Below are 60,948 nucleotides of genomic sequence, written 5' to 3'. Positions count from 1 at the left end.
AATGCATTCAGGTTTCTCTTCTTTCTTGCTCTATCCTTCCCAGCATCTCCATGCTCTCCAGCTGCCACAGTGGTCCTCATACGGCTTCCTTTTTATGATCTCATCCCAATCCTCAGTACTGGTTTCTGACAGTAGCATCAGCTGCTGTTCACACTCCTCCTCCTTCTAGGCAACAGAGATCCATTTGCCCTTCAACCATACTTACCCTCCTCTGCTGCTCTAATAATACATTTTACATAACACCTTTCAGCAGAGGATGCTAAAGCACTTTCCAAGCATAAGATGAAATCGTGGCCCCATTGAAATTAAGGGGAGTTTTGTCATGGATGTCACAGGGGTCAAGATTTCACCCGATAAGGACATGGGTACCCTAGAGAGTTTACAGCAGCGCAGCTACACCAATGCAGCTGCACCACTGTAAGTTCTCTACTGAAGCTGCTCTAAGCTGATGGGAGAAAGCTTCTCCCATTGGCTTAATTACTCCAGCCCCTGCTAGCAGAAGCAGCCCTGTCAGCAGAGAAGCTCTCCTGCCAACATAGTGCTGTGCACACCGGTACTTATGTCCATGTATCTTATGTCACTCGGGGGTGTGTGTGTGTGAGTGTGCGCGTGTGTGATTTATTCACCCCTCCAGAGTGACAGAAGTTATTCCGACACAAACTGTAGCGTAGACATAGCCTTAGTTTCTTAACGTCTCTGAGATAAGCTAATTATCTCCCTTTTACAACAGATGGGGAAATAGAGGTGCAGTGATTAAAATGGAGATAAGTAACTTCTTGTAGAGATGCTGAGAGACTTAACAGATGGAACTTTGACCCCTGGACATCAGTGGCAAAACTCCCATTAACTAGGCATTCAAAATGCCTGCATTCTGATCTTGACTCCCGTGCCTGAAGTCAGAGAGCGAACAGGAGTCAAGTTCAGAATATAGAAGTTACTAATACCCAGGCCTGAGCTTAAGCCACTGGCTCACACTTACCACTTATCTGAATGATTAGAGAGACAGAAGAGATACTGCAGCTTATCAACTATCAACACATCACAGTACATTTCCTTGTGTGACTGCTTCTCAAAAACAGAAGCCAGAAAACAGAGTTTGCAGGCAGTGCACTAATTTTTAGAAAGAAAACGGCTGTATCCGCTTTGTGGTGAGAAACACCTGAAGCTAAGGGAGCTGCTTTAGAAGCAAGAACAAAATGGTCTGCGGGGCTTACAGCTGTGCTTTCAATACTGGAAAATAAATCAGCATTTCAACACAGACCCCAGCAGAATTACATACAATAGCCTGTAAGAGCTGCTAGGGTGTTATTGGCTTGCTGTTATGAATCTGCCTTGGTTGATGTTTCTTAAAGACTGTTGGGAAGGTTATTTATGGTAAGGGGATAAAAAGGTTGATAAGCAAGTTACACAACTTACAGATTTATAGTACCGTTTTGTTCTGACATCAGAGAAACATCACTCACTTCCTATCATGGGCTTATAGCACTGCCAACTACTTTCTGAGGAAATTCCCATGGACAATATGCTGCTGCTTCCAAAACAGAACAGATGCACGGCCGTTCTAAAAGGGAAATATTTCGCTAGTAGATCACCATAGTTTCTTGTATTGTTTCACTTCACATTACTACAATTTTATTTATAGAGCAGCGTGCACAGCTCTGTACAAAGGCAGACATGGCCCCTCCTATAAGGAGCTTGCACTGAGACTCCAGTCCTGCAACTGACTCCAGGCAGCTGCAGAGCTCTTCCCACACAGAATTAGCTCCAGGACCAGGCCCTAAACCAGACAGACACTACAGATCAGCTGATAGGTCACCATCACAAAGTAGGGTGGGCATCTTTGAAGGATCACTGATGAAAGGCTTTGTGAAAGTGCATTCCGAAGATAATTTGAGTGAAGGGGAAGATATACTAAAAGAAAAGGGGTGATATGAAAAGAATATGCAAAGGGGAAGCAGGAGAAGGGTATAGGAGTGGTTTGTAGGAAACCTCAGGAGTTTAAACTGCAGGAGGAAGTGAACACAAAGATACTGGTAAGATAAAATTGTGCTGTGCCTCAGAGGGATGAGAAGCTTGAACTTGATCTAAAGACAAGGGAGTGGTGGTGTGATAGGGAAGATCAGGGAGAGGAAGCTAGTAGCAGTGCTCTGTGTAGACTGGAGTTGGTAGGGAGCATGGGATGCAGAGTCAAAGGAAATCAGGAGAAGCTATTTTCAATTAGAGTGCCTAGAGGGTACCCACCCCTATATTGCAGGGTAAAGGCAAGACTATCTTCCCTCTACATAAAGATGTAATAAAGACAGCTCACACAAGCAATGTTCTCTCCTCAGAAACCATCTGTACTATATTTATACAATAATATCAATAACACCCCCTATACCGTTAAGGGTTACACCTGTCTCTAGGAGTGTGAACCTGATACCTATGAAAGCGAGGGGCTAGTCAGATTAGTGCAGATAAGCACTATGCACATTTCTCCTGATCTGGAATTTCACAACTGCTGAAGCCTCAGGCTCCCTCCATACAGTTCTGCCAGTGCAGATCAGTTGTGACCTGCAGTTCCACTATTCTAGTCTAGGACATTCGTGAGCAGTTGTGTGCCAGAGTGAGTCAAAGTGTATGATAGTTTGGGAGAACAATCTTATTTTCACTTGCGATCAAAGACTAGATTTGAAGCCAGGCTCCAAGTGAAAGACTAGTCCGCTGAACTACAATTAGGCTGCATTTTTATTGAGTATGTCTAGTGAAAATATGAGACTGAACCTAGGTTTAACAGGTCATCAGAACCCAGAAACAATGCAATATATTCATGTTGAAAAGTATACATACACATGTATATACATATAGGCACACACACTGGGGTACCAGAAAAAGAGAGCTTTGACATTTCATTGCACTTAATTTCTATCATGATGCTGAGAGCATCTAATGCTAAATGTCACACTTAAATCAGAATGTAAAAGCTTGTAAAAACCTATGGCATTTATATAACTATATTAAATGTATAATTGTTTGACGTGAAACAGCAGAATGTGTTATGCAAATTATCAAACCAACTGCTTCACACACAGAGCTCCAAACCAAAATATTTTGAAGGCAGCTGGCCAGATATTAAGTGCTTAAAGGGCTTTGGATATGCCTTATAAATTAAAATGTATTTATCAGGTGAATACATAAAAGGAAGGTTTGTAGCAAGGGAAAGTAATTACGATAATGAGGTAAACATGTGGCAGAGAATACAATAATCATTTCCTCTGCACGGGAAATGGCAGCTTTAGACAATTGGTCCTTGAATGCTGGAGAAAGCACTGTATCCTGACCACATGTTGGCACAAGCAGCGAGAACAAGTGTGTGGATGCTGTAGCTTACTGCAGAAACAAAGACCCGTCTCAACAGCTGGGCGACTGAATGGGAGGGTGTGAAATCACTCTTCTACACCAGGGTTTGATTTAAAGCCAGTGGCGTAAGTGTGGGTGAATTTTCAGCTTCATGGGAGCAGGGGGGGGAGAGAGAGTTAATTACGAAGGGAACACTTCAGAGGTCCAGAGGAAAGGAATTGGACATAATACAGCTCATAGATGGAAGAGACCTATGACACAGCATGGTTTGTGCTTCACTAGCTCCATCTGCAGGTATTTTTTCTTTAATTATGATTTTGAAAGAACTGGTAAGAGGACATTGATGTGAGTGGACTTTGGTTACTAGGGAGAAATACTCTCAACCAAGCGGGGGCTTGAATAGGGGAATACAAAAGGCATCTGCCCAAACACACAATGCTGAAAAGATAGAAAAGCCTGAACTATTATGACCATCCTAGAAACATGTCTGATGAAAGAGGAAGCTGAAGAGACATGGTCAGGATAACATTCATATTTTTAAAAGAAGAATTTCCTTATGTATAATACAACCACTACCGTAGCATTTTATAGAGCTACTTTACATAGGAAATGTTGGACTGCCTCAGACCTATGGTCAATTTAATCAAATATCTTGTCTCTTGACAGTGGCCAGCATCAATGCTTTAGAACAGTGGTGGGCACCTGTGGCCCGCATGTGGCCCATCAGGGTAATCAGATTGTGGGCCGTGAGACATTTTGCTGATGACAATCTGCAGGCATGGCCCTCGCAGCTCCCGGTGGCTGTGGTTTGCCGGGTTCCCGGACGCCGGTTCCTGGGCCACAGGTTGCCCACCACTGCTTTAGAAGAAGGTGCAAGAAACTGCATAGTAGGCAGATGGAGGGTAATCTGCTCCCATCAAGGTCTCTTCCTAATCTCTTAACATTTGGAATTATTTTAAGCCGCAGGTTTCATATTATAGATAAATGAGGTATTAGATTCTTTCCAATACTCTTTTTCAGCATGAATTTTTATAGTTCTGGATATTCTTGTTATCCATAGAAAGGTCAAATCCCTCTTTAGTCCTCACTAAGTTCTTGGCTCCAACAACATTCTGTGGCAATGAGTTCCACAGTCTAATTATGCACTGAGAGAATTATCTTTTATCAATTTTGAATGTACCATTTTTCAAATTCATCAAATGTCCCAATGTTCTTGTGTTATAACACAAGGAAAACAGAAACTCCTATCTCCCTTTTCTAGAGCATTCACTATTTTGGGAGCTTTTATCATCATGTCCCCTCAAATTTGTCTCTTTTGAAAGACAAATTGAAAATATTTGGATTGCTTGTCTTCATATGAGAGTTTTTCCATGCCTCTAATTATTGCATTTCTCTCAGTGTTTCCAGCCAATTTCATGCTCTGGTTTTCTTGCATTATTCAGTGCAGAAATGCTTGAGTTCCAAAAGTTAAAAAGGATTTTTTTGGGGGGGGGGGAAGAGGGGGTTAAAAATATATTTTCTTTGAAATAAAATGTCATTTTAAAGTATAATTTGGAGGCAAAAACACTAGTGTTCTCACTTTTATTGGATAAAACCAGCCTGATATCACCTCATCAAGCTTATAAACATAAAGTCCTTACAAGTCTAACATTCCTATGCTGAATACAACGACCAGGCCAACTGCAGAAGGAAGAGGTGGAAAAATTTATGTGCAAGGCTCAGGAATCCTTAGAAGTGTTTTAAAAACAAAGAACAAATTCAATGCTTGAGATAACTGTCTGAATTGGTGCTGATGCCATTCAATCTTCAACAACATCTGAGAAGCTAACTCTTTCACCCGTCACTCAACTCTGTGCAGGAAGCTGTCCAAAGTAGCCCGGTCCCTTAGACCTCAGAGCCCCTGCCTGGGGCCTGTGAAGCTTAATAGCCATATTTTTCATTCAGATGAGTCTTGCCATCACCGCTTTGACCTGATTGACAAGAGACAAAAATATATTTATATATATATTTTCTCTTCCAAGATCAACTCAGAGCAAAGAATGAAACTGTCTGCACAGAGCATACATTCGACAGGCAGAAAAAAAGTATACCAACCCACACAACGGATACTACAATACTAGTCTCCTTTTGATACATAAATTCCTGACAGCTGGGAGTTATATGCCTTTACAAGACTACATAATATCTTTCCTGTTTATTTGGTTCCTCCAGTATCCCCATTATGCCAGCTCAGACAGGAGACAAATCCGCCCATTAACAGCTGGAGACAGGAAAAGAGAGCTCCCTCAAAAAAGGAAGCTGGCTAGACACACCCAGTTCAGCCCCTCTTCTGGTCAGCTGAGCCAGGAATTTTGCTCTAGTTTTTACTAGTGCTAATGGAGTGCAGTCCTTCTGTTCACTTAGCTCTGGGATAGAGCTCTCCTCAGTGAAGTTCCTTCCCCGTCTCCTCCCTCCCTGTGAGGCCCAGCAATGTTTTAAACCCCTAATTATCTGTAATTTTGAGAAAGACTACCATGAAACCATATGAAATCTAATCTATGCACTTAATATGAAAAGCTATATGCATAAGCCATGCTCTCATTAAAAAAGTATAATTGAAAATTCATTGCATCATTAAAAATAACCACAGAAGGTTAAATCAAAACGATTTGAAGGTTAATTAGAAAAGTTAATCTTTACCTTTCACCCTCCACACAAATTGGATTTGTGCCCCTATTAAAAGTCATTCCATATCTCTGCCACAATAAGTTAATAAGGCTTGTCTCTCCAAAACATGTGATACGAGTTGTAGGAAGATTTGTGTTTCAAAGTTTTGGCCAAAAAGTCCTCACAAAAGTTTTAGAGGACCAATCCCACAGGTTGCGGAATGTTCCAATGACTTCAGTGAAAGTTGAGGCTGCTCAAAACCTCATAGGCTTTGATCTTCCTTTCAAATAATAAAACCACCACCACACTTGGCGTAATGAAGCGAATATAGAACTGCAGGAACTAATAGTAGCACATATAGCAGTGTGAAAAGTAAATGGTTGTTACATGTGGTATTTGGGATGGGTGTATGTGTGAAATATCCATACTGGTTGATTTTTTTTGGGGCCACACTTCAGGGACCTCAGGACTATTTTGCAAATGGATTCCTGATTTATTGGAGTAAGAAGTTAGAGGAAATTGCTTGGTACCTGCAGGAGGCATCCACACACAGTAGTCTGGGTCATCTTCTGGGTACTGCGAGGAGGAAAGCGCTTGCTGGAGCTGCAAAAAATAAAAATTGAGCAGACATTTTTAAAGATACAGCATTCCTAGCATAAAGTTCCCAAGTGTTTCAAATAGTCAGTTTTAAGCTGGAAAAAAAAAAAAGCTACCGAGAGGTGGAAGCAGTTTCCCTACTGTGAAAGGTCAATGAGGAAACAACAGGAGTGCAGTGGGCTGGTAACAGAGCCGGTCTGTCAGGGCGTGTCTACATTACCCTCGGCATCGACGGGCAGTGGGGGAGCGTCAGCTGTCAACTGACCACAGTGAAGACATCGCGATAAGTAGATCTCAGTAAATCGACTTCAGATATGTTATTCACGTAGCTGAAGTTGCATAATTTAGATCGATCCCCACCCGCCCAGCATAGACCAGGCCTCAGAGCATAGACTGAAGGACAATTCCACCCTCCGATATAGCCATGAAATTCCCAATGAAGTCAGTAGGAGTTGAGTGTACTAACGAGGGCAGAACTGTTTGTTGCACTTGACAGCATTACAGATAATGCAAAACACAGGATTGTGTCCATGGTGTATGCAAATAGAGGTTACAATGAAAATGTTAATTTTTGTATTTGCTGACTCTCGAGGGTTTAAATTTGTAAGCTTAATGTTACATTGATGTCAATTTTACAATGAATGTCCCTGTTTAAAGGAAAAAGGGGAAGGTGAGACTTAAGAGTATTTAAGTGATTTAGGAGCACAATTCACACTGGGAAAAAAATAAAAATCATATTAAGGCCAACAGTTTCAAACTTGAATGCCTGAAGTTAAGCTGTTAAAATAAGAGTGGCCTCGTTTTCCAAGGAGATACATGCTTCTAGCTCCCATTAATTTCAGTGGCATTTGTGACTGCTAAGTGCTCCTCAAAAATCAGGCTATTTTCATCGAGGCCTAAATGTGGAGATAGCAAGTTAAAGTCAGGTTGAAAATTTAGGGCTGAAGCAGTAATCTTTTAACTGCTTTCATCTTTTACTTCCACAATTATGTAGTCAAAATCTAACAACTCTATAGTGAAACATTGAAAAACAAAACAAAAAAACCCAACCCACCTATATTTAAGTCTTTAAATCTACACAGAGCATACATTGCTTCAATAACTCAGCCAGAGGTTAGGGGTCTATTAGAGGAGTGGTGGGTGAGGGCCTGCAGTGTGCAGGTCAGACTAGATGATCATGATGGTCCCTTCTGACCTTAAAGTCTATGAGTCTATATTTACTAAGCATTGAATTTATGTACTGGTTATTACATAAAACCTTAATACAGATCTATCAGCATGATCAAAGCAATGTTTCAGTCCGTCAAATCTGTTTAATTTTCTAAAATTAACCTGGATTAGAGACCTCTGGAAGATCTAGCCTCCTGGAAAGTGTCAGCATGTAAAATTCAGCTATCTTTTCAGAAGGAGAAAAGACTTTTTCCAGTTTTGCATGACTCAGAAGTGCATAAAAAGATTTTTTCCTCAAACTTAAAAAAAAATGCTACCTTTGGGCTGAAACCCACTATGGAAAATATCAACCAAAAGGAGAGTGTGTGCAGAAGATCGCATGTGCAAAAAAGTGATTTGTAATGGGAATGTGAAGATAACCTAAGGTATTTAATATTATGAGAATACTATAACATTAGAATGCTTGGAGTGAATTAGTGCTGGTTAGAGGTGCTGGGTCTGACAGCCCTGGAGACTGGTACCTTCTAGTTATCCACAGAAGGGGTACAGCATGGATTGTAGCAGCGCAAATGTATTGACACTTCCCTCACTAATATGCTTCAACCTAGCTAAGGAGGGACCTCCTCTGAAAGATGTTCCCATTCAGTCCTTGGCCTCTTTGCTGGGATTGCTAACAACGGAATCAATTAATGCCAATGGAAGTATTATTTTGGATTAGCGGATCCTGCTAGTGGCTGATGGGCAGTACATCTCTTTGCTACATGATGCAGTGTATTTGCATAGCATTCTATCAATTACAAAACCTACAGCCAGAATGTGCTGCGTAGAAATTGCCACACTGGATAAACTTGTAGACCATCTAGTCCAGTACCCAGTCTCCCACAATGGTCAGTACCAGATGGTTCAGAGAAAGGTACAAGCCCCCATGATGCTAAATTATGCAGTAATATGTCCCCAGGAAAAGGTTCTTTCTAACCCCCAGCAGAAGTGGTTATCTTTATGCCCCAAAACATGGAGGGTTTATATCCCTTACAGATTTTTATCCTAGAAACAACTCTATCCTCCTTGTGAATGCACTGGAGGCCACTTACACCTTGGCTCCCAGTTACAATAAATTCCACAGCACTAACAATGGCCCCTTTCCACAACTCCCAAAAGGATGAAGTTATATTAAAGGCAAGACATGTGGACTACAGAGGTGGTCCCCAGGTTTTTGTCCAACAGTATCAGTTTTCCAGACTAAGACATTTGCTGTGTAAGCCAGTGAGTGCAACATCCCATGCTAATCCACAAGAAAGCTCAGCAGACACAGGACTGGGCCTTGGAGCATGCCAATTTTTATGGCAAGTTGGAGCACATACAAGCAAATGAGAGATCACATCACTGTGACACAGCACAAACTGGAAAGGAAGCTTTGATGAATGGACTGGTGGTCTATTTTGACTGTAGCTATTACGGAGCTCTGTCAATCCTGAAATGCTAGATCATAGCTTCTCAGCAGGCACGCTCCTCGGTGACTTGTAATAGCTCTCTATGCCTGCTGCAGCAGTAGTGTATTAGAAGACTAGTCTCACACACCATGGAAGAGACATCACTGTCACAAAGCTGTACTCCAACCACGTCACCAGCCCATTTCGCTCAGAGGGAATCTTTTAAATTAGACTGTTGATTTCTTGGGGCAGGGACTGTTGATTTCTTGGGGCAGGGACTGTCTTCCTATGAGTGAGAGAGCTTCAGGTACCCTTACTTACTTACCCTGCTTGGGCCATAAACTTTCGTCTTTTTCTTGGGGCTCTCTTCAAATGTCCTGCACGCGCTCTCAGACGCTGGGAAGAAACAAGATCTGTTTTATAGCACACGGTATTGCTCCTACATCACAAACCAGCAGCTCTATCAGAAATAAGTTTACAAAAGGCCCACTTAAAAACAGACCTGTCAAAGGAAATGGTACATTAACCTTGTTGAACCGAAATTCAGTTCTTTTATCTGTTGAACAGGATCCTACTGTTATAAATTTATTGAGATTAAACAAACTACAGTTGTCACTTAAATGTAACGTATTCGATCCTCTATCTGGCACTCCATATATCCACCTGTAAGGGGTTAGGATCTAATAGGTCTTTTCTATCTGCAGTTACTATAATGATAAATTTTAATAGTCAAGCAATCTTCTCCCTGCAGATTACAAGAGGATATAATACTGAAGCAGGAGCATGGAAGTGCCCTGGACTTCGGCCATCAAGGGCCATGAAGACCAAAAGCTCTGGGCCATGAAGACCAAAAGCTACTTTAGGAAATACATGGAACCAACATACGAAAATGCCACTTCTCTGGGTACAGGAATATCAGTTAGTGGAAGAGAATAGTGAGGGATCATGTAAGATGAATAGCCTTGACTCTCCTGCCATTTAACCTAAGTGACTCAAGATCTCAATCTCATCAGACATCAAAATTCACCCCTATAAGAGAAGAGGACAGTCTCCCTGAGGAATCTTAGGCTGCCATAGACTGTCAGGTGGGAGAGCAGAGTAAAAGAATTCATACAGATCTCTTCCAAACGTTTTGCATGCCAAGTCAGGCTTTGATCTTGAGGATCAGATGGACTTTTGTAAAATGCACGGTGACATTTGGTCAGCTCACAGTGCATGCTACTGCCATATGGTACTTGAGATTTGTATTGGCACAGATCTTCACATGCACTTCCCCTCTGACCAACTCTTAAGACAAGACAAGGAGGAGAAAAAGGGTGCATCATTTTTTATACTTGGTTCTTCCTCACAAGATCCTGCTGTCACGCTACTGCATTAAAATAACGTTGTATTTATATAGTGTCTTTCATCCAAGGAACTCAAAGCGCCTTACAGATTTGGAGGGGCGAGGAGAATTGAAATACAGAGATGAAGTGACTTGCCCAGATGTCACATATTTAGACTGTGGCAGAGTTGAAAATAGCCCTTACACCCCCTGGATTCCTAGTTCCCTGCTTCAGAAACTAGACAATGCGGTTTCCTTTTGCTAATTTGCACAGACAATAGCTCCTTTGAATACATTTTTAAGTCCATAATCTCCTGCACAATTGCTGAGCCCCACATTGCATTGCTCACCTTGAGACTTCTCTTGTGATAGGCCCACCTGATATTCATTATCTGGTGTCTTTAACCGATTGCTGATGGGCTGAGACTGAAAACCAATCTCTGGGGAAAACAGCCAAAAAGTCAACAGAATACACTTATCATCAGGCATCCTAAGAAATAGAGCACTAGTATCACTGAAACACAATATACTAGAGTAAACTTAGCTGCATTCATTTCAGCACTGACATTCAAATAAAGGGACAATTCTCTCTAAACACCTAAAGAGTTTAAACATAGAAAGACTATTTCAATGCAACATTGGGAAGGGAGTTTAATTAACCCACAGAGCCAGTTTAAACTAACAACTTGGCCATATCGCACATGATACCATACATTAAAGCAAGGACGTAGAGTTGCAGATAAGAGGGAACAAAATAACTTACTGCAATGTTATGGCTGAGTTTTCACATGCACAGAGTTGGTGAATGCAAAAGGGTTTGAATTTGTATATACAGTGTCACAGACACAGACAGTGTCAAGATCCTGCCATTATGACTTTTAAAATATTTTACCTCTTCAGTTTATAAACCTTCAAATGTATTCTTACTCTGAAATCTGTTTTCTTTTTAATTATGTTCCTTTACAACAATGTCATGTACTAGTTTGTTACTGTAAGATACTCAAGTGCTGCACACACTGGTTTATCAATATAGCCCGTCACAATACAGAAAGATTTCTTTTCTTGTCTTTTTTTTAAATCCCAAAACTATGGGAAATTTGCTGTTGTGCAGAGCTTTAATACAAAACCAGGTGAAACTCTTCGGTTCCTGGATCTGTTTGTGCCCAGAATGCTGAACTCATAGGCACAAAGCTGTGAAAAGGAAATCTGCAAAGTGTCACATGAACATCTGTGAAACAAACCTCCAGAGCTTTGGGCAACTCTGAAAAATCCAGTAGTTTATACTCTCATAACCTAATGCAGGGAAAAGGGAAAAAGCGGTCACTGTTTACCATGGGAGGGTTCCACATTCTTGCTAGGAGAACTGGCAGGAAGACTAGTCTCTTGTTCTGCTTCTTCTCCTGCCATTTTCATCTCTGCTTTTTGTGTCCCGATATTTGCTGCTTTGATTTCCTGCTCCTTATCTTCATCCTCTTCTTCTTCCTCCACTTCAGGCCCATTATCTTTCATTTTTAACAAGCTTTCAGGGATAACTGGACGTCTGAGAGGCAACTTCTGTGGCGTAAAAGCAAACTGATGTAGCAGTGTTTAGGTAATCTGATGACGAGTGCTATAAAAAACCCTGAGATATATAGACAGGTTGATACAGAATGGCCACAGACAGACAAGACAGGACAAAGCATGTGTGTTCCACACATAGGAAGAACTAGGAAAGAAGTGCCAAATGGATGACGAGCTATTTTGTCCTAAGGAAAGGTATCAGTGCAGGTGAAAAAGAAGAAGAGATACAGTCATTGTCCCCAGAAAAGCAGGTCATAGTTTTTTGGATAGTCCTATTGGGAATTAAACCAATAATGCATCTGAATTTAACTAAAAGGCCAAGAAGAATAGAAAAGAAAGTGAAGGGAAAGCCAACGACCTAAGGAAACGAAAGCAACGAATACCTGAAAACTGGCCTCTTCATCCAACTTACCCCTAGGTTTCCAGTTTTCAGTTTGAATTTTCTTCCCCCTTTCATTGCACCAAAGAGAGGCAGTGTTAGCTTTTTAGGCTTGTTCTCCATTTCCACACCATGACTCCCAGTCCTACCAAATTAGATACAAAGAAGAGTGATTAGCAAATGCACAGTCTACAGTAAATACCTAAGCATCAATCTCTTCTATTTAAGAACAGAAACATTTGCGGAACAAAGGTGATGCTATGAAACAAGAACTCAAACCTGTGCTGTGTGATGCTTCTGCAAGACATGTTATTAAGAAACACCACTGTGTGTGCACATGTGCACACACACGAAGCAGGTGTTGATCTTACTGCTTTAACTCCACTGCTGCTGCATCTCTCTGCAGCATGCCTTTGACATGGCTATGGGTCAGTGGCACACTGACATGCCAAAGTGACATTTCAGATGTACCACAGGAGGTGGTACCCATTGTATATTTTGCTCTTTCTACATTTTGGCAGCATTTCACTTGCCAGGATAGCACAATTTCATATGGACAATATACAATGATTATTGATGTAGACTCACTGTGGCTTCAACTCCGGCAGCTCTGCAGGTTTAACAATCTTTATTAACCCTTTCAGTCTCTGCTGTTCTTGCCTCAATTCAAAGGACCGCAAGCGAAGCTTCTTCCTCATTACGCTGTCTAAGGAGCAGCCTGATTTTATTTCAGTCATGAACTCATCCAAGGAATCCTGAGAAGCCGGCTGGGATTGGGCTGGGCAAGAGGATTGCAAAATATACAAGGTAGCAGGGGAGGCGGGGGAAATAGAAAAAAAGATGAGTCTCATACCCACCAAATTTAACCCTTAAAGATTGCAAAGTGTGTCATGGGGCAATATAAGTACCCAAGACAGATAAATAGTTAATACACCACCCTCTGTGCAAAACTCTCACCATTCAGCTAAATGATGGGCCAAATTTGTCCCTGGGGAAGAATTCAATGGAGTTCTCTAAAGGATGAATTTGATTCTATCCATTTTAGTCTGTGTAAACCCATTTCTGAATTTGTGAATGTTAACTCAAGTAATCACCCCCTTGAAGTCTGTAAGTATTTCCTATCTTACTATAAAAAATACTTCATCTGCGACTCCTGTTCAGACAGCCTTACATACTGTTACTTTGGCAATGTTTTCTAACTGGGAAGGCTGATTTATATTTGGGAAAATAAAGGTATGGATTTTTTCCTCCCAAAGGTGAGAGAGTCCATCTCTTTGCAGACATTGCTGATTCCTCCCATATATGTAATAACAAAGTTGTTTCTTTTGCATCTCAAATTTTAGTTCATGAGGCTTTAGAGCCTCAGGTTTTTCTTGCTAACCCATGACTTAACAAGGATCAGAAAAGTTCTTTTCTTGGATTTTGACAATGCTACAGGATTTGCAACCTCTGAGTTATGTCAGAGGCAGACAATGAAGAGAACTAATTCTGTGTTGTCAGAATTTCTGAGCCCTTGTTGTTCGGTAAGAACTTCTGCCTCATTTTTACTATTATACGCTATGCTAAAATTCAGGCAAACTTAAATCTTTGTAACTGTATGATTACGTGTGCATGTAGATATGTACGTGTGTCTGTACGCAATTATGTAATTTGCAAATTTTTAAATATCTGTCCTAATTATAAGCCAGGCCGAAGTATTTTAACTTTCAGTCCTAATTAACTCAGCCTTAATTATAAATCAGAATTGGTTGAATGTAATTAAAGATGATTTTTTTTTTGGCTTTGTTTAAATTTTTTGTGATTAGTATATTTTTGAAAGTGATTGTAAGGAACTATTAATCATTTCTTCTAGTTATGCAAACATTTTTAGAAGGCCTCAGTTCATAAACTGGGTATTTCTGATATAGAACAAAATATAGTTTCAAGTTTAACACACACACAAAAGCTGTAGCAGCATGTAACAGTAATTACTCAAAGATCACTTAGTTAATAGGATGCAAGGAATTATTATTACTTGGTATGCTATGTGCCCTAATGTCCCTTAGGCAGATGATATATCAACGTTAATAAAAACGTATTGTAAGTAGTCCAGCCAAAGTAGCTCTCATTAAGTCTATTTCTCTCAAATATAATTACTTTACACTGAGTGTGAATCAGGACAAAAGCTACCCATGAACTGACTGTTTGAACCTTTTAAAAGATAGAGATACTGTATGTCAGTATTCACCCTTATGTGCATAAGGATGCCTACAAAATAACCTTGAATTAAAGGTGTGTATATAGATATACACACACACACAGCACTTTTACTACTAAACTTACACACATTCTGCACTGTATGATGCATTCTTAGAGAGATGTTTAGCATACCACCAGATTAAGTATCTGAACTTTGAAGTAAGCCGGTGAATAGACATGCATGCTCTAGACTCAAAAAGATCCTGACCTGGGAAAAACCTTGAAGAAATCAATGGGAATTAGATGCTCAGCACCTCACAGGATTGGGCCTGAAGTTGGGCACAATGGACCAGCCCAGAAAATCGATACCTACAACCCTGCCCCAATGCAGAATGGATTAGTTGTCTCTGCCTAAAGTGCTGCCACCATTTCAAAATAGAGACTCTGCAACGCGTAAGTGGATGTGGAAGTTTCAGCAGTGGGTGGCAGCTACAGAGGACAGCCGTGTCCCAGGTAAATACAGCTTTGGACAAACCAGTCTGTCCTCTGATGAGCAAATGCACAGCAGGATCTATTACCTCAGCATCACAAAGGGAATCTCTACCCCCCTGCTGCTTGAGGGACCAGATTTCCCAAGCTCAGGCTATGGAATGCAGTTCAGTCTTTTTCTTAGGATGTGATATTTGCAATCGCACAGAAAATTGCTGGGGAGACGAAAATTAGTCATCATTAGGAGCAGGATTAATCATGGATATTGTATTTTATGTTATATGGACAAAAGCTCTAGGGCCATTTACTTCACTATCAGCTTGTCCGTGAAGAACATTATCATCGCTAACAAAAAATAAAAGTGAAAATCTCTGTGTATTTGATTTTCATTCAGCTGCACTGAAGTATGAGAGAGTTATCAAGCTTCCCCATCAGTAGGTAGTTCAAAATGAGTTTACAAAGCAATCTGTAAACCTCTATTGATGTCGCTCTGACAACCACTTAATTTCTACAAGTGCTGGGTAAGAGGTACAGTAATTCAGCCTGTCACTCACTCGTCCATCTTTCTGGAGTGCTGCCCTTAGAGGCCAGACATGTAATGACTCAGAGAAAGCCAAAGCTTGATAAGGTTTCACAACCTTAGTATTGACAGACTACCAATACAATGATAAAAATCACCTATCGTTAGTGTAAGTGCTCTCGGAAGCTGTAGGCCAGCACCTATGGTTAATGTGAGCTACCAATTTAAATTGCAAAGAAAAAAAGACATGCAGCCAATACAAGGATTAAAATAGACTGGCCAGTGATCTAAGACTAGTTATAGTCTATCCTGGCCCAATGTCAGGAAAGCATTGTTAAACTGAGGTACCAAAGTAGCCCCAGTATTGTTTCAAAGTAAGGTCTGATACCTCGCAGTCTGACAGGTCTAGCAATAAATGCTGGCATTCCCAGTGTTCCAGGGCTATAAAGGATTCATGTCCACCTCAGTGAGTCATGACACGCTGGAATTAACAGTACTAAATGCTTTCAGGTTCAGATAGATTTTCCAAGCAATGGTCCTGGACAAATGACCAGAAACAAAATTGTTGATCCAAACTGGCACTGGTATTGGGTTGGTTTACCAAAATGAAATAGCGGACCATATCATGCAGACATAAAAGTATAGCTACCATAAGTTGAAATATATTACCATCTGGAAGACTCTACAATTCTCAGAGAAATCTTACTCACACAAGGAAGACCCATCCTTTGTTTATACAAACTATTTCTGGTAGAAAAATGTATAAACAAACAACTAAGTACATTTCCCCCAGATAACACCTGGCCACATTACACATAGCCTACAAGTACATTTTGTCTCAACTTTTTCTAGTGGACTTTTTATGTGCCCAATATTTGTTTTGTTTAAAGAGACAGTCAATTTGAATTTTTTTTAAATTCAGCTTACAATTTAAAGGCTGTTCACTAAAGATTTTTTTTTTTTAAATTCCTTTTTGATAAAAAAGAGGGGAGGAGAGTTTGCATTTCCTTGCTGCATTATCAGGGTCTTTTGAGTGGGTCCAAGAGCAATGACACAAAATGTCCTTGGGAATGCACCTGCCTGCTGCCTCTTCACCTTCTGTTGTTGCTAACAATAAATACTTGCTTGCAGAGCCTGTGGAAGAGTATAATTTTCTCCCTCCCAACTGCATCTCATGAGAGTGATGCAACTAACCATTAGGAAGCAGTGTAACAGACTACTCAACAAGTGCCGTCAAATGTACAAAGTAAATCTGAAAAAAAGACAAAAATATGCTTTCCCGTCTGATCTTTCATTCTAGTAAACATAGCAGTTACTAAAACAAAAGAAGGTATAAAATTTGCAGATGGAGGTAGGATTTTTGAGTGACAGCATCCTTTTAACTACCTCTATGAAATGCAAGAGCACATTATTGGCAGACAAATTTAATGTATTTACATACACCTATATTCAGGGGTCATTCCACAAGGAACCCTGAAGACAGAACCTTTTGTTTCCAGATATGCTTGCAGGGGATGAGGGGACTGGTTAAAGTTCTCTAGGATCCCCTAACTTATTCCTCACAGAGTCTCAAAAGCTTTGCCTTATAGTGCTCCTCTCTTTGAGGAAGGTTAGGCCTGACTTGAGTTGTGGAATATGACCATCTCACCTGACAGTAGCTTTCCTCTACACTACACAGACCCACCCCAGAAGAGCAAGGCTGGAACCCAAACTCTGACCTCATGTGGCAGCAAGTTGCAAATTCACCAGACGAACACAGGGTCCTAAACTTCAAGTACTTTCACTGTGCACTTTTCAGTTTTTGTTTGCTTTAAACTTTTACATCTGCAGTGACAAAGATGACCTGAATAGAGGCCATCTGCAATTGCAGAATCCTTTGGTCTTTTGTTTCCTGCAAAAGGATTTGGAGCTTGTGGAAGAATTCTCTTCAAATAGGATTGGTGTCACAAACATGGTTAACACCGATGAGCACTAGTTTACCTTGTTAAACTCATCTAGCTAGTACACCCTCCTCCCCTTACCCGAGATGTTATGTACAGTTAAGATACTCATTAATAACAAATGCAGGGAACTACATCTATATTGTCTACTGTCTGATCCTGTGTACTAGATTAGGTACTCTCTTTGGGACTGGTGTGAAACAATAGTGAGCAAAATGACCTGTAAGTATGCCTGCTTCTAGATTCCACTCCTCCATTTTCATTTAGCAACTATATGTAAGACATATATACATACTCTGCCCTCTGCTCCACAGCGCTCCCTAAAGCTCTTCAATCAGGGATACTTGGTGCCTTACCTTTCCCTGAAACCGTCAGCTTCTCTGTTATCTCAGAAAGTTCTTTTTCAGCTGCATTTAACTTTGCAACCTACGAAGAGCCACACAATTAAAAAACATTTTCATTTTAAAGATGTTATTTTTAAAATAAGTTATTCTTAAAACCAATATTCTACACATTATCCTGTCTTTACACTGCTGATCTTTGGCCAGGAGGTTACTGGCTCAAAGGACTGACTCTGCTCCTAAACCATTTCTCATCTCATTTTCCTCCTGAAGCATCAAGATGTGCACATGCCTGGGTAACCATGTTATATTGTTGTCACCCTTGTCATTCCTTCTCACCCTCCTTGTCTGAGTATGACCCTAACTTGTCAAGCCAGGTTCAATCCACTTTGTATGGTCTTTGAAGCAGGGACCAGATCATCTTGTTTTGGGAGGTACCACGTGCACTTTCGACACTTGGAAATTATTTTGTGATGGCCTGAAACTGTTTGTGTCTTTGTTCTGATACTCAATTCACCCACCTCTCTGCCCTGTCCTGTCAAGCAGAAGAAAAACTGCACAGGCAAGCACAATTATAGTACATTTCCCTAGAATAGAGTATGTACTACTTTCTGGTAACTCATTAGCTGAATTTATTATTATTTTCACAGCTCTGATCAACGAAGTTGCAAATTCCTCTTGCCTCCCCTAGTTTGTGTGTGAGAATTTAGGGCTCATGCCAGATGACTGACTGGCCTGGGGACTGAAGTCCTCTATCCACAGAGCAGGCACAGCAGGGACAGCAGCAGAGCAAACTTCCGTAGTACTGCCTTCCTGACACACCTCAACCTTAAGCAGGCGCTGTTCTATGATGAGAAGACTTGTTCTCCATGTACAATCAGTCCTCCTCCTTTCTGCTGAGGCTGTTAGTAGAAGTTAAGTTGTACCAAAAGTGGTGGCAGTTTCTGTGTTCACTCAGTTAGACTGGGACCACCAGCTAAGTGCCCACATGCTACTGAAGTGCTGGTAGCAGCAGCTTTCTGGCACTTCCATCCTGTGCTGGAGTCAAAAGGTTCCATGCATATGCCAACACCAATCTTCAACCCTCCAAGTCTCTCGCTCTATGGACACGGAGCCCTACTGACTCCACTCCAGGCTGATCAATTGGTAATTACAGGCCTGAGATGGTATCAAAGCACTGTCTAACACAGAGCAATTTAAAATCCCTTTGATCTTTCTTTCCAGCAACAGTGTATGCAAGACTGATTATAGCCTGAAGCTAACAATGCCCGGTCTGGCTGATAACCTGACGTTCTTCTTACCAGTGAATCAAAAGTCTCCGGCTTCTCTTCTATTTTCCCAGCTTTTTTCATTCTGTTCAGTCGTTTCTTTTCAACAACCCCAGTTCGGTCAAGGAAGGTGTCATCATCACTGTCATAAAAGTCCTCCTCTTCCCAGTTCTTTGCTTTCCTTTTCCGGGATACTGAAAACGGGGGGAGGGGGAGGCAAGGAAGTGAAAAAGTTAAAAGCTCTTGAAAAAGAGAACAGTTTGAAGCTAGTCATCTACATCATTGATTTAAGCCTACCTAGTCTAGTTAGTACCACGTAATTGACGAGATATGTAACACATTCACTGGAGAACGCAAGATTGTTTAAATCAACTCTAGGCATATGCAGCAGGCTCAAGCTTTCTCGGCAACTAGAAGCCGCCCCTCAGAGAGCATCTTCTAAATAGCTACCAAAGAACGTGACCAGTTACCGACCTGCCTCTTGCCGCAGCACACCTCTAGCATCCAGTATTCGGCAAGCTTCCAGTGCGCACTGTATCATTGCTTCCTTTTTCTTTCCTGAATGGATAGCCTCTGCCACCAGCTGCTTCCCTGATGCATCATCCACAGGCAACCTATTCAATTCAGAGTTACAGAACAGCTCTGAGACATTACTAGACTCCTATGTTCTTTATGTTGGACATCACTCTTTCCATCCCACGCCATTCTCTTTTTCAGTAAATATTTTCATGTTACAATTTTTTACAACATTAGTCAAACCAGTTAGTTTCCAAAAAACTTTCAGGCAAATCTTTAACTAGCCTGAGGAACAGGACTTCCTACATCCAATCCCAGGCCATAGCAAAACAGCACAGACAAGCCAAAGGAACTAATTTAGGCCCCAAAGTACTTTTAAACACTCCTGTCCTGTGAATTACCAATGCTAGAAATTAACATTATGCCATACTGGAGCAGAGATTGTCAAAATGGTATAAGCCATTCCAAGCTATTCTATTTGGTCATAAGCTATCAGACCTTAAATGTCACACCATTCCAATTACAATCTTGCTTTCCCCTCATCAACACCAACATGATGTTAGTGGCCTCTCTGAAGAGCCTCTGAAGCTAGAAACCACTGTTTTATACCATCTGAAAGAAGGGAATCAGATTTCAAATACTATAAAGCATGAATTTCTATCTCCATTAGTTTGTGAGATACTGCTAGCTAAATTCTTCCTCGCATAATATTTCAAAATTGTTGTGTTTCTCACAGTAGGGACAATTGAAAGAGTTGTCACAATTTGATGTTCCTGGGGGATGGAAAATAGGTAAGCAAGAAAGACTTAGGGAAAGAGTACAGACACTAAACTAGGTAATGATCCATCCATTATCCTTCTATTTCAATTTCAATGCTTAAGCCTAATCTCATTTTGGTCTCAGCTGCAGATGTACCAATCAAACAAATGACTCTCTCCGCTTCTGCTTGTGAAACTGAAAGGAAAGCCTCTAATTTCAGAAAGTCAACGCACAGTATACCTACTTAACCCTGCAGAGCCAGGTATTGTGTCCATGGTCATCATATTCATACTCTAGTTCTTCTCCTGTACAGGAAATAAAGAAAAAAGTTGATGCAGCTGCCCACATTGTAAAAACCAGCAACCACTACTTGTGGTAGGGGATGATAGCGAGGATTAAAGGAAAATAACCCCTTTTGTGCTTGATACTCCCCTGCTTATACATCAACAGATTGGACTTGCTCTTAGCCACCACAACATCCTGGGCACTTTGTTACCCACTGTGACCTTAAGTTCTTTTCTGAGTCATGACTTTCCCAGACACAGTCCCCCACATCCTAAGAGCGACCCGTATTCTTGGTTCATCGTTTGTGACCTTACGTTTTCTTATATTAAAACATATGCTGTTAAAGGGAGCCAAGCTTACAATGAGATCCAGATCTCTCTGTAGAAGCAAGCTGTCATTATTTAACACTCCACCAATATTTGAGTCATCTGCAAACTTTACCAGCAATGATTTTAAATTGACGTCAAGTTGTCACTGCCTTCTGTTTTTGCTGCTCTATAATACTTTCCTATAAAGCCTCATATCATAACCACCATCCCCTAACCAGATGGGTCTGAACTATGAAGCCTCTGGATCCCTTAAACATTACTTTTGAGAGTTGGTTGTAGAAGGGGTGTCACTCAAGAATGATTCAAGGTGCTTACACAATTCCCAGCCTGGGAGCCAGGAGCAAAGTTTGAACTCAGAATATAAGAACAGCCATGCTGGGTCAGAACAAAGGTCCATCTAGCCCAGTAGCTGTCTTCCAACAGTGGCCAATGCCAGGTGCTTCAGAGGAAATGAACAGAACAGGTAATCATCAAGTGATCCATCCCCTGTCGCCCATTCCCAGCTCCTGGCAAACAGAAGCTAGGAACACCATCCTTACCCATCCCGGCTAATAGCCATTCATGGACCTATCCTCCATTAACTTATCTAGTTCTTATTAGAACCTTGTTATAGTCTTGGCCTGTGCGTTGTGTGAAGAAATACTTTATGGCATCACCACATGCACCACTATCGGGAAATGCTCTGCTGACAAAGGACAGACACAATACACATACCTTCCCTTTCAAAGAAACCCTGCAGCGCCTTCCTAGGGTCCTTCAAATAAAAGGCTTCTTGCTCCTCCTGAAACTCTATGGCAATAGGATTTTCTTCAACTTCATCTTCCTCGGCATCTTCCCCTGGAAGAAAGCATGCACAGAAGTGCAGATGAAATAGGAAAGGAGGTTGGGAAGAGATGCAAGTAAAATTCAGCATTCATCAGTGCGAAAAATATGAGCCGCAATTCAGAAAAAACCCTGTATAACAAGTTTTGCTTAACTTTTACATTCTTTTGATAAGTTACCCTCACAGATTCACCTGCCTTTTGCTAGTAAGGTTAAGTATATAATAGTAGTTTATCATTTTAAAGACATACTTAAAGTATTGGAACTTTAGCTATTTAAAATTATGGTCCACTTTGTCAGCTCTCACATGCTGACTTGAGAGTTAAACCACAAAAATTAGAAAACCCAACCTTACTGCCAAACAAACACACACACATTCAAAGAATTCAGTTAGGGCTAACTCCACTGTGTAGTGGTCTCCAGCAATTGTATACATTACATTTGCTGCAATAATATACACAACATATCAGAAGTTAAGGACAGAGCATAAACTTCAATTCTTAGTTTCTTGCCTTTTTTGGTTTGAAGTCAGACCTTTAAAGTTGTGTTTTTTGTTTGGGCATAGATCTCCTTCTGTCTCTTCCACACAAACTTACTTACACCAGCAATCCTTTTTATAAAAAGGAAATGATTTTTGTCTTCAAAAAACTCTCATAATAATACACCACTGCAGCTGGAATTCAATGCTTAGTTTTCATCTCTCTAGTTTTTGCTCAAAAGACTTTAGGTCTTATTTTAGCAACTTCATTCAGGGGTACAATATCTCTTACCCATTCCCCATGAGCAACTCATATCATTACTCTGACTGCTCTCATTTCTTTTCTCTTCCTTTTCTTCTTGTTCATCTTCATCTGAGTCCTCGCCTAACATTGTCTTCTCTAGCTTTGCCTGTTGCTGCTTGTGCAGAGCCTTCAGCTGAGTCACAGTTAGTTCGGACTCAGACTCCTGATCCTCCTCAGGTCCCTGCAGCACAAGACACAGACAACATCTTTAAAGAGTGCATCTGGAAAAGATACCATTTTGTAACAGAAAAGCAAATTATTCTAGGATACTGTCAATCTCTCTTTACATTTTTTTTTTAATAAAAAGTTCAGTTTACCTATTGTACTCCGTAATCCTAAATCCCCTGCTACTGGACACAGTAGATTTAATTTCCTGTCTACAGACGAGCAGCATTACAGATGCAGTGTTCGATTCAAGATGTGGCTGCATTTTAATGGTAGGACAGGTGACCCCTATATATCCTTTAATTCACAAGGGTGTGATTAAGTATGAGTAACTAATGCTTATGAAGCGCTTTGAGAGCCTCAAAAGAGCCTGTTATCACTACTTTTAATAAAAATTTTCCTGGACTGTTAGGCATTAGTGTTTTAACTCCTAGAAATATCATACTGCTAAACTAGAAAATGAAACTGATTGCTTTAGTTCCTTTTTCTTTTAACACAAAAAACCCCCCAACAAAAACAGATTTTAACTCTTAAATTTGATTTTTTAATTTAGATTAGTTTCAAAAAGTCTGCATTTGCCAAAGCAGCACATGCAAGCTTTTCTGCAAAAATGCAACTTTCCAAGATATGCAGTGAAAGAATTGGATGCATATCTTGCTGCAAGAACTAAACATACAATGAAGACAACAAAGGCACTCCTCATGCAATCTACACTACAGGACCATATAGCTAACTTGTCACTTTGGAGAAAACAAATAATAAAACAACAACAAAAATGTTCCATCTAGTTTGATGCTCCGTTTCTGAGCAATGACGGGTACATTATACTTCAGAAGGTGATTCTTTTTTCCAGTCAATGATCAACCAAGCCAATTAGAGAGCACTTTTACAGGTGGTGAATCAAATTCTTTCCCATTTCCCACAATTCTAACCTATTTTCTTAAGTTGCTGAATAAGGAAGTTAAGCTACATGAAATAGTGTCCTTAAAAGGATGCTGTCAGTTTGAAAGCTGGTCAGTTTCAGGGTTGCCAATTCTTGCAACTTTATCATAGCTTTTACAAGGGGTAAACACTGAGATGGCAAAATCTGCAGACAATACAAAACTACTCAAGATAGTTAAGTCCCAAACAGACTGTGAAGAGCTACAAAAGGATCTCACAAAACTGGGTGACTCGGCAACAAAATGGTAGATGAAACTGAAAGGTGATAAATGAAAAGTAATGCACGTTGGAAAACATAATCCCAACTATACATATAAAATGATGGGGTCTAACGTAGTCGTTACCACTCAAGAAAGAGATCTTGGATAGTTCTCTGAAAGCATCCAGTCAATGCACAACAGCAGTCAAAAAAGTGAACAGAATGTTGGGAATCATTAAGAAAGGGATAGATAAAACAGAAAATATTATATTGCCTCTATATAAATCCCTAGTACACCCACATCTTGAATACTGCATGCAGATGTGGTCACCCCATCTCAAAAGAGATATTAGAATTAGAAAAGATTCAGAAAAGGGCAACAAAAATAATTAGGGGCATGGCCCAGCTACCACATGAGGAGCTATTAATAAGCTTAGGACTTTCAGCTTGGAAAAGAGACAACTAAGGGGGATATGATAGAGGTCTATAAAATCATGACTTGGGTGGAGAAAGTAATTAAGGAAGTGTTATTTACTCCTTCTCATAACACAAGAACAGTAGTTCTCAAACTTGTGTACTCGTGACCCCCTTCACATAGCAAGCCTCTGAATGTGACCCCCCTTAAATATATAAAAAGGCATTTATAACACCATTATAAATGCTGGATGCAAAGCGGGGTTTGGGGTGGAGGCTGACAGCTCACGAACCCCAGTCTGAGAACCCATGCACAAGAACTAGAGGTCACCAAATCAAATTAATAGGCAGCAGATTTAAACAAACAAAAAGAAGTATTTCTTCACACAATGCACAGTCAACCTGTGAATTCTTTGCCAGAAGATGTTGTGAAGGCCAAGACTGTAATGAGGTTCCAATAAGAACTAGATAAGTTCATGGAGGATAGGTTCATCAATGATTATTATCCAGGATGGGCAGGGATGGTGTCCCTAGCCTCTGCTGCCAGAAGCTAGGAATGGGCGACAGGGGATGGATCACTTGATGATTACCTTTTCCGTTCATTCCCTCTGGCCACTGTCAGAAGAAAGGGTACTGGGCTAGATGGACCTTTGGTCTGACCCAGTAAGGCCATTCTTATGTTTTTACAATGTCTAGTGCATTCTTAATGCTCCAGTTCCTGGAATCACGTGAACGTGAGAGACTCAACTTTTTTAAAAAGTGAGTTTCTTGCCTTCATGGTTGCAAAGCCAAGCCTGAAAATGTGATCCAAGTGCACACTAAATACTGAGAAGCCAGAAGACTAAGAAAGAGACTCTGAAATATTTTTTCAGAGTCATGAATTTTAACTCATGATTTCTGAACACATGGGTTTGACACAGCTTTAACTGCAAAGAGTGAGAGTCAGACTCTGTGTACACTCAGGGCAGCATGTAGAGCACAGGAATGAACACATGAATGAGTACCCGCTACAGTGAAAGGCGGGTTCCATCCACACTTGTCCGATGGTGTGTAGCTACAAGGGTAGCAGTAGGATGCTACAGAGCTAACAATAGCAGCATAGACCCGAAGGGCATGGTTTGGGTGGGTAGAGCCCTGCAGGCCACATACCTAGGTTTAGGTACATATGGAACTTTGCTCTATTCCCTTAAGCAGAGCTGCTGTTAATTAATCCCGGTGCTAACTGGGCACGCAGTCTGTACTCTGCGCATCACTGCAAGTGCAGCCCCACTTTCAGAGGCATTTTTGGTGTTGCCTGGGGACGGTTTTGGGGGCTTACAGCTCACAGACAACCCCCGCCCGCCCCCGTACCATAGGGCCTGGAACTAGAGGCGCCGCTGCACTCCCTGGCTTGAAGTTGTTCCCATCCTATACAGGATTTACCCGTTTGGGACAATGGCTCTCAGCGCCCCCGCTCCGCACCCACCTGCAGCACGAAGAGGCGGGAGCTGCCCCCGAAGCGCAGCGTGTGCCCCACGCGCACCCGGCAGTAGGTGCGGGGCGGGAGCCGGGCCTTGTTGAGGAAGGTGCCGTGGGTGCTGTCCAGGTCGTAGACGTAGAAGCCGGGCTGGGCCTGGCCGCGGTACTGCAGCACGGCGTGGTGCCGCGACACGGACGGGTGCTCCAGGGCCAGGGCGCAGCCCGGCAGCCGCCCCACCAGGAACCAGCTCCTGCCCTCCAAGCGCAGGGTGCCCACGATGACGCCGCCCTTCAGGGTCTCCAGGCCGTAGCCGGCCTCGGCCGGGGGGCAGGTGCCCCACGGCGGCTCCTGGTAGCGGGGCCGCGGGGCCGCGGCGGGGAGGGGGCCCGGGGCCGAGCTCTGCTCCCGGGGCTGGGGCGGGCTCTCCGCCGGCGGCTCCTCACCCGCTGCTTCCCCCTCGGCGTCCCGGGGAGCGGCGCCCACCTCCTTGCCGCGGAGCGGGACCGCCGGCGGCAGCGCCGGTCTCTTGAAGGCCCCGAAGTCGGGTCCCTCGGCCACCGGCTCCATCCCTCTTGGGCTCGGCCGCCACCAGCCGAGCGGGTCCCCCCCCCCCGACACCAGCCCCCCCGGAAACCTGCTCCACGGCAGCTCGGGTTCCGCCCGCGTCTCAGCGCCGCAAGGGCTCAGAGCCCCGGAACCAAACAAGCAGGGGGAGGAAGAGCGCGGCGAACACCCCCACCCTCTGGGCAGCGCGGGACGCCGGGGGGCCATTTCCGCCAGCGGAACATCGTTTGCATCCGGGTCAGCGGCAAGTCGGAGTCGGTCGGTTGGTTGCGAGATCTCCACAGCGGGAGGCGGCCGGCGTCTGTTGCGGGCCGGGGCTCGGTAAGAGCGGGGCAGGATCCTCTGCCCCGGCCCGTCCCCCTGTGCTCCGCGCAGGGCTCAGCCTGACCTACGGGCCCCGCTCCCTGGCTCCCCTGCAGCCGGGCCGCAGCGCTCGGAGCTCCGGGGGCTGCTCCCGGGCTTCGCCACTGACTCGTTGCGCGGTCCTGGTCCGGCCCCTCTCGGCCAGTGGGGGCTGCCGCCCCCAGCACGGTGCAGCCGCGTGCGGGGCCCGGACTTCCCTGAGGTCTGGAAAGCCCGTGGGAGCCTGTGGAGGAAAGCGCTGCACAAGTGCAAGGCGCTGCTGGGAAGAATACTTCGTGCCTCTGCAGCCAGCCTGGGGCTCCGTCTCCGGGGAGGGGTTATAGACCAGCCCCGCCGGCTGGGGGAGTGGGGGTGGGAGTAAACTAAGGCAGTAAGTCATATGGTTTGTTCCAAAGTCTTACTGCTCTGGCGTACTGAAGAAAGATTGATGTGGCGTGCTCAGATGACTGATCACCGAACACCCCAGAAGCTAATTCCATACACACACAGTGGATTTGGGACCCACTGAACTTGTAAACTTCTGAAATTTCCCCCTAGACAGGGCAGATTGGGTTGTCAGGTCTTCTGTGAATTCTTCCTTTAGGTCAGGGAGAACTAAAGTCTGCATTATAAATATGAAACAACCTTACATCTGTGTCTCTTTTTCTTAAGAACAGCACCATCTTGCAAGTGTTCTGAAGACCATACTTCTTTTCAGCATGTCCTTGAATGAGAAGTTGTTGCTGTTGATAACTGGAAGGGTGCTTGGAGTTTCCTAACTCCTTTGTTTCTTCTATCAAAAGCCCACTGTCTTCTCAAAAGTCTGTTACTTTAGGTACTATACCTTATTTGTGACAAAATGCTGCGATATTGGGGTGAGATTCCAGTGTCGACCAGTCAGGCCAACCGTAGTTCCTTTGATTTGCTTCAGCGGGAGTTTCGCACTGTGGAAGTCCAGGATCCTCCATTACATCAGCCCTCTGCAAACAAGCCCAGGCCACCCACCATGCTGGACATCCCCTCGGAGCCCTGTAGCCTCACCATTCACACCATTCAGCTCATCCAGCACAACAGACGGCTGCGCAGCCTCATCGCCATGGCTCAGGCCCAGAACCAGCAGCAAGTGGAGGGCATAAAGACTGATGAGAGCGAGCCTCTGCCATCCTGTCCTGCCTCCCCACCCCTCCCTGATGATCTGCTTCCTCTGGATAGCAAAACCCCCAAAATGCCATTTCAGCTAAGGCATAGTGATCCAGAGAGCGACTTTTATAGGTGTGTTGGTGTCACATTGGATTAAATCTCTGCTGCAGTGAAGTCAGGCAAATTTATATGTACAGAGTCAGTCAGATGGATCCTTTTTGGGGAGTATTTATCTCAGAGGATCATTAAGGAGGGAGGGAGACTAAGGTCAGAAATCCTGAATTCTACTCGTCTGTATTCATTTCCTATCTGTAAAATGCGGTTAGCAATTCTGATTTGTGTCTCAACAGGGTGCAGCTTAGTGTTCATAAACGTGTTTTGACATCTGATGGAAGGAGCTGTAGAAGTTCAATTATGGGTTGTCACAGGAGATAGTCTTTCATCTTTAGATTCCTCATTTAAATCCAGTTGCTGATTCAAATCCAGTTTAGTTTCGTAATGGCTGAAAGTCTATAAGCCTTACATATAAGCATTTGGCTGTTCAGTGGCCTGTAATGATGAAAGTAGTTGATGGTATCCCTCCAGTTCCTAATGGCTACACAACATAAACTTCCCTGCATCACAGTTAGCATTGTTCTTGATAATCTCAGCAGAGAGGTTGAGAATTGTATGGTCATGGACACTGAACTCCCTTCTCCCTAAAACTGGCTTTTCCAACAGAGGGAAAGTGGGACAGTTTGTAGGAAACTTATATTGCCTCTGCTCTACCTGTTCTTTTGGGGGTAAATAATAGGGGTCCAATCTCTGGGGTTTTCCAACAGCAATCTTTATTTTGCCAGCACTACATTAACAAGAGAAAGTGCTTTTTCTACAGGATGCTGAGGTGCTTTACAGACTGTAGAGTTTTATTTACAGAGATCACTCTCACCATTATAATACAGTATGTTCTTAGGTGGAATAAGGTAGCAGCCACTCCATACATGTTGTAGGAGAGAACAGCAACTTCTATTGAAATAGGGGAAGTTTAGGTCAACAGAAAGTGATTAACCAATTGGGTTCAGATAGGACCCCAGGGTTAACACCCTTCCTACTCCTGCTGTGGGATCTTTAATGACCACAAATGGCTAAGAATTCTACTTTGTCTTACTTGAAAGTGGAGCTGGGTGACAATTTTCAGCCAAAACTTTTTCCCAGTGAGAAATGCAGATTTAACACCACCAAAATATTTTTCCAATTTGTATAGATTTTGCCAAATTGTTTGGTTTAAAAAAAACAAAAAATGAGAAAAAAAATCAATGTTTTGACATCTTCAGAACAATATTGTGGTTTTTTTATTTGAAAAAATTAAATCAAAACAAAATATTTTGATTTTGCTGAAACGAAACAATTTGTTTGGCTCCTAACAGATGTTTATGTTTGGATTTGCTGAAAATTAAAAAACAATTTTTGGTTCAACCCAAAACAATTTTTTAAAATTGCCAGTGAACTGGAAAGTCCTAGCTGTAGTAATGCAGTGCCCCCCATACACTACGTTGGGGCAATGTTTCAGTAATCACTTTCAAAGATCATCATCTTGTAAAGAAAAGGTCAGCTGAATAAAGATAAGACTGGGAAAGCGAACTACATCAGAAAATAGTTTAGTTGTTTATATCAAGTTAAAAAATAGTAATAGTAATGTGTACTTCAGTATGGTGCCTTATGCCCTCGTGGTTTATAACTATCAGTGAATCAAGTCTTGTAGTACTCTTGCAAAAACTGGCATCATCCCTGTTTTACAAATGGGGAACAGGGACATATGGGTGAAGTGGCTTGTCCAAGGTCACTCAAAAAACTCATGTTCCCAACAGAGCCTAGATCATGACTCGTAGTCATGTAGTTTAACCATTAGATGCAATTAATGCATTTGCCCTACTGACTTCCTTTTTCAGAGCTCTTCAGGTACCTGAGATGAGAAGTCAAGGGAGGCTTACTTGGATCTTGTTTGATTTTGCATGCAGTTTGCATAGCTAACTCATTCTAACTTGTTTCATTTCACAGATGAGTTAAGCTTTTTTATTGTTTTAGTTGAGCTTTTATTGTAAAGGTTCAAAATATTTTTGATCAGATTTCACTTTGGTTTAGACAAATGTAAATCCCTTTCATGTTTAGGGTAATTAAGATCGTTATTGATAAAAACAGAACCCCGAACCCTGTCCTTGTCTACTACAGTCATTGAGGATGGTTGAGGGAAATAATATTTATAGCAGTTAGACACCTGGGAAAGCTTAAGGACAGAATTGTGAAAAACTGGTGCAGTGCAACTTGGGAGTGACGTGTTTTGTGGATTATAAAGAGGGAGTTTTTAATGGGATGCGGTGAATTTGGAGTTGAATGCAAAACATGGTTTAATTGTGTGCCTTACAGATTAAACTGTTTTAAACTCTCACAGAACAGGAACTTGAAGGTCCATGTAGTATATGCTTTTATTCTGTTCTAGGCTAGAACAGAGAAAAATCTGTTGTATAAACATTTTATGTGAATAAAAATAGCAGCTGCAGTTACACTAGCTAGAATAAAAGAACAAAGGGTGTCAGCCCTCATTCCTCTTCAATGTGTAAGATGATCATAAACAGAGATAGGGAAGTCTTTTCCTTCTTATGATACAGTTGGCTTTTATGTTTTCCTCTGAAACATCCATTGTGTTCCACTGCCAGAGACGTAGTATCAGACTAATCAGTTGACTGAACTATTTCAGTTCCTTTATCCACTGTAAAAAGGAGTCATTCTAGAGGAAATAGAGTGCGTATATACACTTACAAAAAGAAAGACTAGAAGGTTTTCATTGGTGTAGGAACTGAAAACAGAGGGTTAAGTTCTCAGCATTGAAAGTTTAATGTATAGCAGCATGACATGGTTGGGACTCACCACCACAGCGCCTCCCGCTGGCATGTCTGGGAATTAGCTCTGTCCTCTGCAGGGTGCCCTCTGCTGGTGGTATCCCGTCCATCATTTGCTCCCCTATTGGTATCCGGACCCATGTTGCTTCCTGCTCGGCAATGTCTGCTTCTGGTCACTGCCCTCTGACAGTGCCCCTTAGTCCATCCTCACACCCTTCCAGGGGTGGGGGGCTTTTAACAACAGTCTTTCTGCTCACTCCTGCTGAATTGGCCAACCACAACCCAAAGTCTAGCCTCTCACTTGTGGGGCACATTGCAGTCAGCCAGGTACACACAATATGAGGGGAAAGGGGTTGGGGGGGAGACCCAGGCCCACCCACTACTCTGGGTCCTGGACCAGGGACCCTCTAGCAGCAGCCTCCCTGCCCTCCTTCTTGTCTCTTGCTCATCTATCCTCCCTGAGCTAATTCCCCTCTGGCCCCTCGCACCCTCTAGGCCCTTCCAGTCAGGGCCTGCAGTCTGGCAGGTATTGGGCTGGAGCTCTCCTCAGCGCCTCCCAAGCCTATGCTGCACTGTCCAGGTCTTCTTCCCTCAGGAGACAGACCTTCTCCCTTGAAGGTCTGGGAGAGACTACCTATGCTGCTCCTGGGGAGCCTTTATATAGGACTGAGCTCTGGCCCTGATTGGCCACCTCCTGCTCAGTCCTGATTGGCTCTCCCACAGGCCCTCCCTAATTGGCTGCCAGTCTGCACAGCTGCTCTGGCCTGCTCTAGCCCAGTCTCTCATAGGGGTGGGGCTGCTGCCCCACCACAAGCAGACTTATAATTACTGTCTGAGCTGGAGACTTTTACCATAACATGACTGCTAGTTTTCTCTCTGTCTGCCTCCAACTGCCATGGAACCATCTTCAAAAGAGACACAACCTACTCCCTCACCCTCTCCCCACAAAGCATCTCAGATGCCTTTTCTCACTTGTCAGTAGATGGTTTCTTAGCTGGCCTCCGTTGCTGTTCTCTCTGACTCTGTTAGTTGCCTCCCTGACCTTCTAGTTGAGGTGCAGGCTCCACACCCCTTGCAGGTTGGGGAGTGGCAGCAGGCAGGAAGTATCCACTAATGGTTAGGAATTGATTTTTTACAATGGGGTGGCAACTTCAATGGGGAGAATGTGCTGAGGATTAGGATTTCTGATAGTAGCGACTGGGGGATGCAGAGCAGATCAGCCCTCTTCCTCTGGACTAGTACCCCAGTTTATCCCCAAAACCCAGCAAGTTTAGGTATATAACCCACCTGGGAACTAGTCAGTTTTCCAAGGGTGAAATCAGCACTAATTATACCAGTTGCTGGATATCCCTAGACAACTGGGCGCAGGCAGGTGAAAGACAATGGAGACACTAAAAAAGAGGTGTATTCAGAAAGGGAAAAGAGTCCCCTACCCCAGCAAAGCTCTCCTTATTGTAATCATTGTTCTCCAGCACACAGGTTCTCAACCTTTCCAGACTACTGTACCCTTTTCCGGCATCTCATTTGTTTTGTGTACCCCCACGTTTCACCCCATTTAAAAACTACTTGCTTACAGAATCAGACATTAAAAATACAAAAGTGTCACAGCACACTATTACTGAAAATTGCTTACTTTTTCATTTTTACCATAAAATTATAAAATAAATCAATTGGAATATAAATATTGTACTCCCATTTCAGCGTTAGGTATATAGAGCAGTATAAACAAGTCATATGAAACTTTAGTTTGTACTGACTTCGCTACTGCTTTTTATGTAGCCTGATGTAAAATTAGGCAAAAATCTAGATAAGTTGATGAACCCCCCTTGAAAACCTCTTTGTACCCTCAAGGATACATGTACCCCTGGTTGTGAACCACTGCTCCAGCACACTTTGTAACTAATTTAACCTTGTTTTTCCAGGATCATCTTTTGCTCTTTTGCATGGGGGGAAAATGGTTCTCAAGTGATGGGAATTTTTGCGCCTCATTTGGTAGAAATCAGCTCAGCAGTGTAATGTTTCATAAAATTGAAGTGCTCATGAGAAAGCGGTCTTTTCTTTCCCTAGACCTGCTGCTAGCTCAGTGCTCACCTTTGACAGCCTATGACTTCCTTCCATTATTTTACATGAGTAAACCTCAGTTGTTGCTCCACATATTGAATTGGCCCAATTACTTTCACTTTAACACGCTAGTTAAACAGGAAAGGGCCCACCAGATTTTCCTTCCTTTAAAGGAAATGGCCTTGCTAGAGAGTGGCTTGGACACAAGAATGTTTCTGATTACTTCATGTGGGGCAGTAGATGGCATGCTGTCATGTTAAGAGACTGCCACAGAAAATGTGTCATTTTATGAGGCTGGCAACCTCATTCACTCTGAAGGTTAAGTTTGATTGATCTGAGTTGGCAGATTTGTCAGTCTGCTCTAAAGTGATATTCTGTACATTATAGGCCCATTGACGGGGATGGGGAAAAAACAGCATTTCAGTTTATATATTCTTGGTTTGGGTAGATGGTTTTTCCTCCGTATTGTCTCCTGCAGTGGTGGTCCATAAAAGCGTAGAGGTGTTCCTAGATCTTTATGTAGATCTCTGATGTAAGTGAGGATTTATTATTGTCAAATGGGCCAGTATCTCATAGTATTTATGGTAACTGAAAATAGCCTAGATCCTCTTCTGCAGAGATGATCACATTCTAAGCTTTCAAATTGCACACTTGCAAGTCTGGTACTTGCCAACCCACAGTGACTAAATCTTAGGGGTAAAGATTCTTCCGTTTATTCACAGCTATGTGACACTGATTAAGTGTTAAGCAGGCTCAAGTTTGGTTGGTAGCTGGATGACTTCTTAGAAAGCATTAGAAGCTGTAGGAAGTGGCATTCTGCTGTCAAAGTCAGTAGAGATAAGTGTTTAGGAGTGCTGTGTTTCTGGAGATGCCAAACTTTGAATGAGGTGTAAAGCCAAGGTTCTTACTAGTTATGGCCATGTGAAAAAATAAAATAAAAAATCTTATGGCCTTTTTTGCAGAGGTTTGTTGGTACAGTGACACGTTCAATTTAAAACTCGCTCTTCTGCCTGAAAATGTTTTCCTGTTGATACAATCATGGGCAAATATGAGTATAACTCAAAGGAGTTGAGTGGGGGAATTTTCTCTCTCCCCGCCCCCAGCCCCCCAGTCTGTTTACATTGGACAGCACTTTGTTTATAGGAAGTTTCACTCTTTCCCCTGTATAACTAATTCATTAATCATCTTCTCCTGTTGTTCCTGTGAGGGGAAAAAACCCACCAAAACAAAAACAAACAAAAAACGCAACCAGGAAACTGTGTTCATAAAAATACAAAAATTGGGATGGATACACAGAGAGAGGCACAGTACCCGGAAACTGTCTGTTTCTCTCTCTTTCTCTCTCTCTAAATGGGTTAGATTTTAGATTGACTATATTCTTTGACCTCAGTGTCCTGGCCACATACTAATTGGGTAATTAGGTTCTTTTCCAGCATTCTTTTTTGTTGCTAAATATTGCTGTACATTGTTAAACAGTAGCTGGAGGTGGTGGTGGTGGTGTATCCCAAATGGGCTAACTGAATTATGTCTCTAGTGTATTAGTTTAAGCTTGCAAAGTGCCTCATTTGACAGCTAGTAATTATATTTAACCATACCCCTCTACCCACTAAAAAGAAAGGACCAGTCCCTGGCTTTGACAGTGGTTCTCTCCTGCTGTAGAAGAAAATGGAGAACTAGGCCCCTGTGTTGATGTTGTAAGAGGCCTAGGGCTCTCCGTGAGCTACTGAAGAGTATGGCAATACAAAAAGGGTACAAAACAGCATGAATGATGCTTGGGCTACAGAGAAACTAGATGATCTTTCAATTGGTGTATCAGAGGGTCTGCTTTCTCCATTCTAAGGCAAATGACATAATTAAATAAAAATCCAGAAGAGTCACTTCACAGAGATTAATAACTAGGAGTTAATGACCTGAGGTCCACACAGCTATTCTTATTCCCCAGGTAATACCTTGAACTGAGGCTTTTCCTGTACTATTAATTGTTTTCTTTAACTTCATTATTTAAAAGCATTTCATACTAGTGAAAAATGTGGAGTTGTGAACCTGGCAAATGATGAAGCCCTCTAGTTATCCACAGAAGGGTTTTGGTACTGATAGCAGTAGTGCAAGCTTCCCTCTCACTACCTCACACACACATACCATGGCTCAGCCCTGTTTTGCGGGGGCCCTCTTTAAAGATCAGAGGGGAGCTGAAGCTCTGAGGTCCATGCATTTTTTCTGAGTCTGAAAGGTGCCAGTTGTGATGGATGTTCTATGGTGTAGACACCTGCGTGCTAGGCACTGCAGTGAGACCAATCTCTCATCTTAAGTAAGCCACTAAGCAGTTAGCAGATGATATCTGTAAGGTATCAACTGGTGGCAAGTCATTGGAAACACTGGGTGGTGCAAGTGTTTGTGGAGGAGGTGAGGAATTAGGAAGTTGGGTTTGTAAGGAGATCAGAAAAGGAAACTGATCAGAAACTAAACGTGAAATTGACTGGTCTACTTTAACCACTGGAACTGAGTGAAGTATTAAAAAGCAAACAAAAACCATACCAAGTGAACAGAAACTATGAATTTTAAAGTCTGTTGGGCCAGACACATGCTCTTTTGTCTTTCAAATTCTTCAAAGCTTTTCTTTCCCCTGTGAAACTCTCAAATACTAACCCACCTCAATAAAAAATTCTCACCCACTCATTACAAGAATATTGTAAATGTTGTAAGCTAGTGGTTCTCAGCCTCTCCCATACTGGGACCTCTCCTACCTTCTGCTTCCCATCTAGCTGGGATGTAGCCAGGACCCCCCTCTCCCATTTAGCAAAATGAGGAAGGGCAGTGTGGTCATAACCCCCAAGCTGTGAACCCTTGTTTTAAGACAGCACCTTCCTCTGGATCTTCCAGCATGCTTTGTGTTACATTGCAAATTGTACTGTCTCTCTCTTCCTGCTTCTTCCATAGCACCAAGTGCATTGCTTAGACGTGACATGGAAAAAATGGGCTCGTACCTTTTTGTGTATACTTTGATTTAACAAAGTGTGTGTGCTCTGCTTGGTTTTTGTACATTACAGATTTACATCTTGTCTGTCTTGGAAGCTTCTATGGATGACTGGAGAGCTAATAGGCCTGTGACATTAGAGATAACAAAGAAGTGAAACCTGATTAAGAGGGGAAGAGATTTGCATTTATGTTGCATTCATGTTGTTAAAACTCCTTTTTTTGTGTGTTTAGCACCTGTTTAATTCAGACCTCTGGGATAAAAGCTCTTGATTTAATTAAGGGCTGAGAAAGCTCAGTCCGCATTTGAGTCACCCAAGGAGTCTTCTAGCATAAAAAAGAAAGATGAGACTTGACATTTTTGATATTTGTAAGGAAAAAAAAAAGCAGCCATAAACCTTCCAGGCCTCCTCCATACATAAGATGCCATAAAGGACCCAAACCCAACTGCATTTCCTTTGCAGGTCAGGTCACCTCTGCTAAATTAAAGGCACAGACCTTTTAACAGTAAACAGTTTTTTCCTCTTCCCCATTTTCCTGAGGTGGGCGAAGGCCTGCTCATGTTGTCCTCTCTGCTTTTAGAGGGAAAGGGGAACCAGTAACTGAGCTGAGTTGGACCTCCTGCCGGCAGCTTCTCTACCAGTCCATGGCCACCATCCTGGCCCATGCGGGGTTCGAGTGTGCCAATGAGAGCGTCCTGGAGACCCTGACAGACATTGCTCATGAGTACTGCTTGAAGTTCACCAAGCTGCTGCGCTTCACTGTGGACCGAGAAGCTCGGCTTGGGCAGACGCCTTTCCCGGACGTAATGGAACAGGTGTTCCACGAAGTGGGCATTGGCAGCGTGCTCTCTCTGCAGAAGTTCTGGCAGCATCGCATTAAGGATTATCACAGCTACATGCTGCAGGTGAGGATAGAGATGTAAAAAATACTGCTTAATGAAAGACACTCCCAGTGCAATCTCTTGTTGCTATATAGAGAACTGTCTGGATCAGTGAGTTAACGTCCAACTAGATCTCTTACTTTGGGGGGGGGTCAGGGAGGGTTTTAGTAAACAACCAGAAGGCAATAACCTCCCCATGTGGGCTGCTAGGGGGCTAGGAGCATTGTGGTAGTAGCATGTCTGCCCGCTAAGGGAGGAAGCCCCTTAGTTGTCCACCCTTTTGCTGATCTAGAAGTATGCGGGTGGTTGGCCTGGGAGGAAGTTGTGTTTCAGAAAAGTGAGTCAGCTCAATGAAGGAGATAAGGAAGGAAAATTGTTGGGATCTTCCCCATCTTTTCTCCACCAGAAGCTCCCACAACTTGTTTAATATTGAAGAGATCTATTGTTTGAAAATAGATGATCAAACAAGTAAATTCTTCTACAGAGAGAGCCTATTCAAGCAGAGAATTTGTGATTAAATTACATCAAATACTGGATCCATAATTTATCTGATCTTCCATGGATTTGTGTAAACCATCCAACAACAGAAACAGGATACTTTGATTTCCTCAGGTTCTCTAGAGTCTAGTTGAATAGAATGGTAATCATGCAGTGAGTGAGGAGATATGCATAGTACTAGAAAGCCCCTGGTATTTATCAGAATGACGGAGTGCATTAAACAGTGTTCAGCTTGACATGAAACAGTTTCCATGTAAGGAAAACAAAATTCAGAAGAAGAAAAGAGTCAGTACTGATTTATCAATTTGATTTCTATTTCTGTGGGTCACTGGGATGTTTAGCTGTATTTTAGTAATGTAAAGCAGTGAGCACACACAAACCAACCTAATTTTAACGTATAGCTCGTGAAATGAGGTGGTTTGTTGAAACTGTACAGAAAGTTCAGTCTGAGAATATGCTGCCATGTAGTTTTTCTGTGAGCTGTTAAACATCTGCTGCCTCCTATTCCCAGCAGTGGCTGCATTTTTCGGTGAATGCTGAACCAACTCCAGATATGATAAAGCTCTTTGGAGTGAAAAATGCAATATAAATTTCTGTTACCCCTGCAGGGAGCTGGTTTCTTTTGAACTAGTTTTTCCAGAGTTAAACGCTGGCATATTGTTTTAGTGACATAGACATAAAGATATTCTCTCCTTCATGGACTCGTGTAAATGCTATGAATGTGAAGGAGAATAATATTGAGGCTCATTGAGAGGAGAATTGTACCCCCTGTAGAGTACATGACCTGAGGCAAAATTTGTCTGGTCTGAGCTTCCTAGGGATTTATTCTGTGTTCCCTACCTTGGTATTTGAGAGACTTCTGGAGCAGCTCAGTTGCACTCCCACACTCGTCCTGCATGGCACCCTGTGACTTGCACAGAGTTTGCATAAATCAGAGACCTGCAAATGTCAGTGGCATATAAATTGTTAGTGGTTCTGATGTTTATCAAAAAAGCTACATCATCTGGATTCCTCTTCACTAAAAGATTTTTTTGTTTCAAAAATGCTGATTGTATTGGTTAAAAGACTCTTTTTGCATTATGAATACCTTTTAGTTCAATGTAAATGTTTATAAAACAGATGGACTTTAGCTAGTAATATCAGTCCCCACCTACAGCACTCCCTGCTGTTTTGAGGTCTGGGTTTTCTGCATAGCTGTAACCCAGGGAGAGGGGAAGGGATAGCTCAGTGGTTTGAGCATTGGCCTGCTAAACCCAGGGTTGTGAGTTCAATCCTTGAGGGGGCCATTTAGGGATCTGGGGCAAAAATTAGGGATTGGTCCTGCTTTGAGCAGGGGGTTGGACTAGATGACCTCCTGAGGTCCCTTCCAACCCTGAGATTCTATGATTCACTACATCTCACTCTTGACTTGCAGTAACCTCTGCTACTTCAAGGTGTGTGTAGATGAGGAAGTAGGTTTTGTTTTAAAACAGCAGTACCACTGCACCTCAGTCTAGACCTGTAACAGTCACTGTAATTCTAACCTGGGCCTATCTGGAGCAAAAGGCTATTGAACATTACAGAAATGTGTGATACAGACAAGTACTAGTAGTAGCTAGACTTAGACTGCAAAATTCACTTAATTGATGGTGTATGGTTGATAAGAACCTAAGTTTCTAGAGGTGAAGGGTTGCTGCTGAATTTCATCCCTATATTCATTTCACTGAAATGGCGGGAGAAAATGTTCATTGCATTTCTGTTGTTGATTGAACAGAAGATAGCCAGGTTCTGTAGGTTGTGATTAAAAATGGTGACAGACAGCTCAGAAGTTAAGTAGCTAAAGTTTAGGAGTGGGACTCAGGACACACATGGGTTCTATTTCTTGTTGTGTCCCAGACTTGCTATGTGTGTGTGTGTGTGTTAATTTCTGGGCCCCCGTTTCCCCATCTATGAAATAAGGCTGCTGATACTTATTCACCAGACAGGTGTGAATAACTTATTGGAGCCTTAGTAAATTAACCCCGTTGAAGTCCTTTTAAATCGTCAGATGGAAGAAGTTCTGAAAGGACAAACCATCATAATTATTATTAATGTGTATAATCTGCTCGAGTACCTGTTTCCTTTGATTAGAAACCAGTGATCTTTTGGGGAGAGGGAACACTGTAACACAGTTGCTTTCACTGCTTTGTCTGAAAACTCCAGCCTTTGTGTCTCCAATGATTACTGGCAGGTTAGCAAGCAGCTCTCCGAAGAGTACGAGAAGATTGTCAACCCTGAAAAGGCAGCAGAAGATACAAAACCTGTGAAGATTAAGGAGGAGCCAGTCAGTGATATCACCTTTCCCATAAGTGAGGAGCTGGAGGGAGATCTGGCATCTGGTGACCAGTCTTTGCCTGTGGGAGTCCTTGGAGCTCAGAGTGAGCGTTTTTCTGCCAATCTGGAGGTAGAGGCGTCCCCGCAGGCTACAGGTAAGGGGCAGCCTTCTGTTGTAAACACTCCCTCAGCTTTTCCAAATGGCCTCATGTATTTTACTTTAGCAAAGCTACAGCTGATGGGAGTTGTTTTTGGTCATGTGGGAGGAGGGTTCAGTTTTAAATTAAAAAGCAGCAGTGAGGTTTGTTTAAAACCTTGCACAAATACAAGATACAAAACAGGGAGCAAAATGTAATGTAGTTAATGAAGTGCTAGAGATTTACCCCATACAAATAGATTGGAGTATTCTGCAGTAATACTGCAAGATGCAGAGTTTGCACTAATGTTACTCTAATGATAGCAGCCATTGTGCCAGCATAAAAAGTATACAGTAGAAAATATTCTACAGCAATGGCTACAGTCAATGGACGCATGTAAGCCCTTATGGTGTTATATTCTACAGGAGGGGTCGGCAAACTTTTTGGCCTGAGGGCCACATCTGGGTATGAAAATTGTATGATGGGCCATGAATGCTCGTGAAATTGGGGGTTGGGGTGCAGGAGGGGGTGTGGGCTCTTGGATTGGGCAAGAAATGAGGAGTTCAGGGTACAGGAGGGGGCTCCGGATTGGGGCACAGGAGATGGTTAGGGGTTCAGGCTCAGGGTGGCGCTTACTTCAAGCAGCTCCTGGAAGCAGCGGCATGTCCCCACTCTGGCTCCTACGTGGAGGCGTGGCTCCGGCCAGGCAGCTCTGCGTGCTGCCCCATCTACAGGTGCTGGCTCGGCAGCTTCCATTGGCCACGGTTCCTGGCCGATGGGAGCTGCAGAGCCAGCACTTGGGGTGGGGGCAGGATGTGGAGCCCCCTGGCTGCCCCTACATGTAGGAGCTGGAGGGGGGACATACCACTGCTTCTGGGAGCCGCACAGAGCCAAGCAAGCCCCTAACCCTGCTCCCCAGCTGGAGCTCGAGGGCTGGATTAAAAGGTCTGATGGGCTGGATGCAGCCTACAGGCCGTAGTTTGCTCACCCCTGTTCTACAGTAATGGTTCAAGCACTGCAACTTACAATGATATTACTCAAGTGTTTGCTGCTACTATCGTAGAATTATGGTAGTATATGTTTGAATAAGGGTAACCTTCTGCCAATCCAGTATAATGAAGGGAAAATACTTTTGAACATTTGTAAAATGTGTATAAGAGGAGGGCCAACAGACTTTCCTTTTGCATATGAAGCAACAAAAAAAAAGCTGCTTTTTATTCTAATTCCTAATGAATAAACAGTTACAAAAAGGATTCAGTTGATTTTCCTTTTTTGAGGTGGTGCCAGGAGCTTACCACTTCCTGAAACGAACAGCACAGGAATAGTTTCACTTGCAATGAGGAGCTTGCCTGAGGATGCCTGTTGCTGGATTATTTGGGGCTTGTTTAGTTCTGCCAGCTGACTGCTGTGGGGAGCTTCTACTTTATTAGTATTCTGTGAAGTTTTACAGTACTGAACACACTAATCAAACTTGCCAGGTAGCTCATGACTCAAGGCCAGAACTTCATGTTATCAAAAAATTGTGGTCCACATTCTTTGATCCAGGAATAAGAACAGGAACACAAATAATGAGGGAAGGGGGAACTGGTTGAGTCAAAAATTGTTAATGGGACTTACAGCTCATTTGTCCCAAGTTGGTAGTGATTGATCATCACCTTCTGACTGCTGTTTAGATTCATAGATACTAAGGTCAGAAGGGACCATTATGATCATCTAGTCTGACCTCCTGCAGAATGCAGGCCACAGAATCTCACCCACCCACTCCTGCGATAAACCTCTCACCTATGTCTGAGCTATTGAAGTCTTCAAATCATGGTTTAAAGACTTCAAGGTGCAGAGAATCCTCCAGCAAGTGACCTGTGCCCCATGCTACAGAGGAAGGCGAAAAACCCCCAGGGCCTCTTCCAATCTGCCCTGGAGGAAAATTCCTTCCTGACCCCAAATATGGCGATCAGCTGAACCCTGAGCAAATGGGCAAGATTCACCAACCAGGTACCCAGGAAAGAATTCTCTGTAGTAACTCAGATCCCACCCCATCTAACATCCCATCACAGGCCATTGGGCCTATTTACCATGCATATTTAAAGATCAATTAATTGTCAAAATCATGTTATCCCATCATACCACCTCGTCCATAAACTTATTGAGTTTAATTTTAAAGCCAGATAGGTCTTTTGCCCCCACTGCTTCCCTTGGAAGGCTATTCCAGAACTTCACTCCTCTGACGATTAGAAACCTTTGTCTAATTTCAAGTCTAAACTTCCCGATGGCCGGTTTATATCCATTTGTTCTTGTGTCCACATTTGATCATTTGCGTGAAATGGGCTGGCAGCACTCTGTTCCATTCTAGTAGATGAGTGTTCACATCACAAAACCATCACTACAGTTAGCAGCTTCAGCAATGATAGCGAGGCCTGATTGGGCCATGGAGACTGAACTCCCCTCTTGCTCCTAGAAGTCATCGCTCCAGGTCAGAGTTGAGGCACGTTGATTGGCAGTGTGGGAGAATCTTGTACCACTACAGCCTGTGTTTATACCTATTCGGAATCTACTTACAAGTTTCAGTCTCTATGGCTATCAGTCCAGCACCATGCACCGATTCTGCCTTCTCTGGAAAATTACGAAGAACCCCCACACTCAAAGAACCTGTGTTTTGATTCGTATATGCAACCACCTGAACTCAGCCATTCCCTGCAGAAATAAGTGTTTCACTCAGAAACCCAGTTAAAAGTGATGAGGTCTCTTCTATTAACCTTAATCCAAGTTACGTGTGCACTTAGGGGAGACGTCAGAGTCTAGTGGTTGTTTAAAGAATAACACACTGTTGAGTTTTAAAAAACATAAATCCCTCAGATGTTTTGCTGGGAACTTGTATTGTTTTCTGCAGTGCCTCTGAAATGTGAAGTGCTCTTATTTTGTGTGAGAGGGAATGGTGAACTGATTCATGACTGATTCATCTGAAAAGCTCGGTATTAGCATCTACCACTTGAGACCCAGAGGATAACATACTAGCTGTATATTAAATGCCCTTTGCTCCTCTGATATCAGATTGATGTTCTCTAATTATGAATATAAGTGTTCTATTCCTTTCTGAAAACCCTTGTTCACTGCACAAGGGCCTCTGTGTGCTGGAAACCACATCTCTCTAAAGGAGTCCCACTGTGGAGCTGGGCAATGTTGAGTGCATAACATCAGATGGAGGGAGAGGAAACTACTGGAATTAGGATATGGGCATCTTCAAAATGGGAATGAGCCTATTAGGAAGGCAGCAATGTCCAGTGGTTTGAGCACAAAACTAGGAGCCGGAGGCTCCTGAGTTCTAATCCTGCGTCTGAGTATGCCCTTTGTTGTGGTCATGGGCAAATCACTTCATCTCTTTGCAGATGGGGGAATGGAGACAAACATTGGAATACTATTTCCTTGTCATGTTGTGAGAGTGTTGTGAGGATTAATCCATTAGTTTGTTATGTGCTTTGATGTTAAAGTGCTCTGAAGATGAAATGTCCTGTGTAAACATTAAGTAGTTTTACTCATTGGTGACAACACTCAGTGACAAAGGGAGCTAAAGGGAATAGGCCTTAATGGTGAATCAACATTGGTGAAAGAAGGAAACCCTCCGATTATTGCTTAGACTGGGACTGTAGCCTTAAACCTGAGAGCATGTTAATGATGTATCCTCGTGGTTGAGAAGAGAGTAGATTCACTTGAAATGAACATAATGTGGATTTTTAGTGAAGCTTCTGGACACCAATAGGCCCTGTAGTTCTTCCTGGCTGTCTAGCTCATAGACCAGGGGTGGCCAACCTGTGGCTCCAGAGCCACATGTGGCTCTTCAGAAGTGAATATGCGGCTCCTTGTATAGGCACTGACTCCGGAGCTGGAGCTACAGGTACCAACTTTCCAGTGTGCCGGGGGGTGTTCACTGCTCAACCCCTGGCTCTGCCACAGGCCCTGCCCCCACTCCACCCCTGAGCCTGCCATGCCCTCACTCCTCCCCCCAGAGCCTCCTGCATGCCACAAAACAGCTGATTGGGAGGTGTGGGGAAGGAGGAGGAGGTGCTGATCAGCAGGGCTGCCAGCGTGTGGGAGGGGCTAGGAGCGGGGCCGGGGAGCTGCTGACTTATTACTGTGGCTCTTTGGCAATGTACATTGGTAAATTCTGTCTCCTTCTCAGGCTCAGGTTGGCCACCCCTGTCCTAGACCAGCATAGCCTGTGCTGCCTGCTGCCCACCACATAGGGTCTCCCTCAGCCCTGGTTTGGGCTAAGCAGTTGTGGAAGGTTTACAATGCAAACACCATTGTGATGTTAATGGAAGGATTCTCTTTGTATAACTGCTAGTAACAGGGGAAGTTCAAAATGTTTGGCTCAGCACCCAGAAGCTTAGATGCTTATTCAAACTTGAGGTAAGCCTCTTGAGTCTGCAAACTAGGTTTGGAAATATCCCAAGCTGGCTTCTTAGTTTGCATCTACATTTTATTTTTCATGTGAATTTAACCCTGACCTCTAGGGACCACATGTGAGGAGCGAGACAGGATTTCAGTCTCCCTTTAGTCCTTGGTTGTTATGCTAAGACTCTCAACAAGGGGCCCAATTAGTATTAGTTGCGGTAGTGGGTATTTTGTCTTTTTTTCTTTCAAAATAAATTTGCAGAAATAACAAAGTCTATAATTATCCCTCTTAAGGACAAAATTAAAATAAAACAAAATCCACCCATCACTGTGTTGGAAAAAAAAACAACTTGGATATAATCTTACACAAAAGGCCATCATAAAAATGAAAAATGGGCAAAGGTTTGGTGGTCCATTAACCCAGCTTTCACTGACCTCCTAAAGGACTTCTTGGTTGAAGTTTTGGGAAGAAATTATTACCACCTTTTTATTTTGCATTGTGGTAACACCCAAGAGTCCCAAGTAGACTCTGGACCCCATTGTGCTAGGTGCTAGACAAACACCTAGGACGTCACAGTCCTTAACCTGAAGCACTCAGTGTAACTGAAGAGAAGATGCAAGAAAATGAGTAACAAACAATAAGAGGGAAGGGCAGGAGAGAAGATGAAGGTGACTTTAAGAACATCAGACAGTGGCAGGGGTGAACAATGTGCATGACCAATAATAATGAAGAATGTTTATAACATTTATTTAAACCAATCACTCTTAAAATTCCTTATGAACTCCTGGTCTCCTTAACAACTGTTCTTCCTCCTTCTTAGGTCATCTTAGGGCTCGCTGCCTAGTTTGTTTGTTTTTCTTTCTAAACAGACTATCCCTAGTTGGCACCTACCTAGAATGATCAGTTCCTTTAAAATAAATACAAACTATACCCACAGCTCCCTCAAACAGTGCCTCCCACCATAGAGCATCTCCTCAGCAGGCCTTAGGGAATCACTGAGTAGAGGATTCCCCCATTTCCCATCTCTCACAGAACAGCTTGGAGTCCGGCACTGCTGGCACTTTAGGGCCTGCTGAGGCCATCAAGGCATCACCCCATGGTGATACTGCTGTGTCCTCCAAGGCCAGGCTCCATGGAGGGCCTGGGCATCTTGGGTAGAGCCCTGTGCTCTTGGCACTAGCTGATGCTGCTGAGTTCTTAGAGGATGCCTGGCCCTTCTAAAACTGACTCATTCAATAGCCACACTATCAGAGGCTCGTTCACCTGCACATCTACCAATGTGATATATGCCATCACGTGCAAGCAGTGCCCCTCTGCCATGTACATTGGCCAAACTGGACAGTCTTTATGTAAAAGAATAAATGGACACAAATCAGACGTCAAGAATTATAACATTCAAAAACCAGTTGGAGAACACTTCAGTCTCTTTGGTCACTCGATTACAGACCTAAAAGTGGCAATTCTTCAACAAAAAAACTTCAGAAACAGATTCCAACGAGAGACTGCTGAATTGGAATTAATTTGCAAACTGGACACTATTAACTTAGGCTTGAGTAAAGACTGGGGGTGGATGTGTCATTACACAAAGTAAAACTATTTCCCCGTGTTTATTCCCCCCACTCGCACTGTTCCTCATACGTTCTTGTCAGCTTCTGGAAATGGCCCACCTTGATTATTACTACAAAAGGTTTGTGTTTTCTCTCCTGCTGGTAATAGCTCACCTTACCTGATCACTCTCGTTACAGTGTGTATGGTAACACCCATTGTTTCATGTTCTCTGTGTATATAAATCTCCCCACTGTATTTTCCACTGCATGCATCCAATGAAGTGGGCTGTAGCTCACGAAAGCTTATGCTCAAATACATTTGTTAGTCTCTAATGTGCCACAAGTATTCCACGGGATGGCTGCACTGAAAAAGAGGCAAAGGGCTTAGTCAGCTCCTGCTCTAAGCGGGAGGTGATCAAAGTAAATACTGCTTTTATATGCTTTGTCTTTTTGTTTCACAGCTGTTCTATCTCCAACCTCGTGAGCCCAGTCTTAGGGGTTAGCCTGCTCTTGCTCTTTCTCCACTGATCGGGCTGTCCTTTGCACCCGTACATCTGTTCCCATGCACTCTTTACTAGGTGACTAATGAGTACTCTCTCTCTCTCTCTCTCTCCAGGTGCCGAGGTCAATGCTTCCCCTCTCTGGAACTTGGCTCAGGTGAAAATGGAGCCTCAGGAAAGTGAGGAGAGCAATGTTCATGGGCATGGGGTCCTAGGCAGTGATGTCTTCGAGGAGCCCATGTCAGGCATGAGCGAAGCTGGGATGCCACAGAGCCCCCATGGCTCCGAGAGCAGTTATGGTTCTCATTCCCCTGATAGCCTGATGGGATCCTCACCTGTCTTCAACCAACGCTGCAAGAAGAAGATGAAGAAGATGTGAAAGGGAAGAGGGCTTTTTTTTTCAAATCCTGCTCATGCTTGAAATGAGCCAACAGGCCCTTGGTATCATGTGGACTATAATAAACAGGGCTGGCCCTGAGTTTTGGGGGACAGTCTGTGAAATTATCATGTGAGGTTCGATCTGCAGTGCATGTCAACCCACCCATCTTCATTCTGCCCATGACTCCTCTTCCCAGTGGGCTCTGCTCTGTATCCCCATCCACGAGATTGCAGGAGAACTCAAAATGGGACCCATCCCCATCCTACAAACATGGCAGTGTCACCAGATCTCTGGAGGGGTGGGAGTGCGGGGGAGAAAGCAGGCTAGTAGTCTTGTTGACAGTGGCTGTTTATACTCACTGAGCCGGGGGTGGCGGGGGTCAAGGCTGCATCTTGACAGTGAGCTTCTCAAAGTGGAACCAGGAGCAATTAGCTTTACCTAGCGCTGGCCCTGGTAATAAACAGCTTCCTTTATTTTGTTGGATTGTATGTGGCAATTTCAACCCAGCTGAGTTGCCCTATTTGAAGCTGCTGTCTTGACAATTTAAAATAGCTTCTGTTTTGGTTCCTGTTTTTTTTTTTAAAATGGCATAGCTGATTGATGGCAATAATTATTTTTGTTCTGTGGATCCAAAGATGATGTTCAACTCCGAGCCTTTAATTTTATTCATTAAGTGTCTCTCTTAACAAAAGCTGGAATGATCATGAGTCAAGTAGGAACACTGGCTTAAACCAGCTCTATACCTATTGCCCATTGGGAGGTTCAAGGGAGGTTTACTGAGCCTCATATTTGTCCTTACAGTTGCACATTAATCTTCTGAAAGAACAAGCTCCAGGCACATTGTTTTTGTTTGTTCATATAACAGTTATGGTCCTAATTCTCTTTCTTGATTGTATTTCATGTTCATTGTACAGAAATAGAAGCCAAACAAATAAAACTCTCCTGCGTGTCTAATAAGACTCAGTGGCAATAGGGTTTCATGGACATCAGTGTTAAAAACTGTTGTCTCAATGTTAAAGGTACTGTCTAGTGGTTAAAGAACTATCCAAATATTTAAAGCATGGTTGGTTAAACAGAGGACTTGGGAAACGGGAGATCTTTGTTTTGTTCTGTTCCCGGCTCTGTCAGTGACTCATGTAACCTAGAGAAGATGCAGCCCTCCTGATGTTGTTTCCTTACTTGTAAAAAGGGAAAAGTAATGTGATGGGTTCGGTCATAGAGATCTCCTTGGGACTGTCACCTGATGTGCTGAAATTACCTCTGAGCCTGTTTTCCTTGCCAGCTTGGGACTTCCAGAACCCTGTCTTGTTGAGCCAGACACACTAGCCTGCTGCAACACAGACCAGGGTCTGGTCCACGCACCAAAAGCTGCAGACTTAAGTGAAAACAGCTCAGCAGGTTACCTATCTCCAGCACCCAGACACTCAGCTCCCAATGGGATCCAAACCCCAAATAAATATGTTTTACTCTGTGTAAAGCTTATACAGGGTAAACTCACGAATTGTCCGCCGTCTATAACACTGATAGAGAGATATGCACAGCTGTTTGCTCCCCCAGGTATTAATCACTTACTCTGGGTTTATTAATAAACAAAAGTGATTTTATTAAGTATAAAAAGTAGTATTTAAGTGGCTTCAAGTAATAACAGAACAAAGTAAGCCACAAAGCAAAATAAAACAAAACACACAAGTCTAAGCCTAATACATTAAGAAACTGATTACAGGTAATATCTCACCCTCAGAGATGTTCCAATAAGCTTCTTTCACAGACTAGATTCCTTCCTGGTCTGGGCCCAATCCTTTCCCCTGGTACACTCTTTGTTAGTTCCAGCAGACATCTCAGGTGGTAAGCAGGGGCTTTCTCATGACTGGCAGCCCCCTTTGTCCTGCTCCACCCCCTTTTATAACTTTGGCACAAGGCAGGAATCTTTTGTCTCTCTGGGTTCCCACCTCTCCTAAATGGAAAAGTACCAGATTTAAGATGGATTCCAGTATCATGTGATATGGTCTCATGTCACTGTAAGACCCCTAGTCTCCATTCTTCCTGGGTTGGCCCACAGGTACACGGGAAGACTTGCAGGTAAATAAACCATTTACAACCATTTGTCCTAGTCAATAGGAGCCATAAAGATTCTAAAGCACCATTAATGGCCCACACTTCGCATAATTACAATAGGACCTCAGAGTTATACTTCATATTTCTAGCTTCAGATACAAGAATGATACATACATACAAATAGGAGGAATGTATTTAGTAGGTTATAACCTTTATCGTACCTTACAAGAGACCTTTTGCATAAAGCATATTCCAGTTACATCATATTTATAAGCATATTTCCATAAATAATATGGAGTGCAACATCACAAGTAATACCGGCCTTCCAGTGGTGGTGTGAGGCTTAATTAATATCCATAGAGCATGTCGAGATCCTCTGATGAAATGTATTATGGGAACTAGTATAACGGTGGGATTGTTGCAGGATGGAATGGGGAAGGAGAGCCCTGGCCACTGAATGTTTTCAGGACTTTTAACTGGCTAAGGATGAAAGAATAGTGTATCTGCCACTCTCTGGAGCTTTAGAAGAATCTCTTAAGCCTTAGTCTTAAGTGCTTTTTTTAGATTGCCCAGGTACACATGCTTCTCTCATTTTTAATCATGTTTTTGTACTGCTTCCCTTCCACCCCCATTTCCCCCATAATACACTCTGTAACAAGCCAGGCCTGCATGCTTCAAATATATATTTAAATACAGTGGAAATTCACCCTGTATTGATTCTGCAGTGTAGCTGCAGTGGCAGAGATGTGCTATTGATTCTTTTTTGAGGGTTGTTTATGCAGAGATTAGAAATGCACTAGTATAGCTTGTACATTTTAAAATGATGGCAGAGTAAAATCTTTACTTTCTCTCTCTCCCCTCCCCACTCCCCCATGTATACTAAGTGTTGCTTCTGACATTTATCTGCTTGGTGCTTCTTTCTCTTTTACAGATGGAAGCTTTAAATTCTGGGCAAGTAATTCCCCTAGAACAGTCCATAGATTTACAAAGACATTTATCATGCACAAAATAGTGACATTTCAAGCCTCACTTGGCAAATGATAATATGGACAATGTGCTCTTTTGAGGTATCAAACACGATTTTACTATGCATTAATGCTTGCTGGGGCTCATAGCAGCTAGTGCTGCCTCTGAGGAGTCCATAGACCCATGGGTATAGAGATTATTGTAGGAGTTAGAATTGGTTCATTAACAGCTTGATCATGAAAAGGAGCTCTCCCACTGTTTATTTTTGTTGACTCTTGGGAAGGAGCGGCACTGAACTAGCCTTTTCAGAATTCTTCAGTTTCATTGGCTGCCTGTTCTTCCTCTCTTGTTTCTGGTTGCGAGTGATAGTGTGGATGGCCAGTCAAAATGCAGAATATTGACAAAGCTCCGGTATCGGCAGGATCTGCCCCGCTGTCTGAGTCAATGGCAAGCCTGCTCCATACTATATTTGTAGGGTGTTTTGATTAGGGGTGGAGGAAGGGCAGTTCAGGTGGGGTCCCTTTATATATAATGCTGAGGTCTCAAATCTTTTCTCTCTTGAAAGCTCTCCCTATCCTCCCATCTGGATACCAATGTTAGACAGGGGTTTGTAATATAAGGTTCCCTGCAAACCTACACAGGAGCCTTTGCATGCAGCTCAGAATCCCTCTGTAGCTTGAGCCTTAATTTCAAGATCAGCCTTGCTGCCTTAGATGTGCCTGATGCTTTACAGAAAGATCGAGATTTCCCCACCTGGAAGAACTTAAAAGTTGCAAAGAGAATGAGTAACAAAACTGAGAGGTAGGAGGGGCCAATCTGATTAGAGGCTCACTGCTGAGGCTTAAGGCATGTGTCTAGTGCGTGATGAAGGGTAATGTAGTTAAAATGTTTGTTTTTCTAAAAATGTATAAAAGTGAAATATGCAACGCAGGCTGTGTTACCGGGGAGCAAAAGGAGGCTTGCAATGCAAATCCTTTTCTTTTTACTCTATTGAAGGGAGTTCCCAAGAAAATAAAAATTCCATCTCTGGAAATTTCAGTCCCAAAGGTTTCAGAGTAACAGCCGTGTTAGTCTGTATTCGCAAAAAGAAAAGGAGTACTTGTGGCACCTTAGAGACTAACCAATTTATTTGAGCATGAGCTTTCGTGAGCTACAGCTCACTTCATCAGATACATACCGTGGAAACTGCAGCAGACTTTATATATACACAGAGAATATGAAACAATACCTCCTCCCACCCCACTGTCCTGCTGGTAATAGCTTATCTAAAGTAATCGTCAGGTTAGGCCATTTCCAGCACAAATCCAGGTTTTCTCACCCTCCACCCCCCCACACAAAGGTGAAAGTCCCAAAGGTGAAATTTTCAGAATGGGGTGTGTGTGAAATGAGGATTGGGTTAAAATGAAAGCTTCCCTGTAAGCATCCCTCCAGATTTTGAACTTGGGCAAGCTGTAGCACTAGTGCTGTAGCACAGAGAGCGCCCCAGTGGTTTGTAGCACTCGTCTGTTTGAGAGCTGAGTAGATTACCCAGGCGCTGTGGGCATTAGAAACACCATAGCAAAAAGGAGTGAGGGCTGGGAATGTTACTCCACAGTATTTCCATGGGGTACCAGCCAATTTACATTAGTGCCAGAAGAATTAGTCCCTGTGAGCCCAAGATGTTGTACTGGGGCTCTGTTGCTTCTGCAGCAGAAGCAATTCAATGCCTCAGAAGCATTATTATTCTTTATTGTATTAGCACCAAGGAGCCTTAGACAGGCATGGCTGCCACCTGTCTCACGTGCTAGCCTGCTAGTGCTGCCTGTTGAGAGAGAGAAGAGAGCACGTTCTGTTCCCATCGTGGGGTGAGTAGTGCTTGGATTGCAGTGACTGGAGGGGAGGATGATCCCTCAGTAATGGAGGGATGGAAGAGTTATTGCTCAGACTTCGTGACCTCACCAGACAGTTAAAAATAGAATGTGGAGCAAAGCAGGGAGGTTACAAAAGTGAGGGGCTCTGTCACTTGGCCTAAAGAAAATCTCCTTTAGCCAACAGTAGTAATAGGTCCCATATCTGCTCTATGGACCAACCACAAGGGGGGGCAACATTACTCAGACACATAAAGCAAGTCAATCATGCTAAACCTGCAGTCAGCGCAAGCCTAAACTTGGGACTGTAGCACTGTATTGACTCAGCAACTCATGGGCCAGCCTTGCATTCTCCTCACCCTGTCCTGGGAAGAAGAAAATAATCACCAGACCAGATGAAGGCCCTATATTGGGCAGTGGCACCGAAGCAGGAGCTAACTCATATCCTGATTTAACTCCCTTCTACTCCAACAGCTAAGGCCCTGAATGTTAGGCTATTTATAGCAATCTACCCTCAGGTTAAACCTAATACCCTCTCAATGGGGAAAAATGGATGAAAACAAGGGCCCAGTTGTGCTCCCTTTGAAGTCAATAGGAGTTTTGCTTTTGACTTTGGGCCTCATGTCTGTGGGACGCTTGACTGGGAATGGTGGAGTGGGAGCAAAGAGACATTCCCATTATGTACATGCTGAGATCTCCCTTTCCCCCTACTGAACGTTTCCCCCCACGCTTTCCTTGGGGATACCAGTGGCTGAACTGGGACCAGCCTTGGGTTGTAATAGGGAGCCAAAGGTAAATGAAGTTCCTGGCTAACATCAAGATAGTGGCCTTTACACGCAACTCTAGGTCAGAATCCTAGAGGCAAGTGCTTTAATCCTAAAACTGGCATCAGATCTGTGGCTGGGATCCTTGCAGTGCAGGATTCTGCTGCCTTTTAGAATATGTGGTGGCCTCAACTATTCAACCTGCTAGAAATTAGGGCATTTAATATCTGATGAGAACTCTGTGGTGGGACTACACTCTGCCATGCAGGAGTGTGGACTCAATGCTCCCCTAAGTCTTCTCCATCTCTTTACTGAAATCCTAAAACCTCATGTTAGAAGCACTTGAGTTTTACATTTTTGGAGCTGGGGTGAAATTTTCTCCTTTAGCCACATGGTGGCACTGGCTGCACGTGTGAATTAGGACAAGCCTATAGACAGGAGGCACATTTCAGTGCAGGAATTTGTTTAAAAAACCAAAACTCTGTCATTTTCAATGGGGGTTTTAAACTGGAGATTAGAATCACCTCCATTTGTTGCTATGGAAACACCCAAGAGAAAGAAAACTACCTTATTATTATTCACACTGATGAAATCTCCTCGGGTGTGCTCGGTGCTGTGTTCCTGTTACTGGTATTGGTGGAACTGGGGTGAAGGGGCTGACTCTCTGCTGGAAAGTCACCCCTTTGAGTGTTGATAGTCTCTGGGCCCAGCTGTGTGTGATATGATCCCTTGGTGCAAGCGCTTTGTTCTCATTTATCTCAGTCCTCTCCTTTTTGGAGGATATACAGATTCACTGGACTGCAGACAGCCTCTGTTCACAGAGCCACTCTTCTGATGCAAAATCATCTGCGGGAGCAGCCTGGCTTTGAGTCACTTCTATACCAAGGCTGATGATAGATTGTTTTTGCAGAGTTGCAGTGTTGGTGAAATAAGCAAGATGCCTGCTATCTGGGGCTAGAACCTGCCCAGCTGTGGGGGAGGGGAGAGGGAGGATCTGATGTTCTAAAGGGCTTTCTCCTTTTGTTGGTGTCCTTTAGGTGTTCAGCCTGTCCATTTATCCCTCAACTTTTTCTTCCTTCGCTCCAACCTCCCTGCCAATGATTCTCAAATCTATCTTTTCACCCTTGACCTCTCCTACATCCCTGGCTCTTTCTGCCCTCTCCTCCTGAATGACAGACCTCCTTCAGCTCAACATTTCCAACCCTGAACTACCCCTCCTTTCCTGTAGTCCTCCTCCGTTTCCTCTTTTTTCATCACTGTTTAGAAGTCCATTTTCCTTCTCACCTCAGTTTTGGGGTCCTGTTTGACTCTTCTTTCCCCGCATATTCAGCGTCTCACTAAACCCTGCTGTCTTTTTCCTCTCTTAGACCTGGCTGGTAAGCAATTTTTTTTCTAGTGAAAAAATGGACAAATTTTTAAAAATGTCATTTTAAAAAAACTTCTCCTAAATGTCAAACACCTGAAATTTGGAGGTGCTTTGAAACCCTTGAATGAAAGATGCCATATAGAAGGGCTAAGGTTTATGACGATGATAGTGCTGCCCCACTTCATTTAGGGGAATTTGATCAGTGCCATTGGGTCAGTTTGTCCCTTCTTTACATGGGACTCCTCTTATAAGAGGGCTTTGGGTGGAGCAGTGTCTCGTGGGGGGAACTCATGGAGTTTTCAGTACCCAGTGTGGGTTTTTTCCACCCAGGGGACGGTCTGGCTGTTCCCTTTAATTTACATTTAAATCTGTGTAGATCAAATGCTGATGACTTATGTTCAGCTGAGGGGCACGTGGAGATTGTATCTTAGGTGAGTTTTGAACTTCTACCATTCATTTGCCGACTTCCCTCCTGGTCTGCTCTGCAGATCACATCCCACCAGGCATACAGCTGGGCAGGTTCATGCCCCAGGAGAAACAGACAATGAAATCCTGGCTTTTTTATGAGGCTTATTCATCTGTGATGCAGCCCCCATCGGAGGACAGAGCTGAAAAAGGGCCTGGTGCAGATCTCACTCATCAGAGATTGAACACCAGGCAGGATTCTGTGCCTCTGTGTGAGCAGCACATGGAGCCTGTTGCTAGACTTGTGAGGAAGATGACGGTCACCACTGTAGCCCTTGGGCTGGACCTAAGGACTAGTTTTGCTGTAATGAATGAAAATAAACAATTCTCTCAGTTGGATGTGCAGGCTCCCAGGCAGTGTAAAACTGGAGGACAGTTGGAATCCCAGAGGGAGCAGGATCTGGGGACAGTCAACTTTGCTGCTCTGACTGAAAACCTCTTTGAGGCAAATCCCATTGTGGAGGAAATGCTGCAAAACAAATCCTTCCTGGTCTTCTCTGACTACTGCTGTTTTAATCAGGAGCAGGCATGGGAAAATTCTTCCCTTTGCAAGCCCTACATACAAGCACTATCCAGACTTCAGAGCCGGCACTCACACTGCCATCAAAGAGAAGGAGTGCAAGGACCCGGTGATCTTACGGCACTACTGGCCCTCCCTCTGTTGTCTGGTCCTGAGAAGGAAGGGTTAAAGTTTGCCAAACAACTTGGCTGCATTACTGTGGACCTAATGAGTGAGACCTTGTCTTCATTTCTAAAAAATGTGCGTGTTTTACCTCCTGGAAACTAATGTGCATTAGCTATCCTGAGGTAAAATGCCATGAAGACAAGGCACTTGAGTTTTACCATGAAGTCAACCCCAAGCAGGGGTATAGGGCAGACCTCAGTGAGTTTGCCTCATGATAAAATGGAAGTGCCTTGCTTTTACCTCAGAATAGCTCATGTGTGTTTGCCTGAGGTAAAAAAAAAAATACCATTTTGGCAGTGAAGACAAGGGCTGAGAGTCCCATTCCACCCCATTTTCTTTCCAAATGCCATTCAAGGAAGTATCTTAATTTGCAAACAGCTCCATTTGTATCCCCTCAAATGCCCTAGGGGTGTTCCACTACTTGGGCCTGGTCCTGCTTTTATTGCATCAAAGAAAATTTTGCCATTCAGTGGGAGCAGGATCATGCTGTGTGTGGGTGGAGAATGAATTTGTGTGTGCATTAGCTAAAATTTGCAAAGCTGGGTACATATTAGAGGTGACCAGGAAGGGACTCCTTAAAAAGGCAGGTTTGTCCTTTTTCTGCCTTTTTTTTTTATGGCGGACAAGGAAGGCCATAAAAGTAATTGTTTTTAAAAACTATTAATAAACCCTGCTTTTGTTTTGTTTTTGGTCTTATTTTTTTAACCTTGAAAACCACAGGAATGTCAAGTGTAGTCTTCTCTGGCTTTGCTAGAAGAAATCTTGAGGTGATCAGAGTGTGCATAGTGCGAACTCTTGCCCCTCCACTGAAGGGAGAGTGATGTTGGACCTTTAACAGAAACATCTTCTCTCTTAAATAATCATTAGTGAGTGGAGTCCAATGGGTGTTAACAAAACAGACAGCAGAATTTAAAATGCCCATCTTCCCCTCTGGTGGTCAGTTTTCAATCTCTTGACTCTTTTGATATCATTTCACTAATTCTCCAGTAACTATAGAATCTTCCCCTATGACCTGAAGTAAAAAAGAAATCTATGTACATGTAACTCTTATGTAAAACATCTCACCCATATGGATTTTGTTAATCTTTAATAAAAGTTAGTGACTTAAAACAAAGCAAAAACCAACTTTCAGGACTTTCTTATGCACCATAAAGAACCAAACAAGGGTATGTCCCCTTTTTTGCCCCCATTGAGGATTATGTTGAAAGTACAGCATCTCCATTTTTGTTTAGGCATCTGAATAAAAGTGGCCTGATTTTCAGAGGGGCTGAGTATCTACAACGCCCATTGACCCATCTGCAAACCAGACTACTGGCTTAGGTGCCTAAATGTGGATTTAGGTGCCTAGCTTTCAGCAGCCAAAGGGTAGAACCCAGGAAGTCTGGCCCCAGTTCTGACCATTCAGGTTCATACGGTGTCATTTCAGACAATAATTCGAGACAATATAATTGTGGCTGTCTAGCCATTGACTGAATTTTCCGATGGAAAAGACTGACTAAACCAGTTCCCCTCAACAAACCCTAGTCTCCAACAAAGGATGACAGGTTTCAGAGTAGCAACCATGTTAGTCTGTATCCGCAAAAAGAACACGAGTACTTGTGGCACCTTAGAGCCTAACAAATTTATTTGAGCATCAGATGTGAGCTACAGCTCATTTTGTGAGCTACAGCTCATTTCCATCAGATGCATGCAGTGGAAAATACAGTGAGGAGATTTTATATACACAGAGAACATGAAACAATGGGTGTTACCATACACACTGTAACGAGAGTGATCAGGTAAGGTGAGCTATTACCAGCAGGAGAGAAAACAAACCTTTTGTAGTGATAATCAAGGTGGGCCATTTCCAGCAGTTGACAAGAACGTGCTCTCTGTGTGTATAAAAATCTCGTATTTTCACTGCACGCATCCAATGAAGTGGGCTTCATGAAAGCTTATGCCCAAATAAATGTGTTAGTCTCTAAGGTGCCACAAGGACTCCTGTTCTTTTAACAAAGGAGGAGACTCACAGAAACTGGAGAAGAAATTAAAACCCTGAATAAAAAAGATCCTCTGCTTTAAATGTTTAGAACAAAATTGCTCCTCTAGCCTCAGCGGCTTTTGTGCACTGGCTTCAAATGTCTTTTAAAAAATGAGCTTTATGAAACAGATCAGCAGGGGCTCTTTAGCTACTTCAGTGCTGTAACTACAGCTCATTCCAGCATAATTCCTTTGCCTCTCCCTTCAGTACCTTGCCATTCATTTTAATTTTGCAGGACCAGTGAGCTGCATTTCTCCTGTGTGGATGCAGCATGTGTTTCCAAGACAGATCCCCCATGAGGGTTCCACTCGTACAGAATTCCTAGCGTGAAGGATACTGGCTGAGGGCCTGAGCATGCCAGGTGCTGCGGCTGCCTGAAATGAATGGGAGGTGAGGATGCTCAGATTCAGGTCAGAAGGATATTTGTTTTGTAACTTGGCACTCAGCCCATAGGCATGGATCTGCCATCTGTCTGGATTCACGAATCCTTCATTATCATGATATTGTCTATGCTCTATGGCAAGTTTGCAGCCTAGACACAAAAGGATGCACACATCTCTAATGTGTTGGGGGTGGGGGGGAGGAAGAGGAGTTCTAGGGCCACGCATCTGGAGGTGGACGTATTTTTGCTGACTCATGCTGAGGTTAGATGAGATATGTCCAATTAGCTCTACTCTAGGAATTTAGAAGGGCTGGATTCCCCCTCTCTTAATGGCAGAAGGTATGAGAGGCAAAGACAGTGAGGGTCTGTAAGGAAATTCGAAAACAGCAACACTTGAGAAGAAAGGTTAGGTTATGAGTTATGTTATTTCAGTTACCAATAAGGCCAAACCCCAGGTAGAGGGTAAATATGGACTTTATAAAATGGGGCTGTACTCTGTTTGGAGCAGGGTGGGAACTCTACCTGTTCAGAGTTACCTTAAGGCAAGACCTACTCTTATGAAGTCAGGGAATATTTTACATAGCAACAGTCTGAAGAAATGAGGATAGATCAGTGATTAAGGCTTATAAATATCAAAGAGGTGGGTGATAGTAGCAGATGAAGTCACAGAGCTCGTACTAAGCCAAATGTGAATACTGGCATGATAAAACCCTTACTGCCAACTTTCCTCCCAGCATGCTTAAGATTTGATGACTCAGGGGCATTAGCAGAGCAGCAAGCTAGGAATAGTTTGGGGGTGCTGTGTGTCAGGATTGAGAGGCACTGCGACAGCTATTGGGGTAGCCCTAGCATGACATAGGAAAGGCTCCTGCTGCAAGCTGGGATTGAAGGGTACTGACAGAAGTGTGAGTATATCCAAAGCTGGAATAACAAGGGATGACAGAAGTCAGGAATGTGGTACATTGTGTATGGTGAAAATGTATATAGGACCTGCCAGCACTATACCTGTACCAACTCTTCTTATCACAAATAGTGAATTCAGCCATAAACTTTAGGAATAATAATGGTGGCAAAGATGGTCTTTGCTGAGCTATTTACTGGTCACTAGCGTTGAGGGGAATGGAGGTGCCCCAATGATGGCTCTGGTTTTCCATTCCAGACTGGCATGCTTTGCCAACGGAAACTTGCCACCAGCTCTGCAGGTGGTTCTCATGAAATAAGACATGGGCGCAGGTAGCTGCAGAAGTGGCTGTTTGAGAACCTAAAAGTGCACGATACTTTCATTGCCAGTGCACCCGTCAGAAGAAAAGACGCTTCAAGAGCCGTGGCTAAGTGCCACTCCCTCCCCTGGGGTGACTGAGTCAGCACCAATAAGTCCAACAGTAAGTCTCTAATTCCAACAAGGTGTTTTGGGGCTCTCATAAACGTTAATGGAGAATTTGTGCTTGGTCTACACCAGGAACTTATGGTGGTAGAAGTACGTCACTCAGGGGTGTGGAAAATCCACACCTCTGAGTGATATCGTTATACCGAGCTGACCCCTGGGAGACCTTCTCTTGTTGACATAGCTACTGCCTCTTGGGGAGGAGTACCACCTATGCTAATGTGAGAAGCTCTTCACTGAGCACTACAGTGGTGCAGCTGGACCAGTGCAGCACTGTAAGTGTAGACAAGCCCTAAGTATGTGTCTTCAGAAACTTGCAAGGAAACGTCTTGTGTTGCTGTTGTGCATAACAGTGTCTGGATTCCCCCAAAAGCCAACAAGTTGTTGTATCACTAATCTATCATGCCCCTAAAGGCATGTCTACACAGCAAAAAAAAACCCTGCGTCAGCAAGTCTCAGAATCCGGGTCAACTGACTTGGGCTTGTGCTATGGGGCTAGAAACAACAGGGTAGACGTTCCCCACTTGTGCTGGAATCCAGGTTCTCAAATCTGCTGAGGGCTCCAGCCCAAGCCCGAGCATCTACGCAGCTATTTTTAGCCCCATACTGCAATCCCCAGTCAATTGATCCAGTGTGATTAAGTGAGAATTTTCTGTAATATTTTTAACCCCCTGTGTGCCTCAGTTTCCCTTATATTTCACATGGCTCCCTAAGGCAGGGGGTGGTGATGGAAAAGACTGTTTGCTGTCAGGGCAGGCTATGAGAATAGGTATGAATGACGCCTAGCTGTCTGAGCCTGAATGAGTCATTAAAGTGGACCGACCCCATATCAGTGGAGAATCTGTGAAGTGAAGAACAGGGCAAATCCAGTTACCAGGACATTTATACCTGGTAACCAATGACCCAGAGGGAGACAGATTTCCCCACCTCTCAGCAGGGAAGACCCTGAGCAAAGACACCAGCTGGAGAACAAAGCACTGGGAAGTTGTAAGACAGGGAGGGGTAGGTGGCTGGGAGAGAAGAGTTGGCTGTCAGAAGAACAGACAAGAGTAGCAGCTGTGTTAGTCTGTATCTGCAAAAAGAACAGGAGTACTTGTGGCACCTTAGAGACTAACAAATTTATTTGAGCATAAGATTTCGTGGGCTACAGCCCACTGCATCGGATGCATAGAATGGAACAGATAGTAAGATTATATATATATATATATACACACACACACACACAGAACATGAAAAGGTGGAAGAAGCCATACCAACTGTAAGAGGTTAATTAATTAAGATGAACTATTCTCCCACGTGCAACCAGACTAAGGAGGTCAGACTGACAGAGACAGGACTTGAACAATGGGGTTTGCTACAGCTTGGCTGGACTAACCACAATGACCTGTTTTAACCTTCCTTTCTCTACAGTAAACGGACGACTTCCAATGCTGTGTTCCAGTTCACTAATAAACATGACTGTTTTGACAAAGCTATGTGGGTGTCACTGCAAATGCTTGGTGAGGTACACTCTTCAGGGATTAATGCACAAGTCTCTTCCAGGAACCTGGCTCAGTTAGACTCACTGAAAAGAGCTCACGGCATGAAACAGGAGTGGTGGAGCCCGAGAGGTTCAGTCTAAGGAGGTGGTGAGGCCTACCCTGCGCAGGAAGAGTGAGACCCTTGGAGGTCTGGCACACTCCTAGAGACTGCTCCGTAGCTGGGGGTGAAGCACTGATCCTGTGGTTCTGCAGCTCTGAGATTTGTGGCTGTGTTTTTGTTTTGTAATGTAGTGTAGATGTATCCTAAGTGGCTTGTCCTCTGGATTTATGATTAGTATCACAGCAGATGTAGTGAACTAAATAGACCTAAGATGTCCTGATGAAGGACAAAACAAGTTATCTATCAGCACAAGGAATATCAACACTGAGGGCTTAACCTCCTCCCCCTTAACACACATACATATTGCAGATGCTTTCTAGTGCTTAGGTTTTGCATGAAACCATACCATATGCTCTGTACATTTTGCTATGTCCACTGCATCCCACTTGTCCCCAGAGTCTGTTATTGTTTGAAAAAAGTAAATCAAGTTTGTTTGCAACCTTTTATTCTTGTGTATGCCCCAGGAGCTGAGCATGTAACTCTTCAGGCCAAGAACCTGATGGTTTCTTCTAGTGTTTTATGTGGTGCCAAGGTAAAATTAAGAGTCTTGCAACTTCCTGGCTTTACCCTCCCTACTCTGCACCCTCTTTTGGGGATATTTAAGGGAGACTTTAATCTCTGGTATATATATTGGGAAGTGTTTGCACCTTGAGCTGCTATTAAAAACTATTAAAGTGGGGAAGGGTCTAAAAAGAGAAGCATGCAAGAAGGGGAAATAATGAAAATAGTTTCTTCTGGGAAATAGAAAACCAAAATGCAGCTTTTTTTCTTCCCCTCTAGAGCCTGATGCATCAATGAAAGGCTTTTAGGAAGGCACTACAATTAGAATCCAATATCTCTGTCTGTCATCCTCATATCTTGGGGCCAAATATTGATGCAAATATCATTTACAGCAGCCAGAGGAACTCAGGGCTTTTCTTATATTTCGAGTGATTGAC

At 43.2% G+C, this 60,948-nt stretch overlaps 2 protein-coding genes across 4 annotated transcripts; one reads left to right on the top strand and one right to left on the bottom strand.

The window, feature by feature from the left end:
* Positions 1-2,709: 2,709 nt before the first annotated feature.
* Positions 2,710-26,477, bottom strand: SLC4A1AP (solute carrier family 4 member 1 adaptor protein). Its single transcript, XM_077813623.1, has 14 exons — positions 25,860-26,477; positions 22,663-22,855; positions 21,785-21,907; positions 20,701-20,761; positions 19,656-19,795; positions 19,215-19,375; positions 17,929-17,998; positions 13,034-13,223; positions 12,479-12,590; positions 11,838-12,060; positions 10,857-10,946; positions 9,508-9,578; positions 6,516-6,588; positions 2,710-5,309 (listed from the first exon to the last, which is right to left on the bottom strand). The coding sequence occupies exons 1-14, from the start codon at positions 26,418-26,420 to the stop codon at positions 5,260-5,262; spliced, it is 2,118 nt and encodes a 705-aa protein (XP_077669749.1). The 5' UTR covers positions 26,421-26,477; the 3' UTR covers positions 2,710-5,259.
* Positions 26,478-26,643: 166 nt separating this feature from the next.
* On the top strand, positions 26,644-47,394 carry SUPT7L (SPT7 like, STAGA complex subunit gamma). 3 transcript variants are annotated; one of them, XM_077813621.1, is made up of 5 exons: positions 26,644-26,738; positions 27,437-28,031; positions 36,392-36,716; positions 39,400-39,637; positions 46,173-47,394. In XM_077813621.1, the coding sequence occupies exons 2-5, from the start codon at positions 27,619-27,621 to the stop codon at positions 46,433-46,435; spliced, it is 1,239 nt and encodes a 412-aa protein (XP_077669747.1). In that variant the 5' UTR covers positions 26,644-26,738; positions 27,437-27,618; the 3' UTR covers positions 46,436-47,394. The 3 variants fall into 3 exon arrangements, with proteins under 3 accessions (XP_077669747.1, XP_077669746.1, XP_077669748.1); XM_077813620.1 differs by having other exon boundaries at positions 26,649-26,738; positions 27,432-28,031; XM_077813622.1 differs by lacking the exon at positions 26,644-26,738 and adding an exon at positions 26,968-26,982 and having other exon boundaries at positions 27,432-28,031.
* The last annotated feature ends 13,554 nt before the right edge of the window (positions 47,395-60,948 follow it).

Source organism: Eretmochelys imbricata, chromosome 3, assembly GCF_965152235.1.
Source record: "Eretmochelys imbricata isolate rEreImb1 chromosome 3, rEreImb1.hap1, whole genome shotgun sequence".
NCBI classification, from domain to species: domain Eukaryota; kingdom Metazoa; phylum Chordata; order Testudines; family Cheloniidae; genus Eretmochelys; species Eretmochelys imbricata.
Note: the sequence above shows the minus strand (reverse complement) of the source record. Positions and strands in the feature narration are given on the sequence as shown.

Coding starts and splice junctions, on each gene's coding strand:
- SLC4A1AP (XM_077813623.1), bottom strand. CDS start 26,420: ATGGAGCCGGTGGCCGAGGGACCCGACTTCGGGGCCTTCAAGAGACCG. Junction 12,591..13,033: donor CTGCCGGAGTTGAAGCCACA/GTGAGTCTACAT, acceptor CTAATTTGGTAG/GACTGGGAGTCATGGTGTGG. Junction 5,310..6,515: donor TGTGTGGATGCCTCCTGCAG/GTACCAAGCAAT, acceptor CTTGTCAATCAG/GTCAAAGCGGTGATGGCAAG.
- SUPT7L (XM_077813621.1), top strand. CDS start 27,619: ATGCTGCGATATTGGGGTGAGATTCCAGTGTCGACCAGTCAGGCCAAC. Junction 28,032..36,391: donor CCAGAGAGCGACTTTTATAG/GTGTGTTGGTGT, acceptor CTCTGCTTTTAG/AGGGAAAGGGGAACCAGTAA. Junction 36,717..39,399: donor ATCACAGCTACATGCTGCAG/GTGAGGATAGAG, acceptor GATTACTGGCAG/GTTAGCAAGCAGCTCTCCGA.